The 64,699-nt window shown below is 41.1% G+C and overlaps 2 protein-coding genes across 2 annotated transcripts; both read left to right on the forward strand.

The window, feature by feature from the left end:
* Positions 1-26,747: 26,747 nt before the first annotated feature.
* On the forward strand, positions 26,748-38,090 carry LOC124134502. Its single transcript, XM_046499346.1, has 2 exons — positions 26,748-26,892; positions 37,722-38,090. The coding sequence occupies exons 1-2, from the start codon at positions 26,795-26,797 to the stop codon at positions 38,008-38,010; spliced, it is 387 nt and encodes a 128-aa protein (XP_046355302.1). The 5' UTR covers positions 26,748-26,794; the 3' UTR covers positions 38,011-38,090.
* Positions 38,091-38,657: 567 nt separating this feature from the next.
* On the forward strand, positions 38,658-39,639 carry LOC125372084 (swi5-dependent recombination DNA repair protein 1 homolog). The gene is made up of 2 exons (XM_048381037.1): positions 38,658-38,666; positions 39,277-39,639. Exons 1-2 carry the CDS (start codon positions 38,658-38,660, stop codon positions 39,637-39,639), a joined length of 372 nt encoding a protein of 123 aa, XP_048236994.1.
* The last annotated feature ends 25,060 nt before the right edge of the window (positions 39,640-64,699 follow it).

The raw sequence follows: 64,699 nt of genomic DNA on the forward strand, positions 1-64,699 counted from the left end.
GTTCAAATAAGGAGTACCACAACGTTTTAGAGCCTAGAGATAGGGAGGCATGCCACTCCGACTGGTACATAAACCCCCAAATAAAAGAATCTATACTTCAAAAAGACTGATCTTCCCAGACAAATCCAAATCCCATTTTATATATTAACAATTTCAACTTTCAAACCCAGTTATTTTTTCCATGGCTAGCATTCAAAAGTAGTAGATTATAACATTTGTTTGGAAAACATGAGGTTGGCATACACAATAACTTATACCAGTATTTAACACAACGTTTATAAGCATGTATATATATATGGGATACCTTCCACATTCAGCACGGACAATGTGGTTGGGTGTGGATAATTATTCACCAAAGAAATATTTACCCACTAACATCTGCACTTTTTCTATCGCAGAGTTACTATTGCAATCAAATCCCCAAATTTCAGCTCCGTATAGGAGAACCGACATTACTTTCGAGTCAAATATCTCAAAATACATTATGTGGGAGCTTTGATGGGGATTTTAGTATACCAAACAAAGTCTTTTTGGATTGTAGAGTAGAACTGACAACGTGCTTTTTCCAGTACATTTTTTGGTGAAAATATGATTCCGAGATATTTATATAAAGATACAAGCATCATAAGCATCGCTCCAAAAACTTAATCTGGTTTTATTAATTGAAATATATAATTTAATGACAACAATAAGCACGTTGATGCCTCCATAATTAGAAGCCATATGCAGATCCCCCTTTTTATTAGGGGGACAATTAGTCCCACTGACCACAAAGTTGGAAACGAACTTTTATTAAACAAATTATTAAACCTATTAGCCAGATATGGCACCAGCATATCCCTGGAATGTACAAGAAACTCTGCAATTATCACATCACTTCCCACCGACTTTGCACATTTTAGATTACATAATGCCTAATTTACGTCTTCGATAGTAAGCGATGAGTAGATGATAGCTACTCGTCCAAGATACAGGACCCCTCCCTACTGTATTGCTGATCAACGTTATCATTCTTTTTGTCGTTATCCATATAAATATTTCGAAAATAGACATACCAATCCTGCAATGATGTACATATAATATTTTATGAACATCTCTGTTTTGTTTGTTCAGATGAACAACGGCGATTATTTCAGTCGAGACAAGAGACTCAAGTTATTTGCATGGTGAGCTATTGAAATATGATGACATGCATCAACCAAGTCAGCAGCCCGACCACCGGATCCTATTCTTACCCAGAACTTCACCGGGTAACATTGTTTTACTCTTTTACATGACAGATAGCATGCTACCCTCGATTATCTCTAAAAGCAGTATATCCAAACGTTTAAATTCCTTTCTTAAACTCGGTTTTAAACAGTTATTCCATGGCAAATAATCGGCATGCATAACGCAGGAATGTCTTGTAATGCGATTGGTCGAAATTTGGGGTATCATCACACTGTCGTAAGCTGTTTAGTAAAGAAACATGCTCAGGACCGTCCCAGATCAGAAAGACCTCCTGTGACAACACATCGCAAAGATAGGGACCTTCTTCGTCTCATACGCCGAGAACCCTTTTTAACAAGTACTCGTCTGAAACAGCTGTTGTTGCCAAATCGTCGTTTCAGCACCAAAACAGCCAGGAACCTTCTGAAAGCAGCAGGACTGAGGGCTAGACGAGTCATAAAGCGTCCCTTGTTAAGAGATCACTACAAAGATGCTCGTTTAGCATGGTGTATTGCGTGACAGAACTGGAATCTGAGAACTTCGAGACGGATTCATTGGTCAGACGAAAGTCGTTTTCTGCTCCACATCACTAATGGAAGAACGAGAGTTTTGAGGCACCGGAACACGGCCTACACCCCCAGGAACATTAAACTGACAGTTGCATACGGCGGGGGCTCGGTAATGGTTTGGGGGTTTATCTCTCATGATTGCAGGTTGGATTTTGTCACCATAAGGGGCAACTTAACAGGGGCTCAGTACATCCACCCTCTTGCTACTCGACCTCAGTACATGGATGACAATGCCAGGCCTCATCGTTCGCATGCAGTCGTGGATTACATGAGGACCAATGCAATAACGACTCTACCCTGGCCAGCACTGAGCCCAGATTTGAACCTCCTTGGACAAGTTTGGGATATTCTGGGGCGGCGCATACAGGCACTAGATCCTCCTGTACAAGATTTACGCCATTTGGAAGCAGCATTGCATCAGGAGTGGTAGTTGTTGGCCCATCAACAGATCCAACGTCTGACTGGGAGCATGAGACGTAGGGTGTAAAGCGCCATCCGGGCACGAGTCGGTTATACCCGCTACTGATCTGTTTCACGTGTCATGTCAAGTGGAGACTTTAAGGAACATTTTCACATGAGACATCAAACGTAACCTGTTTACTTAATCCTGCAGCTGTATACTTTTTTAGGTATTGTCTAAGGTAAAAAACAGTACCTGTGTTACCATGATGTTTTTGTCAGTAAATATCAATGACAACTCACCAATATCTTCTGAATTTGTTGTCATATGTTTGTTCTATCCGATGACATTGGTATCGCCCATCTCCTGTGGTCAGTCATCCAATGCCATGATTATTGCCATTCGTCATGGTTCAGTAATAGGGGTGTGCTAAACTGTTTTCTTTGTGTTTATAATTCAGTTTAAAAAGTTCATTTCTAAGCGAATTGCACGTTTGACATACATGTACAGTCTGTTTTACTATCATATGACATCATCATCTTTTTACGAGAGATGATTTTGAAATAATCGTTCAGTAAACAATGCGAACCCCTGACCCCACTTAATATATCCAGAACACTAAAACACGTTTCTTATCGAGCACAGCAATGCATTGTACGTAAGATGTTCCCATCCCATAATTCAAGTGATGTGTAGTGTGTTTTCTTGCCACTCACATCCTGCTTAACAGAAATATAATATGAACAGTTCTCCAATAATACTCCATACAAACGGTTTCTGTTGATACTGTACTGTTTTCCATGTTTGAATTATAAGGTATTGTGAATGTGGACAAGTGTAATATAAAGACACAAATGCATCAGTAATATTCGTAGAAAGTGTATTCCTTCAGTGATGAAACAAGTTCACCACTGATATATTCTTGTGAACTGTTGTTATCTATTGCAGTGAAGATCTATCGGTCTGTGAATTACAAATATAAGATAGCTACGCCATAAATCGCAAAGAACAATGAAGATCGAAGCGTGGTTTATTTCACGATAAAACATTGTTCTATTATCACGTCATTTCTGGAGATTCGAACAAGCGCTTGCAACTCGATGACGCTGTAAATTGGATGACGTTATATTTGAGAGGGAAGTGTCTAGTGAGATGTTCCCCATAGATGTAGCTGGGAACCGCAGTTGAACGATCGCATTCAAATGAAGGGGAGATATGCCAATTTGTTTTGGGAGAAAGGGTACATAGCATGGACGTGAAAATTGTGAGAATATCCGGGAGATACCAAACGTAGCCCCCCTGTTCATAAGTGGACTTCTCCGACACTGCCGAGGTCGGATTGAATTCTGGGAGTCTTCATTATTTTAATAGGGTAAATATTTTTTAAGCTTGTACATTCCATCTAAGATATAACACACAGTGTACCGAGATGACACTATGATGTATGTAGAGTGAACACCCCTTATTCCGGCCAGTACATTGCCACATCAAATCATTCAGAAGATTCCAGACTAACGGGGTTTCAGGACTAACGGGGTTGCCGTACTAACTGGGATTCCTTACTAAAGGGGTTTCAGTACAAACGGAGTATCCAGATAAAGGATTCGCGATTAATTATAGGGTGGGAAGGGGAAGGGGGAGGGGGGTCTGAAATGGCCTTAGGGTTGTATCATACCCATTTTATGGAGCATTTTGTCGCGCTGCCCACATACATACAGTACTTTGTGTTACGTTCGTACTGTATGACTCCTTGCAGGTGTGAAATACACGTGGTGACAGGGCGTTTCCTCAAAATACATAAACACTAGGATTCATCGGTAAATTGCTGCAATGATAACCATTATTGTCTTTGCATTTTGCTATGTTTGAATTCATAGTATTTATTGTATTATTACATAATATTAATATATATATTAACATAATATATTGGAACCAAGGTGGACATTAAATTGATACACCTGTGAGGTGGGAGCCTCAATATCAATGGATCTAGGTGTGGATGTAACACGGATACATACATACATACATACATACATACATACATACATACATACATACATACTGGTATATACTGAACGGCAAAAGAAACGTCACCATGGATAGATATATGAGAAACCTTATTTGTCCAAACACTGTAAACATACTTTTAGACATATTAAAAAGATGAAACTTGTCAAAACTGATCATCAAGGTTGAAACTAAAGTGTCAATTGTTCTTAAAATGAAACACAACACTAGTCACTAGAAAATGGCATCACAAGTCAATATCTCGTTTGTCCGCCATGTGCATTAATGACTGCCGTGCAACGTCGATACATGGAATGGATGAGGCGGCTGATGAAGGCCATAGGCACTTGAGCCCACACTCTGAGGAACGCCTGACGCAGTTCAGCTGCAGTTGTCGGCCTTGGTCGGACGTCATTCAGCCGTCTTCGAATCTCGTCCCACAGGTGCTCAATTGGATTTAAATCGGGACTGAGGGCAGGCCACTGCATGGTTCTGATGCTTCTCTGCTGGATGAAGTCTCTTGTTGCTCTCGCAGTGTGGCCACGGGCGTTATCATGCTGAAACTCGTGGTTGTGGCGACGTGCCAAATGAGGTATGGAGTGTGGTCTCAAGACTTGATCAATTTACCGAGCTGATGTGACACCATTGCCTCTCCCAGGACCGATGTTCTGGAAGACCACAGGGCCGACCCTCTGTGCAAGACCAATTCCACCCCACACCATGATGCTCGGACCACCCCACGAGTCTCTCTCAACAACGCAAGCAGATTCTCTCTCTGCCATCTGCTGTTGAGATGCAGTAATGGCTCTCCGCTTCGAGCAATCCTTCGCGCATGCCCGAGATGACGTCCGTCGTTTGGTTAACGTAGCATTGCTAAACAGTTCCACCCCTTCACGCCACTTTTTGAAGGAAATTAACTTCTGTTCTGGTGTCGTATCTGAAAGAAAAAAATTGTATTTACGACACAGACGATACTGTCGATTTACAGAAGAAATATCTGTTTTAGAACCAAGGCACTTTTAAGTTTTACTTTTTTTTAAATCATTTTGTATTCAATGTGAATTATTACTCGCTTGCCCAGACCATCCCTGTGATGCGGAGCTTGGCCACTGCTACATGTGTGTTTAACGCCACAATGGAATGATGAGGCTGCCAACCCCGCTTTCATACGTGGAATTTGGGGGATATTAAGAGGGTATTCGCGACTCAGCAATAATTTTTCCTTATATTATTGTTTTCCAGCGGATTTGTTTCAGTAAATTGTCTTCAAATCGAACCTTTTTGTCAAGGCCTGGAGATGTGCATTTTGTATTCGGGATTCAGGGATGAGCAATGAGACTCAGGGTGAAACAGAGATTCAGGGAAGGAGTGGTTGGCAGCCTCAATGATGGCGTTTGAAGTGAGCCGCGCAGTAAATGTTAGAGTTAGCCTGGTGGCGTGTCTCACCTGGGAAGGGTACGGGCTTGTCTAACCTGGGGAAGGGTACGGGCTTGTCTAACCTGGGGAAGGGTATGGGCTTGTTTAACCTGGGGAAGGGTACGCACGTGTCTCACGTGGGGAAGGCTACGGAGGGAGGGTACGGGCGTGTCTCACATATGGAAGCGTACGGACGTGTCTCACATGAGGAAAGGTACCTGGTTGAGTCTCCGGGCTGTACAGTAAGTGTTAGGGTTATGTTAGGGCCGTGTATCACCTAAGTAGCATACGGGCCGCACGGTAAAGGTTGCTCCTGGGTACCAAAGGAGGGTCTTTTATTGCACCAGCGCACATCTCTCGGTTTCCAAAACAACTGGTTTATTCAATTTGGTTTGACGTTGTTCCAGCGCGAATTTTGTACCAGGAACTCGCTACCATTGTAGAGAAGACCCACCAAGCCACTTTCAACCTTCATGTATATGATTCAAATATACAGAACGTTATTATTACGGACACAACTTACAGTTATTATCTTCGTTTTTGCCTTTTACGCTCCATGGAATCTTTCTCGCCAGATAATCTCTTGCCTTGAACCGGGTCGATGTTTCATCATAAGCTCGGCAGCACATGTGTGGCGTTGAGCAACAGACAAAGACTTACTTTTTAATGCAAACTGTGTGAGTGGTGGGTTCTTCCGGTAGGACTCCACGCAGAAACCCTATGCCATCACTAATTTCAGTGATCCATTCACATATTTTTCACGAATATTTATAATTTTCCCCGCTGTTGTTCCTTTTACACCCAATGGAATCTGTTTTGGCAAATATTCGAGATTGATTATTCTCTGACGTTGACGTTATACATTTTATTGTCATTCATTTGTATAAACTTAAAATTAGTAAAAGTTCTATTGTGTCACTGGCTGTCTGCTCTGTCACTAGATTGTCTGGTCAAGACTCGATTGTTTGAATACAGTGCGATCATATTGTTGACTTTTGTACGTATTTACAGCAGCATTATTCACAACCAATGTAGCCAGACTTTATAATGCAAACTGTCCATAGTCGGACAAATGATGTCTCTTACTAAGATTTATTTGCTTCCCCTGGGATCCTGGCGTAGATCTTGTGCAGATCATCAATGTCGGTGTCTAACGTTACTTTTGCAATGTCAAGGTCAAACTTCTGACAGGGTAATCTCCCCTCGTCATAATTCCTGGCCTCGCTCACGAAGAGGTAGGGCACACCTGATATTCACAGAACAGTGGACTATGTTAAGTTAAGACGCCATGTTATTCACAGGACAAGGAGGGCCAGCTAAACTAAGTTATGTCTTGTGCCAGTCTTGTGGACCATGTGCAAGGGGTGGTTGAAACGCCCAAAAAGAGTTTGTTGCTAATTATTTTAACATACTCTTCTCCGGAGTGCCTGTATCCCACTGGAGTAGAGGACGTCCCCTTGGTGATGTAAACATATATTTTTTCAAGTTTGGGCAGAGGTGGAAATCAGTTTAATACGGAGGACGTTCAATGACTTCAAAGCCGCAATGATGCATTGTAGCAATGGAAAGAACAGACTTGTGCCCATGTACATTGCCCTGGTGGAACAACACGCCTTGATATTCACATGTATTTGCCTGAGCAGATTAGTATAATGTTGGCCATTATGGTCTGGCGTTTCGGGAGGGAGTCCACCAGCAGGATTCCTTTGGAATCCCAGAACCCGAAAAGCCACCACCTTGCCACCTGATGGAACAAACTTTGCCTTCTTCTTTGGTGGAGATTTAGGTTGTTCCACTGCTGTGACTTTATTTAGTCTATGGCTGATAGTGGTGAACGCGAGACTCAGCCATGGTTAATCGCTCCACACAGTCTGCTTGATCTGCTTCAAAACACCGTGCTGAAACCTTTGTCATGCCCATGTTATTCACCAGAATATTCTCAACTCTCTTATAAAAGATGGCCACTGTTTTAATTATGCGTTGCTGTTTCCACTGGCAGAAATAGTAAAGTTTACCAACTTAATGAATTGCTGGACTAAAAATATAAAACGATTATTAGCAAACTTGATAAAAAGAAACTTAACTTTAATTGGAAAAATAACAGCAGTTAAATCATAAGCAATGTCAGCATTAGTCCATATCTTCAAAACCCTTCATAATCCACCTGAAGATTTTATGAATGCTTTAACCGACATATTTTATGATTTCACTTTGAATTCTAAAAAGGACAAGATAAAAAGATCAATATTGACAAATAAATACGAAAATGTTGGTTTAAGAATGATTGATATTTGTAAATTCAATAACGCTTTAACATTTTTATTGCTTAAGAAATATATAAACAAATAAAAGTAGAGCAACCCAAGCAATTTCCCTCTGATATATACTGAGTCAAATTAAAAACTTCGCATTTTTAAAAGTAATCCCATATATGATATACAACGGACAAATGTATCAGGGGGGTAAATTTTAATCATTACTGTCCATAGAAGGATTTTAATTGACGGTGGTAACCATAATTTGTTCCAAGCACCTACGGTATTCGGTAATTACATCAACAGTTTAAATCATAAGTCCCAAGCACGAGAATCTGGTGGCACACAAGTTCAGTAGCGTGTATGGCCACCATGTGCGTTGACAACTGGACCTTGTGATACATGTGAACACATGATTGGAAAGACGACGCGATTGTTGCTGCAAAATGGAGCCAAGATCTTGCGAATTCTGTGGTTGGTTCTGGAGAGTGCGCAGACTTGTGCCAAGAGCATCCCAGACGTGTTCGATGGGATTGAGGTCGGGAGACCTTGATGGCCAGTCAATGATGTTGACTCACGCATTCTGAAGCAAATTCCTTGTCACAATTGCTGTGTGGGGTCTGGCATTGTCGTGTTGGAAGATCAAACCAGGTCCATGTGCTGCCATAAAAGGCAGAAGTTCTGGTGCCAATACTTGTTCGCGGTGAGCAGCAGCGTTGAGGTTGCCAAGAAGCCTGGAACGTGCATTGCCACAGAAAGCACCCCACACCATGACACTTCCGCCTCGAAATCTGTCAACTTCCTGTACACAACACTGGGTGTTCATGGCGGCGCCTCCACACCCTCGCCCTACCATCAGCAAATCGAAGATTAAATCGGGATTCATCACTGAAGACGACTTGATTCAAATTCCTCTGAGTCCATCGTAAGTGTCGCTGTGCCAACAATTGACGTTGACGTCTGCGTAATTGAGTCAGAATCGGCCTGCATTATGGCCGTCGTGCTTGAAGGTGAGCAGTTCTCAGACAGTTTCGAACAGTTTGCACACTCAGTCTACCCCTAAATAGTTCATTTCTGGTTGATTTAACCATCAAAAATCGGTTACGGAGGTGACATAAGACAATCTGACGATCCTCTGCATGTGACGTCACACGTGGTCGACCTGGCCGAGGGCGATCAGCAGTGGTACAGCGGTTTGCTGTAGACGCGTCTGTAAATTATTAACAGTCCGTCGACTGCAACCCATCGTCCTTGCGACTTCAGCTACGGACGTTCCCGTCTGCAACATGCCGATGGCACGATCACATTGCACATTTGAAAGGCGTGGCATGACAAATGGCCGTAAAGACATAATTTGAGAAGGCTAATTTCTGATGTACCAACTAAATATCTTTATAATCTAGACCTAAGTAACACTTTAAAAAGCTTTGTACAAGGCATTTCCTCTTATCATCTCCCAATGTAGATCCTCGTACTTGTCCCCCTTCTCCTTCTTCTTCTGTTTGACGGTGATGCGGTAGTAGCCGTTGTCGTTATACGGTGGTAGTAGCCGGAACATGATGGTGTTTTTGCCTGGACCGTTCAGTAAAAAAGTGATAGCCAGAGAACGTTGGTCGTATTTAAAGGCACTGACACTCTGCTTCCTGATTGGTGGAAAATCCGACCTTCTCATTGGTGAAGAACCCAACCTTCTCATTGGTTGGTGTCTGTCCCACATGCCACAGTCCAAAGGTCTTTGGAAATGCTTTCAATGGGTAGGGTATGAAATTCAAACTGTCCTCGAAACACAATCGTCCCAGGGTCACCTGTAAAATCTGTTTCACCATATGTGGGTACAGGCCCTTCATGATCAAGTGCAGATCATAGGATCGCACGTTATGTGCCATCACATAAATGAGCTCCTCCTACTGGACGGAGGTGTTCTTCTTCTTCATCTTTGTCTTCTTCATCTCCTTTTCCTCCTCCTCAAATGGGATGGGTGCGTCCAACTCCATGACATCCTCAACCTTCTCCTCCATCTCCTTCTCCTGGGGTGATGGACGTCGCTGACGTTTTGTCGGGGGATTGGTAGAGAGGGTCCCATCCTGTTTTCTTTTGCCTAGACGTTCCGTTGTCCCCTTGCTTGCGCCGCCCTCCTCCTCTTGGTTCTTCTTCTTGGGTTTTTCAGCCAGGGCCGTCAACCAGACACACATCGCGTAGCGTGGTGGGGCCTCGAAACATGATCTCGTGGCTGGGGCCATAACCTTCTTGTCTCCATGGACAATGTTCACACAACTCCTTTGTCACTTCACCGATGCATCGTCCACATCCTAACTGCACCTTGCACAAATTTGGGATGTGCTCCCCCGTGTCTTGCTTACATTCAAAATCTTAGAAGACGTATTTGACGTTGTCTCGTTGGATTTGGTTGTAGCATTCCACCTCTTCCCCCTCCTCCCCCTCCTCTTCATCATGGGCTTCATGGAGGGGAGTCATGTAACATCGATGGTCTGGGGTCATGGGTTCTCGACACACTAAGCAGGGATGTCCTTCATCTGAGCGGACAAGCTGAAAACAGGTCGGGCACCTATGAATCGATTAACAGGGGCCGGATTTTCCCTATGACGGTCACTAGAGATGTTGGGTGTAACGCTGTTGATTTGGTGAATGAGTGAGTAGGTTTTTACGCCACTTTTAGCAATATTCCAGCAATATCACGGCAGGGGACACCAGAAATGGGCTTCACACATTGTGCCCAGGTCGGGAATCGAACCCGGGTCTTCGGCGTTAAGAGCGAACGCTTTAACCACTAGGCTACCCGTCCGCCCCCTGTGGATTTGGGAACCAGCATTGACATGTCAAGTAAGGGATCCCGTGCTCTTCCTTGGGTCCGCAATAGCTGGAGTGGAGGCAGCGGTGGCAACGGTATTGCTTGGTGCATGGATGGAATTCGGGATGATCGTAAATGGTGGTCGCAGAGTTTGCAGTAATGGTACGACGCATAAAAGGCTGGCATGGAAGTGATCACATCGTAGTGGTGATCATGATTGAATAAATGCAGCACAGTGGCGTTGGGTGGAGCCTCATCACACTTGTGCATCAGTCTCTGGTCCACCTCTTGACTGTAGACTTTCAGTTGATAGTTGATTTTGGCCAAGACGCGTCCCACGCGTGCTAGGTCGTCCAGGCCCCGATAGGGACCTTCAGGAATGCCAAGGCGCCGAAACAAGTCCCGTCCTCGTAGTCCTTGAATGTTGACTCGATCCGTTCTCTTCAGTCTCTTTCTCTGGGTGTCCCATTCTTAGGTCGGAGGGTTGGGCTTCTGGGCATAATGCTGTGCCACCACATTGGCCCTTGCCAAACACGATTGATCTTCGTTCTTGATCAGGACAATACCCTTTTTGCGTTCTAAAATGCTTCAAGTCCAACCATGTTTTTCAGACGGTCGCAACTGCCTGATCCTAGCCTGTCGGGATCTGCTACGTGCACTAAGGTCACAACCATGGTGGCATTGATGTTCAGGGCTTTGTTGGACTGTTGGACTTTTTCCACGACATGTAGGATATCTAGCCCATGGAGATCTTCAAAGCGACGAAAGGGAACCGTATGGGAGTGTTCAAAGCGGGGTGGTCGATACCTAGACATCTGTTGATAGAAGTCATGGATCACCCTTTCAAATTAAGACGGTAGTTCTATGGGAATGCGGTCCGGTGGTACGGTTTCCAAGAAGTCTGGGTTGAATGTCAAACGATACGTATGGTTAGCAGTTCTTAACCGTCTGGATCGTGTCGTGTCTTTCCAAACGGTACGCATCATTCTGCTTGCTCGTCATGATGGCAATGAGTGCCTGATGAACGTAAGCCCTTCCTTTACATAGACCAACAAGAAGATCTATTTATAAAAGCTCAGGTTTACGACCAATCAGAAGACAGCACCCGAGCGAGTTGTGCTTTCTCTTCAAAGGGTCGGGTCGGTTTAAAAAAACCGAGGCTCAATCCAGGCACCAAAACGGATCAATCAGCGCGCCGCGTTGTCGACCCATCAAAACAGGGGCCCTTTCGATCCACTCTGAAAATAAATTGTATTGTCTTTAGGATGTGGATTGACATGCACCCCCAAGAAAACCAAGATCAAAAAAGCTACCATCAGAAGCTTGGAGTTGTCCAATCAGGAAGCAGGGTTTCAGTGTCTTAAAACCAATAGACACTCTCTTGTCATCACTTTTCCAATGGAAAAAACACAAGGGTCGGGCCGGTTTGGAAAACCAGGGCTCAGGCCGGGCGGCGGAACGGACCAATCAGCGTGCAGGGTTTTGGACCTATCAAAACAGGGAACATTTCGATCAGCTCCCTACACCACGTTCATGTCTGTCCATGGCGGTTCACCTTTAGAAATTCAGGCGTTCGTTCCACAACATGATCGTAGCGCTAAGGTTATCGCCACTCACATACTTTTACTTGGAAGAACGATTGTCATTGTGCTACAATACCTTGCACCTCAAAGTTTACAATCACGTCATAATACCCGATAATGCTGTTTGTGAAATTTTGTTGCAAGATCCTTCGCCAATGTGACGTCAACTTAGCAACAAAGTTGCTGGGTCATCGACTGTGTATAAACTCGTCTCAGTGATCTATCATCTCCACACGCAATCGCCACACCAGTAAGGGTCCTGTCAGGAGACAGGTGGCAGGCCATCCGTGCCTCCTTCCCTCCCTCCTCCCTCCTCCTCCTCTCATCCTCCTCCTCCTCCTCCCTCCACCTCCTCCTCCCTCCCTCCCTTCCCTCCGCCGCCGCCGCCGCCACCTTGGAGGCGCCGTGCCGCCCTCTTGGATGGGGAGATGGCCCGTCGGAAACGGACGTGCCGCCATCTTGGGGGCGCGCAACCGGAACCGAAAATGCCGCAACCGTGGATGCGCACGTGCCACCGGAACCGGAAGTGACGTCATCTTGACGTCACCCATGACCACCCTCACACCACGTGCATGCAGTGCCACCATGAGGCGACGAACAGGATCGGGTGGTCAGGCTTGCTGGCTTGATTGATGCATGTGGGGTTAAACAACAAACAAACATGTAAGGAGTGCCAAATACACTGTCCAGGAACTTTAGGAAACGGACGTAAAATATTTTGCCTGCATACGTTAAGTTGTGGCAGGATCACTTCGGGTACATGGAGTTTATGCGTCCCGCGTTCGGTCTGAAACCACGAGCCGAAAACGTAAAGTCACGTTGCAGCAGGATAATGCCCGCCCACATGTTGCGCGTTTTTGAGACAGCATATCTGAATTGAGGATTACATTAGCCATGACTGTGCAGGCGTCATTAGATGAGTGTCTCCACTAGCCATAGTAGTGAGTCCTTATACAGACATAGGTGCTGGAGTAGAAGCCTTTGCTGTGTCCAGAAACGAAGGATTTGGGTCTGATCCTTTCCCCAACACACGTGTGCTTGTGCCTGCGTGCGTGCGTGCCTGTGTGCGTGCGTGCGTGCGTGTGTGTGTGTGTGTGTGTGTGTGTGTGTGTGTTTGAAGCTGTGAGTGAGTGAGTTTGGTTTAACGAAGCTTTTAACAGTATTCCGCAGTTATATCACGGCGAGTCAGCTTAATGTGGGAGGAAAGTAATGTAGGTCTCAGACCTTGACCACATTGGTGAAACCCACAAGCACGGATATGGTGCTGATAAACCTAGAAACATAATCGGGGCGAACCGGGATTTGAACCCACAATCATAGATTTCTGGTGAGCCCAAGGGACGAAACTCTGCACAGCGAATTGCGGCACCATACACCCCGTTCACATGCACCTCTATACGTATGTGCGTATATTTGCGAACTTGTGTTAATATACATACGTGAGTATACCTGTCATGTTAACGCGTTTACTCAGGTAAGTATATTTATACCAGGAGCAAATTTGCTCTATGTCTGGAGCAGGCGCAAATGTAAATTTACACAAGTGCAGATGTTGTCATGGGAATGTTAATACCAATGCCAGAGGATGATCTAATTAATAGGTTGATCTGTCGATTTGCCAAGACCACACAAATCGGTCACACTTGTGTATTCTGGAGTTGACGCTGTTCAGTACACATCTTCCCAAGGCAAGAGGGTTAACTGACTATTAATGTCCAGTTTCCACCCTCGCCGAAATAGGCTGGTATTGTGGAGTTACATTTTGACTGGACTAACGAGTCTATGCATAGCCCTTTCAAAATCGCGCACCGAAATCGAAATCCGGTTCGTACAGATTTCGGTCGATTGCAGGATTTGCAAAGCATGTGTACCACCAACTCGTTGTCAGCAGATATTTTCCTAATCTTTTGATGTTTTTAATCAAGGTGCTCACGTGATTTGATGCATTTCGCGATGTAAGACCCGTTTTATCGATCTTCATTATCGATCAGATTGTCCTGACTGGGCGCCACCATTTTGTGTGAAGCAACCGCAAGTGATACGAGAAGTGGAATCTGATTGGTCCATAGGAGAGGCTTAGAGGTGACATAACTGGTAATAGCCACTGGTGGCGCTACGATCGAGCCCAGATATTCCAGCCTATTTCGGCAAGGGTGGAAACTGGACTTTTAAAGTCAGTTAACTCACTTGCCTCGGGAAGATGTTCAGTACACAACAATACCGACTTTTATGCGGACACTCAAAACTGGATGGACAGTGTTTCCTTTTGGTTTCAAGGGGTGACAAAATTTTGTATAGATTAAATCAAGCACATGTTTCTTCATGTGGAGATTTCTGTGACGTAACTCCCTTCTCATTTGATTTTTTGGGAAAACAACCTTTTCATGTTGAACGTCGTGAAAGACTGATAAATATGGGTGCCTTACACCATTTACATTCACATTAATTAACTTTCATGTGAACTCATAGCAAATGTACATATACACATGTGTGTATAGTTACACATGTGCAAAATGACTTATGTAAGTTAATGTTGTGCATGTGAACGGGGTATTAGCCGCCTTGTGTATGCGTTTGCGTGTGTATGTGCCACCTGTGCCCCATGTTTGAAGCTGTTTGTTTGAAAATGTGTGTATATCTATGTGTCCGTGTGTGAAAGTGTGTTTATGTGTGTGTTTGAGTGTGTTTGAGTGTGTGTGTGTGTGTGTGTGTGTGTGTGTGTGTGTGTGTGTGTGTGTGTGTGTGTGTGTGTGTGTGAGTGTGTGAGAGTGTGTCTGAGTGTATTTGTGGTGTGCCTGTGAGGTATAGTGTGCTTGTGTGAGTGTGTCTGTGTGTTGTTGAGCAAGTGTGAGTTTGTGTTGCTGTGCTTGTTTGTGCGTGTGAGTGAGTGTGTATGTGAGTGTGTCTGTGTGTGTTTGGCTGTGTGTGTTGTTGTTGTTGTTGTGCAAGTATGAGTTTGTGTGAGTGTGAGTGTGTGTGTGTTTTTGTGCAAGTGTGAGTTTGTGTGAGTGTGTGTGTGTGTGCGCGTGTTTTTGTGCAAGTGTGAGTTTGTGTGAGTGTGTGTGTGTGTGTTGTTGTGCAAGTGTGTGTGTGAGTGTGAAGGTGTGTATGTGTTCGTGTTGTACAAGTGTGAGTTTGTGTGAGTGTGAATGTGTATCTATGTGTCTGTGTGTGTGTCTTGTTGTTGAGTGCATTTGTGGTGTGTGTGCAAGGTTAAGTGTGCTTGTGTAAGTGTGACTATGTGTGTGTGTCTGTGTATTGTTGTGCAAGTTGGGTTTGTGTGCGTGTGAGTGTGTTTGTGTTGTTGTGCAAGTGTGAGTTTGTATGAGTGTGTGTGTGAGTGTGTGTGTGAGTGTGAGTGTGTGTTGTTGTTGTACAAGTGTGTGTGTGAGTGTGAAGGTGTGTATGTGTGTGTGTGTTGTTGTTGAGTGCATTTGTGGTGTGCGTGCAAGGTTGAGTGTGCTTGTGTGAGTGTGTCTATGTGTGTGTGTCTGTGTGTGTGTTGGTGTGCAAGTATGAGTTTGTGTGAGTGTGAGTGTGTGTTTGTGTGTTGTTGTTGTTGTGCAAGTGTGAGTTTCTGTGAATGTGTGTGTGTGAGTGTATTTGTGGTGTGCGTGTAAGGTTGAGTGTGCTTGTGTGAGTGTGTATGTGTGTGTTGTTGTGCAAGTGTGAGTTTGTGTGTGTGTTTGTGAGTGTGTGTGAGTAAGTGTGTGTTTGTGAGTGTGAGTGTGTGTTTGTGGGTGTGTGATTGTGAGTGTGAGTGTGTGTTTGTGAGTTTGTCTGAGTGTCTTGTTGTGCATGTGTCGGTTTGTGTGAGTGTGTGTGTGTTGTTGTGCAAGTGTGTGTGAGTGTGTGTGTGTTTGTGAGTGTGAGTTTGTGTTTTTGGGTGAGTGATTGTGAGTGTGAGTGTGTGTCTGAGTGTATTTGTGGTGTGCCTGTAAGGTTGAATGCTTGTGTGAGTGTTTCTGTGTGTGTTGTTGTGCAAGTGTGAGTGTGTGTCTGTGTGTGTGAGTATGTGTGATTGTGAGTGTGTGTGAGTATATGTTTGTGAGTGTGAGTTTGTGTTTATGAGTGTGTGATTATGAGTGTGAGTGTTTTTTTGTGAGTGTGTGTTTGTGTGAGTGTGTGTTGTGCAAGTATGCGTTTGTGTGAGTGTGTGTTTGTGTGTAAGTTTGTGAGTGTGAGTGTGTTTGTGAGTGTGTGTTTGTGTGTGTGAGTGTGTGTTTGTGTGTGCATGTGTGCGTGTGTCTGAGTGCATTTGTGGTGTGCGTGTAAGGTTGAGTGTGCTTGAGTGAGTGTGTATATGTGTGTGTGTGTGTGAGAGAGAGAGAGAGAGAGAGAGACAGACAGAGAGAGAGAGAGAGACAGGGGATCGAACCTTCCGCTCTCCGGACGGACGCTCTACCATTAGACCCACGGACCCATATTATTCTTTATTAAGTACAGTGAATATGAAACTCTCCAATGAAAAATCAGTGTGTGTATGTGTGTGTGTGTGTGTGAGAGAGAGAGAGAGAGAGAGAGAGAGAGAGAGAGAGAGAGAGAGAGAGACCGGGGATCGAACCTTCCGCTCTCCGGACGGACGCTCTACCATTAGACCCACGGAGACCGATTTGAGATCCATGATGAATCGTACCAAGGGTTTGGAAGTTGGAAAGTTGGAATTACTGTCAACAAAAAATCTAAAAGCACTTTCGTGTAAATGATATTTAGATGTACTAGTAGATAAGAAATGACACTTTCACTGCTCCGTGTATGGTTATTCTTTTATTGAAATACGTGAAAAGTTGTCAATTTGTGGCGGCATCACACGATAGAATAGTAGTGGAAAATTCAAACAGGATACTACGCCAGACCATAGTTTTTTATTTTTCTAAACCACAAGGAAGTACTGTACTTCACACCAGTTTAATGGCTACATTAGAAAATCACGCTACACTCTGCTATCAGTGTTTGGCAAAGCGGAGCTCGTGTCACTTGGTAATGCACAAGCTAGAACGTTGCACAACATCTGATTGTATCTGACAGTGAGGCCGCACACGTGAATACTCGAACCCAAACTAAGCCACGCCCATTCGCCTCAGATCAATTCTGATCAATTGAAAGAGATTATATAGATTATCTACCAACGCCCTTACGCATTATGCCAAACGGCACGCCATGTTAAGTCAAGTCTACGCCAAAACACTACAAAGTGAATACCATGGAAATGTTTCTGGACTGAGTAGAAAGATAGCATCCGCTGACTATGTAAATATGATTTCAAAACATAATATAATACCCTTCATTAAGACATGATATATTACCCCTTTGTTAAGACATGATGTATTACCCCTTTGTTGAGACATGATATATTACCCCTTCGTAAAGACATGATATATTACCATTGCTTAAGACATCATAAACTACCCTTTATTAAGACATGACATATTACCCTTCATTAAGACATGATATTGTACGCCTTCATTAAGACATGATATATTACCCTTCATTAAGACATGATAAATTACCCTTCGTTATGACATGAAATATTACCCTCATTAACATATAATATATATCCCATCGTTCAGACATCATATATTACCCTTCATTAAGATATGATATATTATCCTTCATTAAGACATGATATTTTACGCCTTCGTTAAGAAAATGATATATTAACCTTCGTTATGACATGATATATTACCAATCATTAAGACATGATATATTACCAATCATTAAGACATGATATATTACCCTTCGTTAAGTCATGATATATTACCCTTCATTAAGACATGATATATCACCCTTCGTTAAGATATGATACATTACCCATCATTAAGACACGATATATTACCCTTCCTTAAGACATGATATATTACCCTTCATTTAAGAATTGACCTTCACTTTGTGTGAGTTCATAGGAGTATGAACCTTCATAGAGTGGGGGCCAAACTGTATGAACGTCGGAGCTTGCGACGTCAAAATGGCCGACACGATAAACGTGACAGGAGATATTTCCGAAGTTGTTAATGAACCTGTGGCGGTTACATGTGTTAGTGATCACTGATCAACTGGCCGATCATTGAAAGGTGAATAAAGATGCGTCAAACAGACACTAAGGTAAATTCATAGATTGCGTGAGACGGTCAATGTCAGCCCAGGCACGGATCGAGTCGATACTATGATAGTTTAGATGTGCATTTCTTCGTTTATTCATTAGGATGGGCCGTAGCGAGGATATTCATGAACAATCAAGCAGTCACGCTTCCTGGCATTCTCAATGTATACTGAAACGCTGAGACCAAGAATAAAGGTTATAAATAATCAGTAAGAACGCTTATGCATGTTTTCGAGCTAGGGAATTTCCAGTGGTTTCCCCAGGAATGTGGAAGTAGTCCGTCAGTGTTTACGTCATTTCAAGAACACGGCCTCGTGAAAAACGTATGAACGTCAAATTGTGTCGTTCATACACTTATGAACGTCAATTTCGCGGTCATGTGACCGACCTCTCGTCCAATGGAAAAGCCGTATATCGTGTAAACTTCAAATTATAAAATTATAAAGAGATGATATTTTACGCCTTCCTTAAGACATGATATATTGCTCTTCGTTAAGGCATGATATATTACCCTTCGTTAAGACACAACATATTACTCTTCATTAAGACACAATATATTACCCTCCGTTAGGACGTCATATATTACTCTTCATTAAGACATGATACATTATCCTTCATATGACATGATATATTACCCTTCATTAAGACATGAAATATTACCCTTCATTAAGACATGATATATTACCCATCATTAAGACATGATACATTACCCTACGTTAGCACATCATATATGACCTTTCATTAAGACATGATATATTAACCTTCGTAAAGACATGACATATTACCCTTCATTAAGAAATGATCTATTACCCATCGTTATGACATGATATATTACCCTTCATTAAGATATGATATATTACCCCTTCATTAAGACATGATATTTTACGCCTTGGTTAAGACATGATATATTACCCTTCATTAAGACATAATATTTTACCCTTCTTAAGATATGATATATTACCCTTCGTTAAGACAAGATATACAACCCTTCATTAAGACATGATATATCACCCTTCGTTAAGATTTGATATATTACCCTTCGTAAAGGCATGATACAGATGTATATTACCCATCATTAAGAAAAAATATATAACCCTTCGTTAAGACATCATATATTTACCTCCCTTAAGACATGACATATTACCCTTCATTAGGACATGATATATTACCCTTCGTTATGACATGATATATTACCCTTCAATAAGACATGATATATTATTTTTCGTTAAGGCATGATATATTACCCTTCATTAAGACATGACATATTACCCTTCGTTATGACATGATACATTATCCTTTATTAAGATATGTTATATTACCCTTCATTAAGACATGATATATATTACCCTTCATTAAGACAGATATATTACCCTTCGTTAAGGCACAATATATAACCCTTCATTAAGACATGATATATTACCCTTCATTAAGACATGACATATTACCCTTCGTTATGACTTGATACATTACCCTTCATTAAGATATGATATATTACCCTTCATTAAGACATGATATATTACCCTTCGTTAAGACATGATATATTACCCCTCATTAAGACATGACATATTACCCTTCGTTATGACATGATACATTACCCTTCATTAAGATATGATATATTACCCTTCATTAAGACATGATATATTACCCTTCGTTAAGACATGATATATTACCCTTCGTTAAGACATGATATATTATCCTTCATTAAGACATGACATATTATGCTTCGTTATGACATGATATATTACCTTTCATTAAGACATGATTTATTACCCTTCAATAAGACATGATATATTACGATTCGGTAAGACATGATATATTACCCATCATTAAGACATGATATATTACCCTTCATTAAGACATGATATATCACCCTTCGTTAAGACATGATATATAACCCTTCGTTATGACATCGTTAGAAATACAACTTTGTCTTTCATATTGTTTCATAAATACGACTTTAGAAGTATATTTACACCAAGGTATGAACATGTACATCTAAGGACATACGCGATAGTTTATTTCCAGTAGTTTTCCATTCCATCCCATTCTACTAAAGGAAAAGTTTGAAATAGATAATGATCGTAGGTCAATGAAAGTAATGGAAATATTTGTCAGAAAAGGAAAAATGTATTCTTGGTATTGAACTTCGAAAATTTAACCAGCAAAATCTTTCATATAAATGTTTTTCAGTTATTATGTCTTTCCTTTTGTCTTTTGGCCTAGCTAAAGTACAACTTGGAGGGAAGATATACAAAATAAAATGCTGAAAAAAGAACTACAAGATTTTGCTCTGAGACAAATATTCATTTTAAAAAAAATCTATTTCATACATAGCATACAAAACAGAGTACTTAGTACTGTGTCACTGATCGGAGTATTTGATTAGTTGGATAATGCAGAGTGAAAAAACAGAAACAAAACTATATAAAACATCAAAACGATGAAAACACTGAAAACATTTTGTCTTTCAGAAATCTACTATCTATATCTTCTGAGTAAATCTATAATTACTTTACTGTTGATGTCATCAATTGAACCATTCTGAATTCTAATAGATGAAGCTAAAATATTAAAAATCTATGTTGTTTAATTTTGGATCCATTTTGATAGCTTAAATTCTCACTATGAAATATTCCATTCCCTTACTCAACTAAATGCACATTTATTTCTTGGAATATCAAGCCCTCAAACAGATATTAAAAGCCCATGTCAATTTAACATACCAAAATTAGAAAACAGTGTTAGTCAAGTGATAATTTTAAGCGGTTTCATTCACTCGTGGAAATTTTCCGATCGTGATGTACTAGATATACTTTCTAGTTCAGTCAAAAAGAATATTGTTATTTGGAAAATGAAACCACGAGTATCGATTATACGACCACAACATTAGATCAGCTGTTTCATGTGACGTCATCCACGTCACAACACGCGAGGTCAAATCACGCGCACCTGTCCAGACGAAAAATTCACAGCAGCGGGAAATCACCGACTGTCTATTAGCCTTTTCGAATAAAATTGCAAATTGTAACGAAAGAAAATAAAGTTTACTCATTGCTGACATTTCAGATAGCATATAAAATAAGAGTTGAAGACTTGCAATAGATTATCATGCGTTAATCGAGAGTACAGTGTAAATCAATAGTTTGTAAATCTAATATTGATTAGATCCAATATCCATGGCAGAATGTTGGAAATACGAGCTCTCTTGTTACGATAATATATTCCATTTTCTGATGAGATTAGTAATGTGTATTTGATGATGTATATGCATACACATTGGTTATGAATTATCTTGTACAATCACAGGATGTACCATGCACAGACTCACGGCAAATACTACTTTAGCAAACCAATCATAAAGCCACAGTTTCAATGAAAAGAAAAACAAATCGAAATAGAACTTTACAGCACATCGTATCCAGAAGCGGTTAACCCAATTGCAAAAGGGTATTTCTGTCATCATGGTAGAAATTATGTTGCTGTTTTCAATCGTTTTATTATGTTTGTATCTCGTGTAACATCGACAGAAACGGGGGTCGAGTTACCATATGATATATTACCCTTTGGTAAGACATGATATATCTACCCCTTTGTTAAGACATGATATATTACCCTTCATTAAGACATAATATTTTACCCTTCTTAAGATATGATATATTACCCTTCGTTAAGACATGATATATTACCCTTTGTTAAGACATGATATATTACCCTTTGTTAAGACATGATATGATTACCCCTTTGTTAAGACATGTTATATTACCCTTCATTAAGACATAATATTTTACCCTTCTTAAGATATGATATATTACCCTTCGTTAAGACAAGATATACAACCCTTCATTAAGACATGATATATCACCCTTCGTTAAGATTTGATATATTACCCTTCGTAAAGGCATGATACAGATGTATATTACCCATCATTAAGAAACAATATATAACCCTTCGTTAAGACATCATATATTTACCTCCCTTAAGACATGACATATTACCCTTCATTAGGGCATGATATATTACCCTTCGTTATGACATGATATATTACCCTTCGTTATGACATGATATATTACCCATCATTAAGACATGATATATTACCCTTCGCTATGACATGATATATTACCCTTCGTTATGACAGGATATATTACCCTTCGTTATGACAGGATATATTACCCATCATTAAGACATGATATATTGCGATTCGGTAAGACATGATATATTACCCTTTGTAAATCTTCATGTTACCTGGACGTCAGTCAGCCTGCATACCGCTCAGTGCCGCACTGTGATGACGTCCCGGTTTCAAAAACATATACATTGTATGAAAAGTGTCACAACGTTCTTATTTCTTAACACAGTGTAACCGAATGCTATAACATGCAACACGAGTTGTTTTCTCGACCGTATAACAGGTTTTGGACTTGGGTTAATTTTTCGTGAAAACATTATGGTTTCGGTTTTATATGGATTAAACGTTACTTGCCATTTATTCGCCCATACGGATATCCTTTCTAGATCAACATTTAAATTAATCGCTGCTGTGTTAGGATCATCTACAATAATATAAAGTGACGTATCGTCTGCAAAGAGATGTATATTACTGTCTTTATCATCACTGGCTATTTTTACAGCAAGATGGCTACTGGTCAAATCATATAGATAATGTAGTAGATAAAGTAAGCCCAATGATTAACTGCTTTAGAACTTTCAAATACCGCCTGTCCAGAAAAAAACGTTACAGAATATATATTTATCATTTATTTTACCAATATTCGACTATTAGACGCACTGAGAACAATATGTGGAGCTACTCGTTGTACCAGCCACGAGTCTCTATACTCTGAAACTAACCTTACACCCTTATCCAAAAGACGGCAATCTCATAAATTAAAAACATTTTACAAAATGGTTAACATGTTAGCCCCTGAATATCTATGTAATCTTGTTCCTCCTAATGTCTCAGCGGGCTCACGTTACAATTTATGAACTTCTTCACAGCTACAGACTGTAAATGCTAGAACAGTTAACTACCACAAATCATTTTTACCCGAAACAGTGCGAATGTGGAATGAATTATCGGTTAATGTTCAGTCAAAATATACTGTAAATGACTTCACTAAATGTATCACCACGACAGAAAATCCTAAAATCTTTAGCTTCAACTTAGACTATGGTACCCGTTGCTGTCAAATTATCCATTGCCGCCTCTGTTTAGGATGCAGTGATTTAAATGCACACAAATATCATAGACATATTCATGATTCTACTACCTGCTCATGTGGAAATCATTATAAGGATCTTATACATTTCTTCTTTTCATGTAGCAACTATTGTAATCTTCGGAACAATATGTACTACTATATAAAGGGATATGACTTGGATTCAGTATTATATGGAAATGCTACAACATCTACTGATACTAACCTTGCTATTGTACAATCTGTCCATTTGTTCATTGCAAAATCAAAAAGATTTAAAATCCAAATATGTCTTCATAACGATTACATCGATCAAATAGTTGTTTGTAAGTGTGATATGCTTGTTGTTTACGTACCGATATATGTATGCGTGTATTTGTGTATTTGTGTGTGACTTGTAGAGCATCATAATATTTGCAACAGTAGGCACAATCAATCTAAATTTATTATTTTATGTATAGTTTACTCTTATTAATTGTTAACTGTTCCTTGAAGGGAGAGGTGTTTAAATAGGTTGAACCTGTTCACCAATCCGATTCTTTTTTCTTGGAAATAAATATTCTTTAAATCATATATTACCCTTCCTTAAGGCTTGATATACTGCAGATAGTTGAGACAAAACTTTATTATTTTTTTGAGAAATCATGAGAATCTGTTGATTCGGGAAATAGAATCAACGAGTTTATTCCACTATCAGTAACTATGGAGAAAGGTCAGTGTGACCATCAGAAATACACAGTGCTTTGTTTATTCAACAATCAATCCCTGGGGACGAAGGTCAGTTTGACCCTCAGAAATACACAGTGCTTTGTTTATTCAACAATCAATCCCTGGGGAGAAAGGTCAGTTTGACCCTCAGAAATACACAGTGCTTTGTTTATTCAACAATCAATCCCTGGGGACGAAGGTCCGTGTGACCATCAGAAATACACAGTGCTTTGTTTATTCAACAATCAATCCCTGGGGACGAAGGTCAGTTTGACCCTCAGAAATACACAGTGCTTTGTTTATTCAACAATCAATCCCTGGGGAGAAAGGTCAGTTTGACCCTCAGAAATACACAGTGCTTTGTTTATTCAACAATCAATCCCTGGGGACGAAGGTCAGTGTGACCCTCAGAAATACACAGTGCTTTGTTTATTCAACAATCAATCCCTGGGGACGAAGGTCAGTTTGACCCTCAGAAATACACAGTGCTTTGTTTATTCCACAATCAATCCCTGGGGAGAAAGGTCAGTTTGACCCTCAGAAATACACAGTGCTTTGTTTATTCAACAATCAATCCCTGGGGACGAAGGTCAGTGTGACCCTCAGAAATACACAGTGCTTTGTTTATTCAACAATCAATCCCTGGGGACGAAGGTCAGTGTGACCCTCAGAAATACACAGTGCTTTGTTTATTCAACAATCAATCCCTGGGGACGAAGGTCAGTGTGACCCTCAGAAATACACAGTGCTTTGTTTATTCAACTATCAATCCCCGGGGAGAAAGGTCAGTGTGACCCTCAGAAATACACAGTGCTTTGTTTATTCAGCTATCATAGACATAGTTCATTCCATAACTAACCACTCACAGAGGTAGATGGACATTAAAGCCAGAAAGTCATTTGGTTAATAGATGACACTCGCATGAGTATGAGTATAAGAGATACACTTAAAGTTTTTAAGTATACAGGAGACAAATCTGCTCAGATTTCTTAACACTGAGGCTTAAGGAGTACAAAATAGTTCTTGAAGTTTATGGTGATTACGCTTGACATAATAGTACTCTGTAAGAAAGCGCTGACGGTCAGTTTCAAATTGTGTACACTCAAACAATTAGTGAAACTCGTCACTGATAGTAGTATTGCAAAGTGGACAGAGCCTATCAACATAGGTTAAATCTATCCATCGTCCCTTCTCAACAGGTAGAGAGTGATTGCTGGTTCGTAACAAGTTTATGTTATTGTTATAGATATAGGGTTCAAGGCCAAATTCGAGTTGGATACAAGAGTCAAGTTTTCCTCTTGATAACAAAGTCTGATCGTTGTGCCATCTTGTATAGCTGGTCTTTAAGCCTACTTCTACAGTGTTATTATTCGTACATAAAAGTTTTGTGACAAAATGCAACCATTCGCTTCTAATTACTTATTGATAAAGGGGTTCTACCAGTCTCACCATACAACATGTATGATGAAGTACGTGTTCTTAAATGGAGTATATACTTAAGAAACATTTTATGAACACCTTCTACCGGGTGAAGTCACTGAAACCCCTCACTTCGCAACCATACATTGCTATAAGTGCTACCATGTGGTCAAACGCTATCAGTAAACATTCTGTTGGGAGACATACATTTCTGCATTTGGGTAATAAAGCAAACGAGGCTTTTCAAAGATTTTTCTCTTAACCATTTAATGGCTTGTGTAAAAGATCTGTGTTATTAAAGCCATTCCTAAATATGTACAACAATCTGTTATTTCGATTATTTTATTTCCAAATTTGAAGTCAAGTTTACTTTTTGGGTGAGGTGCCAGAACCAAAGATTACTTCAGTCACTGAAGAGGAAGGTCAGGGTGACTCTTTGAAATACACACTGCTTTTTTCAAATGTAAGAAAAACTTTTCAACATCACGTTCCGAGAAGTGCGGAACAAGTCTATTCTGCTTGGAAAGATCCATCACCCAAGCCAAACATCAGAATTGTCTTCAATCAAAGCCAAAGCCTCAACATCAAATTTCTTTTCCTCAACCAGGTAAGTTATTAAATTATTACAACTCGTTAGAAATACACACATTGTATCTGACGGATCTTTGTATAGTAATCTATATACCCCCAAAGGGCGAGAAATAAAAGTCACTATTATTGTTACTTTAACATACGTCTGTAAGAAATGTCCATGTTTCGCTTGCTATCAGCCCATCCCTAATAAGTGAAATCTCCGTGGAAACGCGTAAAATCGCGGTCTCACCTTGTATATGCACCCGGAACAAGTGTGCATATGGTGCAATGTATGCATCACCAACTAACGAGGAAGCACACTTTCAGTAACCATAACGACGAACAGCTGTATAGGAGGGGACAACATGTTAATGTGGGGTTAGGTTTTTTTTGTCACGACCGGGTTAGCAGGATCCTGTTTGCACTGTGTGAAAGTACATTAGGATGATGGTGTCATACATATTGATTTATATCAAACATATTCCAGTCCATCCCTATAAAACATCACACAGAGTGAACCGAGACAGTGCCGAACTCTGGAATAAGTCGCCATGGCTGCCTGTCTGCACGTGCTGAGAACCCTCGTCCTCCTTCTGGCGCTTTCAACCTCAACCAGCGGCTGGCTCTTCAGATTACACGATACCAAGAAGTAAGTTCACTTAGTTACCAATGGTGCTCAATTGTTTGTTTGTCTGTTTCTTGTTTAACGCCGCAAGCAGCAATATTCCAGCTATATGACGGCGGTTTGTAAATAATCGAGTCTGGACCAGACAATCCAGTGATTGACATCATGAACGTCGATCCACGCAATTGGGATACGATGACATGCACCAACCAAATCAGCGAGCCTGACCACCCGAGCCCGTTCGTCCCCTCTCTTGACAAGCATAGTCGACTTTTAAGGAAAGCATGGGTTGCTGTAGACCTATTATACCTCGGGTCTTCACAGGTACAAATATATACGAATTGTTCTCCTACATGTTTCAGTTTTATTTTCAAAGATGATAGGAGCTGTAGGAGAACAATTTATGTCTTATGCAATAATTGCATGAATTCCTTTACATATGCATTTTTGTACACGAGATGATCACACCTCCATAGTTAATATCTATAAACATCTCTATAGGGTGTCCTGTTTTACATCCAGAGGTTCGAAATGTGGTGGAAATGTGCCAGATTTAAGCGTTTCTTCAGGAGGGATTTAAAACATATAAGCCCCCAATATTCAATATGTATGAAACTACATGAAATTATTGTTTCTACACACTTCATTTGGGTCTTTGAATTTCTCTAGGAAATACAAAATTGCCTTTTCGTCATGGATTTTTGGGGGGGTTTTCATAGGGAAAACTTGACAACAGCAATATGATATATGAAAACTGCATATCAGATTGATTGTGAAAGGAACATTTCATGTGAACAAATCTTGGAAAATAAGTTTCAAATTATCTTAAAGGGCCAAGATAATCAAATATATACTCTCTTTTTTAAATGTAGCGGATCATAAAATATAAATGTTAATACCAAGTATTAGAACAAAGATAAGTGTTCACAACAAATATCCAATGAAAGAACGTTTATGTCTGTAAAACACATGGTATTATTTGGGCGTGCCTCACGCAGTAGCTCCATACACGTGTCTAGGTTGTCTTTCCGGACTTTGACACTTTCAAGGAAGGTCGATTATTCTGTGTGGACCCTTATATCTGTCAATCATATTGATACTGCTTATCATATAGTTGTGGTGTACTTGATTTTCATTCATTGTTTGCGTGTGTACTAGCGAGGCGGTGTCTACAACACGCAGAAAATCTACAGCCTATTGGCTTGCAGAAGTCAGTGTGGAGTGGCCAATACGTTCAATGTTTCACAGTCTGTGATATGCAGACTATGGAACAGGTATCCATAAACCCAAAATATTGACGATCGACCCAATTCAGGGCGTCACCGATCAACGACAAGAGTACAGGATCGATTGATCCGAAACCAGGCTCTACAAGATCGAGCTGAAACGGTGAATCAAATTGCTGCAAACTTTCATCAGACTACTGGAGTACGAGTTACAGGTCAGACGATTAGAAATCGTTTACATGCAGCTCATCTCTATGCTCAATGGCGACGTGTTACCAATTACCCCTTACCAATTTCCATATTGCAAACATACGTCGATGATCTTCACAATTTCGAAACTGGGGTAATCGTTGCTTGTCACGTGTCCTGTTTTCTAACGAGTCCCGATTCACTATGCACTTCCTTGATAGTCATGGTCGTGTATGGCGACGTCGAAATGAACGTCAAGCCAATGTCAACCTCCATCCTCATGCCAGATTTGACAGTGGATCGGTGATTGTATGGCGACGTCGAAATACACGTCAAGCAAATGTTAACCTCAATCCTCATACCACATTTGACGGTGGATCGGTTATGGTATTGGGTGCCATTACTATGACTGCATGACCGAACCCCACTCCATATTGTGCAAGGAAGGGTCACTGTACAGTACTATCGAGGACAACATACTGACAGCCTTTGCTGTCCCGTTTGCAAGGCGCGTGGGTCAACGTTTTTGTCTTTCAGGACAACGCCTGTGCTCATAGTCAGTGGTTAATTCCAGCAGCACAACAGCACAACATCCATATCATGGCCACCAATGAGCCCAGATCTTTTCCCAATTGAACACGTCTTGGACATAATAGGGACACTTGTGCATCAATGTCAATAGCCGGCCACCCACGTTGGCTGAACTTGGCCAGGCGCTGCAATAGGAATGGGACATACTCACTCAAATTGCCAATTGGAGACGCAAAATGCTACATCGAGTGAACGAATATTTGACAAATCGTGGTGGTATTGCGCAATACTGATTAAGAAACGTTAACTCTTTTGAACGTCCAATCTTATCCCTATCTTTTTCGAAATCGGTGGAGGTCATAACATCGACTGCCATACTTCACCACAGGGTGTAATGTGTCCCTAACTTCTTCATTATTGTCATACAACTATTTCTAGAAACAAATATCTCTTCCAATTTAGGAAATTTTAAGTTATTTCCGAGAGTCCTTACTTCTTTTTAAGAGTTAAAATACCAGCTGAATCACAACCGTGTGTCCCTGGATTTATCTTAAGTAGTAGTCACGTGATTGAGATAAGTGTAGACAATAATTTTAACCCAACACTAATTCTGCACTTTTCACATAAACTAGTATGCAAAATAAAGTATACACCCCCCATGTTTGATGGTCAATAAAATGAAAACAAACAAGAGAATGTTATTCAATGATGGTGTATTCGCTAATAGGGTCACATGCGATAGTCCATGCACAATTTCAGTGCGAAACTCAAAACATGTGACGTGTACATGACGTTAACATGAACATGAGGGTAAGCAGATCACAGTTCACAGGAATGATCAGCTTCAACCAGGTACTGTTTTGATAAGTTTGTGTTCTTTAACAGATACCAGGGTCCTTGTACGCTCAGTAACGAGTATGACCACCGTGAGCACCAATGCACGCCTAGACTCGCCGCCTCATTGATGTTGTTAGACGCCTGATGACGTAATCGTGAATCCGATTCGATTCAAGTCAGCGTCGGCAAGCTGTTGTTAGTTTCCTGGTGGGTGTGGACGTCTTCGGGTCTGACGCTTCAGATGATCCCACAAGTGTTCAATTGGGTCCAAGTCAGGTAAAAGGTCTGGCCACGGAAGAACGTTGACGTTGTTCGTATTCAAGACTTCATGGACGAGCCTTGCAGTGTGTGGTCTAGCGTTGTCATGCAGCAGGGGTGTTCCCCGATTCCCCGTTGCTATTAGAGAAGGCATGGAAGCACCACGGGTTGAAGAACATCATCTCTGTATCGCTGGCTATTGAGATTGCCACGTATAATGACAAGTCTCGTCCGTTGGTTGCCACAAATTCCACCCAAACCATTACACCACCTCCACCATAGGGATGGACTTCATGAATGCAGCCTGCCACCAAACGTTCCGCCCTACGACGGTAAACTCGAGCTTTACCATCATAGTGAAACAGCTGAAACCTGCTTTCCTCAGAAACAGCACTCTCTGCCAATTACGGACATGTAAACGTCCTACTGTCCTGGCCCATTGCAGTCTCCGACGTCGAAGTTCCTGGGTCAATGCCATTCAACTTAAGGAACGGCGAGCTCTAATACCTGCGTCACGTAGACGTCGTAGCACCGTGCGTCGACGAATACGGTGTCCTAAAGCCGTTGCTGCCGTTTCCGTCGCGTTGACGAACGTGTTGCGCAGATGGTACTTGCGCAAGTGCCGATCTTCCTGTTGCGTTGTCACTCGTGGTCTGCCCGATCTTGGCCTGCCTTGTGTCCTGCCAGTCTGTCTGAAGCGTATCTTGTACAAAATTTAGGTTTCCTACAATGTGGGTGTGTGGTTGGCTTCCATCTGCTCAATACCTATGACTCTCTCTTTTTGATTGGCAGTTAACCGTGGCGTACATTTGGTATTTTTTATTACATGTGATGTCTTAGCAACGGTTCATCGTCCTTTTATATATATTCAGCATGTGCAATTTTACGTTTATCTGGAACAGCTGTTGGGTGACTTTTGGCCACATACTATTTTGCTCACTTTGAAAGTTTTTGGGGGAAAATCGATTTAAAAGTCTATACGTTCTTTTGCCCATGAGTTTAGAATACAGATTAACAGTAATCTGGCTGAAGGAAATGATGACCAGGACGGTTTCCAAGAATGGATCAATTTTTAAAAATCAGTGCATAAATATTATACACTTTTCAATCAAGTGAATTCTAATATAACATAAATTATATGTACGCATTTCTTCTATGCAACAATTCTTTGACCAAACCACAATTCCAACATGGCGATACTTGTCTGTGTCTATATCTCGCACACATCGTCCGATTGGTAACCTTGGTGTATTGTGTGTTAATGTTGCGAATGAATAAATGCCCTTCACCTTGTAGAAATCTCAATTAAGCGCACACTAACGTGCATGTATACCCTCCCAAAAATGAAACGCAATACGGATAAAAGCAAAATTATCGGACCAAAAGTTGCAAAATGAAGTCATTTAATTTGTTGTAGTGTCAGTGACAAATTTTCCGGATCAAATTAATCACAACAAGGACATGCAAACCCTTTGTTGGGCAACACGTACGCTTCGGAAAAAAATGCACCCAGTGCAGTAACAAAAGGGCCATGGAGCACGTGCAGCAGCACCATGAACGGTAATAAAGTGCAGGGATTTTAATAACCTGGCATCTGCGGCAATCGAACAGTGACAGAAGTGCAAAGAAACAACGTCATAGGCCATCACCATCACAAGGCCATGGGATCAGTTTCAACAGCATGGGTCAGCGCATGATCGGCCAAGGTCGGGACTACCAAGAGTAACCACCTCTGCCCAAGATCGCTACATCCGACTGCGCCCCCTACGTGAAAGGACGACCACAGCCACCTAAACCGCATCCCAAATAGCCGGACTGCGCAGAATCTCCGACCAGATCGTACGAAACCGTTTAAGAGCAGCAGGTCTACGAGCAAGACTCCCTGACAACATCGTCTACAACGACTGCATTGGTGTCGTCAACTCAGGGTATGGCCTCAACTGCGATGGAGAGATGTCTTGTTCAGCGACGAATCAAGATTTCTTCTCTGTCGAGGGGATGGAAGAGCACTGTTCTACAGACGTCAGGGAGAACGTTTGTTGGGGGTAGCATTATGATGTGGGCGGCTATTTCTCATCATGGCAGGGCAGGTTTGGTCCATATCCAGGGCAATCCTCACTGATACATCAACGAAATTCTCCTACTAAACGTTCTCCCAATTGCAGCCAACGGTAACGGTGTATTCTAGCAGGACAACGCTCGAACGCATTCAACACGGATCACAAGAGCCTGTCTACAGAATAACAACCTTGATGTTCTCTCCTGCACCTCCAGATCCCCGGATTTGAACCCGATAGAGCACCTGTGGGATCAGTTAGATAGACGGCTACGCCAACATCAACCACAACCCCAGACCTTGCAGCAGGTGCAGGCCGAGTGGACTACCATTCCCCAGGATGTGATTCGCATACTCGTCTCTTCCATGGTCACGAGATGTCAGGCTGCTATCCATTTCAACGGGGGACATACGCGTTATTGATGGTTGCTGACCTTCACCTTGGGCTTTTCCTATGTTCCGATAACTGAGATGACTACAATCACCAAGTGTTCTCTCCACAACATTTTGGCACCATACATTGTACGGTTCCTCATATGAATGTAGTTTCCTATCTCACACAAATCTGGCTTTGCGTTCTTTTTTTTGAAGAGTATATTTCATTGTTACAAGTCTGCTTCCCCGTGTCACTCCAGACAGTTACCCGGTCTCTCGTCAGACTCAGTTGACGGCCTGTAAACATCCAGTGACCCAATCCCACTGTCCTTTCATCCAATAAAATCACAACTTGTGTAAAGTTAACTGTGGAGGACATTTAATATTTGACGCATCGGTGACAAAAATGGCCGATGCAATTTCCTATTTTGACTTGTACCATGTGTTCCCGTGTTGTTTTTTCAGGTGAACAGGTGACTTGTCTTTGCATGTGTTTGTGACGGGTGTAACTGGTGGGGCAGCATACGCTCCCCTTTTCGTGGAGACCTGTGCCCGGGATCATGAAACTAACTTAAGACCATATTTTTGTCTTAACTCTTAAGATTTAGACTTAAGACCAAATTTTGTCTTAAATCGGGGATCACGAAGCTCAATCTATGAGAATATCTTAAGTCTAAGACAAAATTTGATCTTAAGTCGAGGAGCTCTTTGAAAGATATAGATTTCGTCGTTCTACCATTTATTTCATCGTTAGTTTAATCGGGGTTGAACTGGCACACCCCACTCAACGCTCCCAAAGTCTCCCACCTATTATTCAAGTTTTGATATTCCTTCATGATCAGTTTGTTTCCACTGGGGCTTTTCACCTTTTAGTGTCTCAGTCGTTTTATGTCAGCCATATTGGATAGTGTTTACAAAATCATGTTACACGTACACCGGTAATGAGACGCAAATACCACCATGTATATTTCAAAATCAGTTGCGATACCTACGTCCCTGAATTCTTCATACATTTTAGAATCAAATGCCAAATGGTTTTTGTCAGCAATACAAAGTCTAGATATAATGAAGCAAAATAAATGAGGTGTGAAAACGAACACTGAAAAAAGTGCACTTGTTGAAAATGTAAACAAAGCCATTCACTGTTGACAGTGAACACGCCATTTTGTAAAATTCGGTCACCGGTAGTGATGTCATACATCAACATTGTTGCACATATTTGGTAATTTCTTTTAGGTGAAGGTCCTTGAATGAAAGTACACATGACCAGTGTAACCTGCTATTTACTGTTTCATGATATAGATCTTGCATATCTTTTGTACATTTTTTCACACATTTAATTTCACTTTGGATATTAATCAATGTTCAATATGATATACGTAGATATAGACCACAACATATACGAACCTTTGATAATATCCTGTTTGTTTGAACAATGTTTACATATTAAATTGATAAGTTTATAGTGTCGTATACGATATTTCTTTAATTTGGATAAGTATTACAAAATGAAATGTATTTGTAACTGTCACATGTACGTATGTCTTGGGAGTGTAATAGTCAATATTATAAATTCATATAAACAGTGTCCATGAATAGCCGTTTCATTTTATTTCATAACTAAAACTGAAGATATAACTTATACGATTATCCTGATAATTCTATACCAATAGAGCTTTCTTCGCATCTTTTATTGTATAATACTAAGACAAGATGATGAATTACATAATAAGTCCAATATTCAATATAATTTTGTTTGTTTTGAAATATTTTTTGAGTACTTGATTACGTAAAATTGATGCCAAACAGGTGCGTGTCTTGTCCAATTAAGATACACTGTAAACTATCGAATTGTTTATCTATTCAAGACATTATTTATATGGTACACGCAGCCTTTTTATGTTGTGTTGAACAAGAGCCCAATTCCGTTTTACACATAGACTTTTTCCATACCATGAACGACCGCCTCCGCGGTCTAGTGGTAGAGCGTCCGCCCGGAGAGCGGAAGGTCCAGGGTTCGATCCCGGGCCGCGTCATACAAAAAGACGTTAAAAGATTGTATTTGTTGTTACCCTGTCTGGCGCTCGGCATTAAGGGGCTAAAACAAGGACTGGTCGGCTCGGAGTCAGTATACTGTGTCTGAGTGGGGTATTCATGTTAAACTGCGGCATGGTATCTCAGTGAGCTAGCACTATAAATCGGCATCAGTCCGGACTAGTACAAGCAGCCACACACACACATACACGTGCATGCACGTCGCTATATAAGTGCAATAATCTTGGACGCGACGTTAAACCCAATTTCACCTCACCTCACCATACCATGAACGAAAATAAGGGGAGATATATATTAATCTAAATACCACTGTCGTCTTTATCTGACGTTGTCAAAAACATAAAAGCAGCCATGACGTCAAACAGAATGGTGTCATTTTTTTAGTAATTCATAACAATTGATGATACGGTTAGTGCTCCATTAATAATGGTGCAACTTTGGTCAAATAACACTTGCACAATCAGGAGAATGTCAGAATCTAAGGACTAATTAATGGGTTAGATTCAGCCATCCATTATCACTTATTTTTTATGAAGCACAATTTCATCATTTCTTGTGGAGTTTTTTTTATGCCTAAACGTATACAGTTTCAATATCGATATTTGCGTTGGAATAGTTAGGTTCCCCGTGAACAAAACACCACGAAAATATTTTGTCCTTACCGACAGCTCATTCTCACCAAGAGACCTTAGTTACAATAAACTAGTGCTAAGCTAGCTGAGTTATGCCCCTTTTCTTTGAAGGTGTGTAACCTCTCTGTCGCCTTTTGACGTCAGAGGTAAATCAGATTTCGTCATTGACGGCAGGCTATTTTTTACATTGAATTTATGTCGTTAAACATACGGATATAACTCCATTTGATATATATTTAAGTCGTTCAAATATTAGGCAGTATTTTGTTCGCTCACAGTTTCGGTAAAGCTGCCAAATAAAAAAAATGTCGCACAGTACTTTTATCGGTGTACGCTAAAAAGCGGAAAATTTTCCTGTTTTTCAACGCAGAATAAGTTCTCGGACAAAACTTAGCAGTGTCTTTATTTCAAACCTGTTTAATATTTACAGTTAAATATACACCCTCAGATAGGAAATTTAATATTCTACATCTCTACATCCAGTGCCGGGTGAGCGCAATTCTCGCAAAAACCTTGACTTTTCCGATCTTAGGAAACTGTGCGTCAGAAAAATTACCTCGGCATCCAATGATTACCGTAGTACGGTATAACGTGCGTGCGTCCCTATGACGACGGTCTTAGACTAAGACTTAGCCAAGATTTTGCTAAGACCTTTTCAAGATCCAGTCTTAGACCGAATCTTAGCTAAGCAAAATCTTAAAAACTTCGTGCTTAGCAAAATTTGAGCTAAGATCACTTTCATGATCCCGGGGCCTGGTACCATCGCTATTTGAAGTTAAACCGACTTTCATCATTAAACAGCACTCGACGCCAATTTCTCACTTGCCAGCGTCGAACCCGCCTCGCCCATCGCAGTCTCAGGCGTCGATGTTGAGAAGTCAGTACGATTCCTCGGAAAGGACGATACGCTCGGTTACCAGCAGCACGAAGTCGTCGTAGTACGAACGTTGGCTAATGGGATGTCCCAACGCTGTTGCTGCCGTCGCCGTCGCCGTCGCCGTCGCCGTCGCCGTTACGAATCTGTTTCGCAGGTGAATGAGCCGTTTCTGACCGTCTTCCAGTGGTGTTGTCACTCGGGGTCGTCCGGTTCTAGGCCTGTCCAGTGTCCTCCCTGTCTGCCTGTACCGTTGAATCAGCCTGGCTACTGTCGATGGTGTACAACCAAACCTTCTGGCAATTTGGACCTGTGTTGCCCCCATTTCGGCCATACCGATGGCTCTCTCTCTCTCTCTCTCTCTCTGCTCCTGTGACAGTCGTGGCATTTCTTTTGTGTGCTTTCATCACGTGTGGTTATACCCCGCTGACGGTTGTCACCGCACGAGCGCCGTCAAAGGTGGCGCGTTCGAGTGAGGTGTTTTGTGGTAACTGTTCCTGGGCAGTCATATTCCCAATACCCACTTTCCACTAGTTATCGCTGTTTTTAGGAAAATTACAAATTGCCAACCTATACTTTCTTTTGCCGCTTTTATTCGGGCTTAACAATACTAGCTTCAAACTGCCGACTGCCAATGGAAAGTCTCTTCCGTTTCAAATGTTTATCCCATTGATGCGAGAGATGGACTATGATTTCGACGGAGTCGGTCGTACAGCCTGTAACTATCGTTCGGTATACCCCGAGTTAACCTTTTTGGGGTTGGATGAATATGAAACACATTCCGACTGTCACGTTTGCGATTTCTACGCTACTCTCTGATTGGTCGTTTGAAACGTTCGTTCTCATGTGACCTGTAACAGGATTTCCTAAGATCTTTGTGTAGTGGTAGCGAGCACCAAGATCTGATTGTAATGTGATGGAAGAAAATGACACTCCCACGAGACACTCTTACTAAGAGTTGCATCTGACTTTGCAGTGCCCGTAATTTACAGGTTTTATTTGTTTCGTTGCTTAGGCTGTGTCGTCGTTTCTGTTGTTACATTGGTTCTGTTGTTACATTGCTTATTGTTTCTGTTGTTACGTTCTTTCTGCTGTTACATTGTTTCTGTTGTTACATTGTCTCTGTTGTTACGTTCGTTCTGTTGTTACATTTTCTCTGTTGTTACGTTCGCTCTGTTGTAACATTGATTCTGTTGTGACGTTGTTTCTGTTGTTACATTTCTTACTGTTACATTGTTTCTGTTGTTACGTTTTATTTGTTGTTACATTGTTACTGTTGTAACATTGTTACTGTTGTTACATTGTTACTGTTGTTACATTGTTACTGTTGTTACATTGTTTCTGTTGTTACGTTGTTTCTGTTGATTCGTTGTTTCTGTTGTTACATTGTTTCTATTGATTCGTTGTTTCTGTTGCTTCAATAATTCTGTTGATTCGTTGTTTTTGTTGTTACGTTGCTTCTGCTGATGCGTTGTTTCTGTTGTTTCTGTTGTTCGATTCAGTTATTTCTGCAAGGCTGTCAACAACCACAACTACAGACAAGTCTTTAAAGACTTTGGCCCCATCCAAACCTGCCGGCGTTTCTTGGTTCGTTGTTTCTATTGTTGCATTGTTTCGTTGTTTCTGTTATGACATTGTTTCTGTTGGTTCGTTGTTTCAGTTGTTTCTGTTGTTCGATTCAGTTGTTTCTGCAAGGCTGTCAACAACCACAACTACAGACAAGTCTTCAAAGACTTTGGCCCCATCCAAACCTGCCGGCGTTTCTTGATCCGTTGTTTCTGTTATTGCATCGTTTCATTGTTTCTGTTTCGTTGTTTCAGTTGTTTCTGCAAGGCTGTCAACAACCACAACTACGGACAAGTCTTTCAAAACTTTGGCTCCATCCAACACAGCCGCTGTCTTGTCCACTGTCCGTGCAGCTCCAGGGAACTCATCACATGTGGCACCGAGTGTGACCGGAAGGTCAAGGAGTGGGCGTGTGACAACAGGTGTGGTGGACTTCCGGCCGGTACAAAGGTCCGGGCATCCTACCAAGCCAGCGTGTGTAACACCGGAATGGCGGCAGACGTCTACGTATGTGGCAAAAAAAACAACTGTCATCGTGGCTAGGTGTACCCAGCTCCAATGTCTGTAATCGATGCTGATGTGGTATCTGAAGACCTGAAAAATAAAAGCAGTTAAATTGCAAATATCTTGTACTCATTATTCAACAGTAGATCTGCTTACAATATATGATCCGTGAAGGTCCGGGGTAGAATAGGTCTTCAGCAACCCATGCTTGCCGTAAAAGGCGGCTATGCTTGTCGTAAGAGGCAACTGACGGGGTCGGGTTGTCAGGCTCGCTGACTTGCTTGATGGATGTCTTCGTATCCGAATTGCGTGGATCGATGCTCATGATGTCAATCACTGGATTGTCTGATCCAGACTTGATTATTTACAGATCGCAGTCATACAGCTAGAGGAGTGCTGAGTGCGGCGTAAAACAAAAAACAAACAAACAAAAACCAACCCGGACTCCCCACAACCATGTTCAGTTCCCCACGTTGCCACATCTGTCGCCATTTATTGGTCGTAAAACTGACTAACACGAGATTCACACGAGATTCACACGAGACACGTGACACATAGAGGGCAAACCTAACTTCAATGTCAACTAGTGACCTTCACCTTGGATCACGAATGGTACTACTTGTGTGGCCGAACATATTCTCTGGTTCCTTCTTCGTGACGGCTACTTATAAGAAACCCTTGTGGACATGGCGATTGTAGTGTAACATACATACATCTCATCTGACTGTGTTAGATGTCTGCCATTCAGAGACACTTCCCCTCACAGTATTTTCAGCGACAGAACTTGTATAATTCTCAGGAAACCTCTACCTCTATTACATCATTATGGCAATCCTGTATTTTGGCTGCAATCACATAACACACAAAACTAAACTTTTAAATTTTCAACAGAAGTCCTCTTCATTGTCAACTGTACATTATTAGTCGCATCCCTAATAGCACTTTAGACTACTACTTCCATGTGCAAAGGCGGAAAAACCGTCACTTCCTACTTGTATGCTCTCCCTTGTAGCTGCTTCAACTCTAGCAGTTATGTTGTCACACTAGTTCTTGTCCGTTTCAGTTTAAGTAGTCAATTTTACTACTATATATTCTACGAGAAGTAGCTATTGGTTATATCTTGGGGATACATTTCACATGAGTATTAGTAGGTGTTTGGTGTGTTGTGATTTCTATAATGGGGTCTTCTGCTCCACCTTCCGCGTGTCAGAAGTGCGGCCGCTCTATGATCTCGGGGGACCCACACACTTCATGCTGGAAGTGCAGAGAAAGTGGACGCAATTATGTTGATTGACACGTCGCCAGCTACTCAAGACATCCCGACACTCCCTACGTCCCCCAAGACGTCCTGACCCTCCCTACGTCCCCCAAGACGTCCCGACACTCCCTACGTCCCCCAAGACATCCCGACACTCCCTACGTCCCCCAAGACGTCCTGACACTCCCTACGTCCCCCAAGACGTCCCGACCCTCCCTACGCCCCCCAAGACATCCCGACACTCCCTACGTCCCCCAAGACGTCCTGACACTCCCTACGTCCCCCAAGACGTCCCGACACTCCCTACGTCCCCCAAGACGTCCCGACACTCCCTACGTCCCCCAAAACATCCCGACTCTCCCTACGTCCCCCAAGACATCCCGACACTCCCTACGTCCCCCAAGACATAGCGACTGATTTGCAGAACATTTGATTCCAAAGGCTAATTACCCTGTAGCCATGACATGTATGTCTCCATAACTTAATTGTCATTATTTATAAGACACTAATCCCCGTTGTTAATCCTCACCAACATTTCATTGTATATTGACTGTCAGCCAGCCTGGGCTATCATATCACTTCCCGTTAATTACTTATATTTATAGTATGACATTTATTGCCTTAACTGATCATCCCCTGAACTGTGTCGGTTCATCACGCCCATAGGTCTCATGACCAGAGCAACGTCATTGTCTCTTTGTCTGTCCATTGTTGTCCATTACTATTGTTTTACAATTGCACTGTTAGTCAGCTTGATATTCCGAGTGCTGGTGTGGGGACGGCCTCGAGCAGGATGTGCCTCTCGTAGGAAACGTCCTGAGGTTGAGCTGGAGCTCCACTCACCAGCTCCACTCATGTATGCCTGAGCGGGAAGGTCCGCTCATCGCAGTGTTTGTGTTATCAGAGCAGGTATTCCGCTCATTGTGTATTTGTTGTTGTTGTTTACATGTTGTGCATAAAACGTTTCGGGACAGTGATGTCGATTTTGACTTTGATTCACAAAAGAGCCAATTCCCCGTCAACATGCGCGTTGACACAATCTATGGAGACAACTCAAGACATCAACATCTGGTACCGAATACTGAAAACCCGTGAAGGTCTGGAGTAGAATACAAATGTAGGTCTTCAGCAACCCATCCTTGCCGTAAAAGGCGGCTATGCTTGTCGTAAGAGGCAAATAACGGGGTCGGGTGGTTAGGCTCGCTGACATGGTTGAAGCATGTCATCGATCCCAATTTCGTGGATCGATGCTCATGATATTAATCACTGGATTGTCTGGTCCAGACTCGATTATTTACAGACCGCCGTCATATAGCTGGATTATTGCTGAGTGCGTAAAACAACAAACCAAACAACCAAGCTAAAGACACCATGGCTATGCTGGAGCGACCTTTTGCTCAGCAGTAATCCTCCATGGAAAATCTTTTTTGAATCCCGTTTGTCAACGTTGTCTACAGAAATAGAAACGGGCATCTACAGACGCAGTAGAGAGTGAGTGAGTAAGTGAGTGTTTGAAGCTGTGAGTGAGTGAGTTGGGTTTAACGCCGCTTTTAACAGTATTCCAGTTATATCACGGCGTGTCAGCTTAATGTGGGAGGAAATGATGAGCACGGGTATGGTGCTGTAAACCTAGAAACATAATCGGGCCGAACCGGGATTCGAACCCACAATCATAGGTTTCTGGCGTGCCCATGGGACGCAACTCTGCACAGCGAATCGCGGCGCCTCAGATGACTGGGCCATCCGTGCCCCCTAACAGACGCAGTAATTTGCCCTGGCCAAGAGGCCGCAAGGGGAACAGGCCTCATTTGAGCCTCGCCTGTCTGCTGCTGCTTCCAGGTCTATGGCTGCGTGGCCACCGGGCAGAGGTCAAGACTATTCCACCAGCCAGTCAGGCTTTAGTCATTCCCCCACTGGGAGAGTCAGACACCCCGGTCGCCGCACGGGATTCTACACCGTCCAGATAATTACCCATAAGCCTGCGCTTAGGCCCCGCTCGGACAGCACGGACTATACGTCGACAGTCTCGGATTCAGTTAGACAGCCGTATGACTCTCGCTTGATGAGGTCAGACAAGACATTAGTTCCAGGTCTCTACAATCAACTTCGCAGCGATCATCTTATTCAGGGATCACAGTAGAGACACATCCTTCTGGGACAGTCTCCATCGAAAACTGGACGAATTTCTAGCTGCCAATCAGGACAGATCTCAGTTCCATCAAGACAGGGAGTTCCTGACTCGGCTTATGATTTGGATTCTTCATTCATCAATCGGGGGCACGGGTGGCCCAGTCGTCTAAGGCGCCGCGATTCGCAGTGCAGAGTTGCGTCCCTTGGGCATGCTAGAAACCTATGATTGTGGGTTCGAATCCCGGGTCGCCCCGATTATGTTTCAAGGTTTGTCAGCACCAAACCCGTGCTTGTGGGTTTCACCGAAGTGGTAAACGTCTGAGACACTTTTCCCCCTTCGGGCTTTCCTCCCGCATTAAGCTGAAACGCCGTGATATAGCTGGAATACTGTTAAAAGCGGCGTTAAACCCACCACTTCACTCACTCATTCACCAATCCCAGTCGGAAATGACACCTACGCAAGACATCGTCTACATTGGAGCTTGTTTCATACTGAACACGGGATATCTCTCGCCAAGGCGCCAAGGCGCTGTCTCAGCCACGTCTTTTGATCTAATGGTGGATGTCCCTGTTCGGGAAATTAACCTCACATCAGAATATGACTTATAGGGGCAGACGGCAGTTACGTCCTCTTCAATCGTTGATCAATGACGTATGGTACCTACATCTGGACACTCTAGTGTCCCTCCCGACATATCAAGATGCCTTGGATGGGGAGCCCAAATGGATGACCCGAGATACAAGGCTCTTGCACTTCGACTGAGAAGAAGCTATCTTCAAGCACAAGATACTCCTTCTATCCTGGGTTCTTGTTCAGAGACTGAGATAAGAGCTCTGGTTACCAGTTTAGGATCTTGGACATCTGTTTCCGTTGAACAGGTTGTTGCGGGATGCCCAATGAGTTGCCCAATGCCTTCACTCACTTTTACCTAGGAGATGTGGAGACGGATCTTTAGGGGATAGTTTCATTAGGCCCTGTAATCGCTCCACAGGCTATAATTAAAGCATAGTTTTTCCCTCCTTACATGAGGTGAGGATTTTACCAGCAGCTACTCAAGGTCAGTACATCTTTACTTAATAGCTCTAGAAGAACACCTTAGATGTCCACATGTATCACCGAGTGACCGGAAATGACGTCACAATCGGAAGAATTGATACCAGAAGTGACGTTATAAATGACACAAACTAAACCGGAAGTTGGACCGGAAGTTGAACCGGAAGTGACAAAGTGACATCCTGGAGACCGGAAGCGACGTCATTATGGCTTTTAGGAGACAGTAAATGAGATCTGGAATGGAAATGACGTCATTTAGACCGGAAGTGGTTACACCCGTAAGATTGGGACGTCAGAACCTAAATTAACCAGATAATGATGTCGAAGAAGGTTCTAGAGGCAATCATTAACAAAAATATCAGCATTATTACTTTAGTCTGACATAAAAATAGGAATATCAAAACCCATTTTTTTACAAAAAAATTGAGAAATACCGCCGCCATCGGCAGCAACGTGGGTGAACCTATCGCTATAAATGTACAGGGAATGTTTCTAAATGGCAGATACACTACTGCCTGGAAGTTCATTCCCCTTACACGCATGGGCAACGCGTTACGCAACCAGTGTGCATCGGGTTGGTCACGCGTGTGAGACCCGTGTGCAACGCGTTGCACACGGGTGTGCACCCCGTCCGCCACTCGTGTGCAACGCGTGACACACTCATTAGAGGGGGAACAAACTTTTGACCAAAGGAGGACCCGTGTTAAGCTGAACCTGGAGGTGGTAACAAGGAGAGAAATTTTTGTTATCCTGACGAAAAATGATAATACACATGTATTTCCTAATGTCTCCTTTCTTTATGTGATTTTGTGGGAATAACATGAATACTGTTGCGATTAAATAGATCTGTTTTGTTTTATACGACCATTGCTTCTAAATCCGATGGTGTTAAGAGAATACATGGTCCTGGAACATGTTATTGCAATTGAAATGCTTTTATTGTGATTTGACATTAACCGTCTGTAGTACGACTTTCAGTGATAATATGTATGAGGTTTGGCGGCGCATTGTTTTTATTGGACCCTAATTACTTTATGATGACTTGGACTCTTTATCACAGCTCCATAGCCGTGAGGCTGGAAAAGAGCAGCATGTAATTAATGAGGGCGGGTTATATCATTGAGGATACACTTGAGGGAGAGAATATTAATTACCGTACTACAGGAAGAGACCTGTAGACGTAAGCGCGGGGTTTTAGCTGGCCGTTTGATAATGGCCGCCAGGAGAAGTGAGCTTTGCCTGCGTCATCTAAAATAAATAATAAGATACAGCAGTGTTATTTTCACGGTCTGTTGAATAAACTCCCAGCGCTACGGTCAATGTATCTTCTACTTGATCCTTGATACATCATTTTGGCATTCACAATATATAGTATTTCAACGTACAAAGGAGCACTGATCTAAAGCAATTCCGCGGGAGTAGTTGTTACCTGTGCATTACTGTATTTTCCCAGTGAGTACCCGGATGATATAGCAGAAATCTAGACTTGTTCGCGACCTGTGCTCGCCATTCGTAAGCGCATTTTAATTGAAAGTAGAAGGACGTATAACTGATCAACAAAAATGAAATACAGTTTTTGAAATGTAGGTATATTTGTGGGGAGCATCGGTAATGGTGATGCAGTTTTGATAAGTCACTTGCTTGGTAATTGTGCGATCTTCGTGTACACTATTTTGACTTGCAACACAGAGTAAATATTTCACTGAACATTGCTTATTTTACCGTGTGTATATGTTTACATTCAAAATGTAAACAGATTTCACTAAGGAAATGTATTAAACGTCTAAATATTCAGTTTATTTTACAAATTAACTGAAAAATATGTCCATCTTTATTAATATGATAACGAATTCCAAATATTTGTTTATGTTTAATATCATCACCAAGTACAGTTCTGTATTGTTTGGCTTCTTTTCTTAGCATAATTAATATATTGTGATGTGTTTAAGCTCTCTTGGTCGTCTTTATCATTTTTAGTCAGTCGGTTAAATAAATGAATGGATTATTCAGTCAATTTGTAAAATGACTGAAATATTTAGATATTTAATAAATTGCCTGAGTGAATCATATTTTACACATTTACTGTAACATATACACGCTTACAAAAGAAAATACTTGTGAAAACACCGTCTATCGCGCATCGAAAAACTTCCCAACCAAACGGAAAGGAACAAGAATGATTCTGTTCAAAGCTGCAGCGAATGAATGAAAACAAAATGCAAATATCATTATAACAACCTACCAAAGTTATAATGTATCCGGGAATATCAACATACAGGAACAATATCCATTGCGTCTGCAGCTGTACAAAAATACTTATTCGATGTAAAATGTCTATGTGAGAAACAAATACTTTAATAATAATTATTTGGAAACAATATTTGGAATATATATGAAATATATTAAAATATTTAAATATATCGTTTTTAAACGTTATTTAAATGTATCGAATAGTATAACCCGTGTTTGTTTCTTAACTGATCACTTATTTTGTTTCAATTGTTTCACATAGGTGCCAAGTTAGCTGAGAAAGCCCACGTGACAACTGTTTTTATAATGTCCACGGTTCTTAAAAACATACATTGAGTTAGATAACAATGAACAACCAGTCAGTGTATTATCGGTTACCCTTTGAACAAAGTATGTTGTTTTTACATCTGTACTTCACGCCATGATATGAGTATTCCCTAGGTTTAGTAACCCTACCTTCACATGTAAACACTTACTTTTGACATATCCACTGTGCAAGATAACAGTAATTAATCAATCAACGTATTTCCTGTTGATCCTTTGATGTCTGGGAATGATCAGTTGATTTACAAAAAAAGTAAAGCAACTGATCATACATCACTTGCTGGGCTGCGACGTGCCTAACTCACATTCCACCTCACCTCAAACCTGGATTTAGATTAAATAATTACCCCAGGTACAAGAAAGACCAAATTTGAACCTTTATCGGGTAACCTGAGTGGTGCTACAACTAAGTATACATGTTATATATTCATTAACTGAGCAGCAAGTGAATTACGACAAATACAGAAGTGTAGGGTTATACCAGAAAATGTGGATGACAACAAGGGAGTAGTAATTGTATCATCCACGCAATCCGAAATCCGCAAATGCTTTCACTCAGGGATACTTTTTTATTATCAAACTGTAACAATCAGGGGTATTTCCAAATGACGACATCCGATGAGCTTTCGCCGTTATTTGTCTGTTTGTTTAGGCTGAAGAAATTAATTACCATGCGCCCTTTGTTGAAATCTTCATAGATCACGGGTAACCAATCAGTTTTCAAAAATGCGTAAGTTTATTTGGCTGTCCTTGCAGACTGGTAGCCCAGTCTCTTGTCACGCTCGGTTGCGTTAACGAGCAAATTGACTCACGGCAGCTAGTAAGCCCAAGCGGAAATCCAAAGGTCGTGTTACCTGAAGAATCAACCTTCATTTGCGAAACATCTACTGCTCTCAAAATCAATATTTCTCCCAATACTAAAAGTCAGAACTTTCTCACCAAGGAGTACCAGTTGAAACTGGTCGATGGCTGAACATTCCCAGGGAAGACAACAAGTGTCCACTCTGTGATTCTATCGCTGTGGGAGATGAATTGCATTATATATTCCGATGTGAAGCTTTTCACCAACGGCGATATGAACTCTTAAATAAGCAATATCTTAAGTTTCCAAACATTTAAGAAAATTATGACCACTAACAGTGTAAGAAATCTAAAAGGCCTATCTAAATTCCTTAACAATGTGTACAATACAATTGGTAAATTGTATTAGTATCCACGTATCCTATTTTTATGAAATTGTACATAATAAAAATTGTAGATAATTGTATGTCATGTTATTCTAAGAATAAATGAGTTTGAGTCCGACACCCGAGAAGAAGCCAGAGATTAGTGCCCCTTTTTGAATAGTTTACAATCATGTGTTTTACGGTTAGCTGTGTTGGCTTAAACGTATTTTTATTTCAAAAGAAATCTGGATCGGTAAACAAGCAAAACTTGCTTATGTAATACCTCTCCAGGTAACAACTTAACAACAGCTGGATATATATAAGAGAGTGATGAACATAAACATACAAAATGCACAAATGAAATACACGAAGCCAATACACTGAAGCAAGTGGTGTCTGTAAAATAAGGTAATGCAGTTTTCCTTTACGACATGCATAAAATTAAGCTACTCAAACCTTTTGCTTTTGACAATGATGTCATGAACTGATTTAAGAAGAGTCATGTTTGTAGAACTGCTTAACTACTGCCATATAATATCATTTTTAGACCATACCCATGTGTGTAGAAATACACAGTGTTTCTGATATTATCGTATTTTTTAACAGTTATAGAAAAAGTGAATTGCATCTTCAAGGTGATATCCACAAATGCAGTCTGGTATGTCTGATACATGTCGTCTAAACTTATCAGCGTTTAAGTCACTGCAGCCGAGCCTAAGGCGACAGTGGACAATTTGGCATGATCTATGAAAATATTTGAAGTCAAAATTATTAATAATTGCATCAGAACGATTAATTAAGGATTTGATTTCTTTTAATGAGCGAGCATTAGTTACTTCATCGGATAGAGGGTTCCACAGGTTGATCATATCCAGAAGAAATGATAATAAGCATAGGACTGTGTTCTACATTTGATTGTTTGTATGTTGAATCTATTTCTAAGGTTATATTTGCTGTTATCAGAGAATTGAATATACACTTTTCAAATATTTTGGCTAAGCAACTTGTGAGTGCTACAAGTCTATAATTTGAGCATTCATGTTCATCGCTGACACTGACACCGCATCAGCCCGGCAGTGGACTTGACACAATTATTTGCGCACCGATTATATAACTCCTACAGACAGGTGGGGTGGTTGTTCAAAGCGAAACGGACGACCCCGTCTGTTATCTAATAAATGCTGTGCGGCGCCTTTGATCTTGGGGGGTTGCACTTCTTTATTTAATCATTACGCTTTTTTACCCTAATAGTACAAGTGCTTCACCGTGTGCGAGATAGGCTTAAGTCGGAAAGCGCACGTTAAATCTCCGAGGTACCTATCTACCAGAACTCTATTTGCTGTTCTGGCCATACATAAATATATGTAAGTTACGTACATGGGGAGGCTAGATTATTTACAGCTTACAGCAATATAGTGCAAATATTATGTTCAAAAAAAGAAAACGTTGATAGATCTATAACACACTTTTTGTACTATTAAACCAACTGTGGATTTTTAAGACATTTTCGCTTATTGTAATAACATCTAGCTAACCAATCATGTCTATCTCTGAAATCCACAAGCATAGTTGCTGTCAAACCTAAAAAAACATATTCAGGGAGGTCAGTTTTGACTTGCCAAGCACCTTAAGGTGAGTTTATTTTTAAACTGTCAAAAGCGATTGTCCCTTCAATACTAGTATATGTCTGGAAGCTGTCTCTCGGACTGTTATGAGTTATGATGTATTTTATGATATAACTGGGGAATGTTCAAATTAGTTACTGTCATTTAATCCAACGTTCTAACTGTCAACTGTCTCAACAGGATCATAGGTTTGGTTATATATCTCCTCCCTGTCTCTATGTCTTAAGTTGTTAATCGGTAACTGCGGTCCAAATGTATCAACTTATTCATCTATTGTTGCAAACTTGACTGATTTAAACATATCTTATTGATCATGAACTACTCAGTCAGTCAAGCACCTGTATCAGAAATGTAAAACCAGCCATGTTTCATGTAGTGCCAATATCACTGAAAAATGCCGATGTAACGTGACAAATAAATTTACTCACAGACAATATATTTTTCGTGAGAGTGAAGCACAATTTTATTAAAGTTTTATTAACAATTTCATAAACTATAATAATATTAATATTAAAATTCATCATCACTTGCCAAGTTTATGAAAATGTCAAAGAAGGATTAAAATCCTAAAGATATCCTATCTACGTGGTATAGGTACTCACAACCTCTAATAATAAACTGTTACGTTTGGTATCCCCAGCAATACTCACTATGGTCATTGGGCAAATGTAAAAATCACAAACCCTAACGAGATTCTGTCTACATGGTCACACCCGGTGATTGTGAAGATCTCAAATTTTATCAACTGTCAGACAGCATGGCTGTTCATATTCATTTACAACATCCTCTTATAATTAGTATAAAAGTGTCCCACACAAAACCTTCTTTTATTTATTTTTCAAAATACAACACAGAAAGTGGGGTGTGGGGAAATGGGACATATTCCTACGTGAAATAATGAGACATTAGTAGTGGTGACGGCTATGTCATAATTGAACTGTCTAAAGCATAAATTTGGCGAACGAAAAACGTTATATTTGCAATCAAATGAAATGACTCGTGTGGGCAAATGAATATGTTCGCAATCCACAAACAATTATTTTATTAATGGCGAACATTTACCAACCCGCGACAATCGTGTCAACACGGGGGTTCCCTTAGCAATAAACTCGCATCTAAATTCACTACTGTTCTACTGTCGGCTAGCCACAATGGCTAGACTGGACCCTAGTGGAATGGTTCATGCCATAAAAGTCTAGCAACCGAACATTAATTAAGACGGGCCAACCTTGTATTTACGGTCTGGTGAACTCAAATTTCACATCTCACTGTTTTGTTTTATCTCACTATTCATTTGATAAATTTGTCAACTTCAACTGGAACCCGGTCCCGTGTTACACGCGTGGCACACGCGTGTGCAACGGGTTGCACACGCGATTCACACCCGTTGCACACCCGTGTCCAACGGGTGCTCACCCCGTGTGCAACCCGTTGAGCACCCGTGGCACATGCGTGTTACACGCGTTCTCAACGCGTGTTGGGGGAATGAACTTTTAGGCAGTAGTGTAGAGTTCTCCAAGTGCAGACGTGAGAAAGGTTCTGTGTGAGTCCAGGTAATATATATACCTCCTATTATTTCCCAGAGTGACACCTCCATCCAAGAGGACGGCACAGACCGCCACCAGCGCCACCTAGTGGTATAATCAGTCATCTGGGGGAAGGGCATCTGGGTGGACGAACTTAAAAGGTCAAGGTCATCTTGAGATCATCATGGCAGACAGAAAAATTGTATTGATGTCAACATAAAAATGTTAGATATTGACATATCTCAAGACATAACTGATGTAATTGTGACCATGATAACACAATCAATTTTGAAATCGATAGATCTCAGGAAGACTGTATGGGAGAATTACCATATCAAGAAAGTAAAAATAGGAATATTTTAAGGGGACAAAATGGGCCTATATACATTTTAATGTAAACCTTTTTTTGAAACTGTAAATTACATGTATCAACAGATGAAGTCCTATACTAATCCAGACCATCGGCTCTCTCGCATGTGACTAGCCAGTCCTACATATTACTCACATGTGACTAGCCAATCCGACAGATGACTCACATGTGACTAGCAAGTCAGATAGATGACTCACATGTGAGTAGCTAGCCTGACAGATGACTAACATGTGACTAGCCAGTCAGACAGATGACTCACATGTAACTAGCAAGACAGACGGGTGACTCACATGTGACTAACCAGTCAGTCAGATGACTCACAAGTGACTAGCCAGTCAGACAGATGAACGTATCTGCTGCTTGAGCTGCTTTATATTTTTTGTTCTTTGACCTTGTCATTGGTCACGTGGTTTGGCAGCCATATTGGATTCAAGGTTTTCATAGTGTCTTTCGGGTACCTGTCTTCAAATGCAAACAACTTTGAGTCCACTGCATGAAATGCTTTCAAACGTTCTGAGAATTGTCTCCATACAAAACACAACACATTGTAATAGCCGTTTTGGGATATCTTTTCTAGTTGCGGCCATATTGGATTTCGATTTTGATAATTTTTTTCACCGAAATTTTACTTTAAAGATCATATCTTGTAAGGTTCTCCACAGAAACTATTGATAGTTTACATGAAGTTAGTGTGCCATATGTACCTCATTTTTCGTTTTTTGACTTTGGTCGTTGGTCACGTGGTTTGGCAGCCATATTGGTTTCAAGGTTTTCACAGTGTCTTTGGGGCACCTGTCTTCACACGCAAACAACTCCGAGTCCACTACATGAAATGCTTCCAAACTTTCTGAGAATTGTCTCCATGCAGAACACAACACATTGTAATAGCCGTTTTGGGATATCTTTTCTAGTTGCGACAATATTGGATTTTGATTTTGATGATTTCTTTAACCGAATTTTTACTTTATAGAAAGATCATATCTAATGAATGGGCGGTCGGATAGCCTAGTGGTTAAAGCGTTCGCTCGTCACGCCGAAGACCCGGGCTCGATTCCCGACATGGGTACAATGTGTGAAGCCCATTGCTGGTGTCCCCCGCCGAGCTGGAATATTGCTAAAAGCGGCGTAAAACCATACTCACTCACTCATATCTTGTAAGGTTCTCCACAGAAACTATTGAAAGTTCACATGAAGTTAGTCGGACATTATACCTCATATTTTGTTCTTGGTTGCATGCTAAAAGTAAAACCGCTTGGTGGTAATATTTGATTAATATTTGGGACACCTGTCCCTGTCCGGATTTAGATTGTAATCTGTGGGCTCTCTCTATGCTCACTGGTTCCTCGGATTCGAAGTGACGTGAAGTACGTATACAATCTCTCACACAACCTTCACTGTCAGCCCATGTTTCGCCACGCCAGTCGGGAAGACCATGGAAAATAAGATTACAACGTCGAGAGTGGGCCTCCATATTATCAGTCTTAATTTCCAAATCACGCAATTTAGATTTCAGTGTTTCATTTTCCTCCTCTAAATCTATTAGCCTGCGACTGTAGTCAGACGTAAATGTCTCGAACTTGTCATTAAGCGATGTGATCTGAGCCTGAATCGATCTAAGCGTTACAGCGAGATCAGAGACGGTGATGGCTTGGTTGTCCGAGTTATCTGTGAGCGCATTAATATCAGTTGATTTAGGTGTGGCAAACTTCGGAGTTTTAAACCTTAACGACGAGTGTTGATAGATTTGATATCATAACACAGAAGGGTGAGATTCTCAATTGTAACACGTATCTTCACGGGGAAACATCTCTTTCCCTTTTCAGATTATATAACATATCGTGCTAATCTTACTTGTCAAGGAAAGAGATATCTATTGAATTTAAGGCGTCCGGTCGATATTCATAAGCGTTACATATAAGTACAGACATTTACATATTCACGGGGTTTTTTCTAGGTTTGTCAGCACCATACCAGTGCTCATGGGTTTCACCAAATCGGTAAACGTCTGAGACCTGAATCACTTCGGGCCTTGCTCCCACATAAAACAGTTTAACAAATTCGTAAAAGTCTTCAGTTCAAAACGTTCGTTTCTAAGCGAAATAACACGTTTGACATCGAAAGCCTGTTTGACATAATCATCTGTTGAAAACAGCCGATTATAAATAAAATCGTTCAGTAAACAATGTTATCCCCAATGTGCCCGGAAAACTAACATTTCTCATGCTGATTGTTTTTGCCTTGCAATGTTATGTGGATGTTAAACATAGCAATGAATTGTACGTAACATGTTTGGATCACCTATCCCTAGTGATGTGAAGTGTGTTATATGGCAACGCATATCTTGCTTAACAGAAATATAGAACGAATACTTTTCCTATAATACTCCATACAAACGGTTTCTGTTGATATTGTATTGTTGTCCAAGTTTCCGTTCCTTTCAGTTGTGTAAAATGTTCACTATTGATTTAAATTTGTGAACTTCCGTATCTATTGCAGTGAAGTTACATTGGTCGATGAATCACAACTAACACATAATGTACCGTGATGACACTGACGTGTAATATCAGACACTGGGGTGAGATTCTCTATACCAACACTGCATATGTAAAACACCCATGTTGTCTGTTCCCAGGTTCCCGGATTTACTCCACTGCGACTGCTGTTCTCCTCCACACCACGGTACCAGTGCTGGGCTGTGTCAGAAAGGACGTGATGTCACTGTACATCCGACACCAGGCGCCCCCTAGCGAGTAAAACATGCAGTTATTCAGCTTCGACCAATCCTTCGCGCATGCCCGAGATGACGTCCGTTGTTTGATGAACGTAGCCTTGCTAAACAGTTCCACCCCTTCCCCCCACTTTTTGAAGGAAATTAACTTTTTTTCTGGTGTCGAATCTGAAAACAAAATCAAATTGTATTTACCACACAGACGATGCTGTCGATTTACAGAAGAAATATCTGTTATAGAAACAAGGAGCTTTTAAGTTTTACTTTTTTTTAAATCATTTTATATTCAATGTGAATTATTAATCACTTGCCCTGACCATCCCTGTGATGCGGAGCCTGGCCACTGCTACATGTGTGTTTAACGCCACAATGGAATGGCAAGGACCCCGTGGAATTTGGGGGTATATTTAGAGTGTATTCGCGACTCAGCAGTGGTTTATTTTTTCGGCAGATTATTTCAGTAAATTGACTTCAAATCGAACCTTTTTGTCAATGCTTTGGAGATGTGCACTTAGTATTCGGGATTCGGGGATGAAACATAAATGCTAGTCAGGATTCAGGGAAGGAGAGATTGGCAGCCTCAATAGTGGCGTTTGAAGAGAAACGAACAGTAAATGTTAGAGTTAGCCTAGTGGCGTGTCTCACCTGGGGAAGGATACGCACGTGTCTCACATGGGGAAGGGTGCGCACGTGTCTCACATGGGGAAGGGTGCGCACGTGTCTCACATGAGGAAGGCTACGGACGTGTCTCACTTGGGGAAGGCTACGGACGTGTCTCACATGGGGAAGGGTGCGCACGTGTCTCACATGAGGAAGGCTACGGACGTGTCTCACATGGGGAAGGGTGCGCACGTGTCTCACATGAGGAAGGCTACGGACGTGTCTCACATGGGGAAGGCTACGGACGTGTCTCACATGGGGAAGGCTACGGACGTGTCTCACATTGGGAAGGGTGCGCACGTGTCTCACATGAGGAAGGCTACGGACGTGTCTCACATGGTGAAGGCTACGGACGTGTCTCACATGGGGAAGGCTACGGACGTGTCTCACATGGTGAAGGCTACGGACGTGTCTCACATGGGGAAGGCTACGGACGTGTCTCACATGGGGAAGGCTACGGACGTGTCTCACATTGGGAAGGGTGCGCACGTGTCTCACATGAGGAAGGCTACGGACGTGTCTCACATGGTGAAGGCTACGGACGTGTCTCACATGGGGAAGGCTACGGACGTGTCTCACATGAGGAAGGCTACGGACGTGTCTCACATGTCGAAGGCTACGGACGTGTCTCACATGAGGAAGGCTACGGACGTGTCTCACATGGGGAAGGCTACGGACGTGTCTCACGTGGGGAAGGCTACGGACGTGTCTCACATGAGGAAGGCTACGGACGTGTCTCACATGGGGAAGGCTACGGACGTGTCTCACATGGGGAAGGCTACGGACGTGTCTCACATGGGGAAGGCTACGGAGGTGTCTCACATGGGGAAGGCTACGGACGTGTCTCACATGAGGAAGGCTACGGACGTGTCTCACATGGGGAAGGATACGGACGTGTCTCACATGGGGAAGGATACGCACGTGTCTCACATGGGGAAGGCTACGGACGTGTCTCACATGGGGAAGGCTACGGACGTGTCTCACATGGGGAAGGCTACGGACGTGTCTCACATGGGGAAGGCTACGGACGTGTCTCACATGGGGAAGGCTACGGACGTGTCTCACATGAGGAAGGCTACGGACGTGTCTCACATGAGGAAGGCTACGGACGTGTCTCACATGAGGAAGGCTACGGACGTGTCTCACATGGGGAAGGCTACGGACGTGTCTCACATGAGGAAGGCTACGGACGTGTCTCACATTGGGAAGGTACTGGCGTGTTTCAACCTTTATGAATATGATTATTATTATGGACATAACTTACAGCTGTGATCTTCGTTTCTTTGCATTTTACGCTCCAGGGAATCTTTCTCAGCAGATAATCGAGATTGATTACTCTCTAGCCTTGAACCGGGTCGATGTTTCATCATAAGCTCAGTTACATTTATCAATTATGAATCAACTACAAAAGAAATGTTTTAGGCAAGACATTAAAACTACCCACTATTGTGTGGCAAAACGAATCTATTACTTAAACGTTTCTGATTAATTATAAGCAGTAGAATCTCTGCACACAGCAGTCGTGATTCAAAATTTACTGATTGTGTTGCTTCAACAAAAACGGTAAATGTGCTGTCGTGTCAATTGGTTGTCTGGCATGCCTCTTGATTTTCTGGTAAAGACTCGATTGTCTGATCAAGACTCGGTTGTTTACAGCCCGCCGTTGTATAGGAAGAGTACTGCTGTGCAGCGTTGACAAACACTTACTATTTTATGCCAACTGTGTGAGTGGTGGGTTCTTCCGGTAGGACTCTACCCGAAACCCCTATGTCATCACTAATTTCAGTGATCCATTAATATACTTTTCACGAATATTTATAATTTTACCCGCTGCTGTACCTTTTACACCCAATGGAATCTGTTTCGGTAAGTAATCGAGATTGACTATTCTCTGGCGTTTAGGTTACATATTTTATTTTCATTCATCGTATCAACTTAAATTTAGTAAATTCGCTATTGTGTCACTGGGTTGTCTGCTCTGTTACTAGATTGTCTAGTCAAGACTCGATTGTTTGAACACAGCGCAATCATATTGTTGACTTTAACAAGATCCCACTAGATTAGAAACCTGGTCTTTCGGCCGATCTGTACATATATACAGCATTATTATTCACAACCAATGTAGTCAGATTTCATAATGCACAGTCGGACACATGATGCCTCTTACTGATTTTAACTGTTTGCTTCCCCTGAGATGCTGGCGTAGATCCTGTGCAGATCATCCATGTCGGCTTCTGACGTTACTTTTGCAAGGTTAAGGTCAAACTTCTGACATAGTAATCGCCCCTCTTCATACTTCCTGGCCTCGCTCAGATAGAGATAGGACACTCCTGTTTATTCACAGAAAAGAGGGCTATAATAAGTTAAGATGCCAAGTTACACACACGCCCAGGTGGGGTAGCTGAACTAAATCATTTTTGTATCAGTCTTACACAACATAGAAACGCCCATTATTTATTATGAACCATGTGCAAAGGATGGTTGAAACGTTCAGAGCCTAATTGTGAGGGGGCACACCAATGGAAGTTTTTGGTATCATTATTTCTTACATAATCTCAAAGCCACAATAATACATTGCAGCAATGGAAACAACAGACTTGTGCCCATGTACATTGCCCTGGTGGAACAACCCGCTTTGATATTCACATGTATTTGCCTGAGCAGATCAGCATACCATTGGCCATTATGGTCTGACCTCTCAGGAGGTCGTCCACGAGCAGGATTCCTTTGGAATCCCAGAACCCGAAGCCATCACCTTGCGAACTGATTGAACAAACTTCACCTTCTTCCTCGGTGGAAACGTTAGAGTGTTCCACTGCTTGTAAGTCTATGGCTCAACTCTCCTGTGATAGATGGCCACAATTTTAACTATATGTCGCGTGTTTCCACTGGCAGAAATAGTAACGTTTACCAACTTAGTGAATTGATAGACTATTAAATATAAAACGATTAGCAAACTGGAGAAAAAAACTCAACTTTAATTGGTAAAATAACAGTAGTTAAATCATTAGTCAACATGAGTCCATACGTTTAAAGCCCTTCCCAATCCTCCTGAAGCTTTTATGAATGCTTTAAACAACATATTTTATTATTTCTATGGAATTATAAAAAGCGCAAGATAAAAAGATCAATATTGACAAATAAATATGAAATTGTGGTTTAAGAATGATTGATATTTGTAAATTCAATAACGCTTTGACACTTTTATCGCTTAAGAAATATATAAACAAACAAAAGAAGAGCAACCAAAGCACTTGATGGATATTCTACAACTTGGCGCTAATGTTAAATACTATTTCAACATTGAAAATCCTTTTTAGAAAGATGTGTTGACAGCTTGGGTCAAATACTATCAATATTTTGTCATTAGTGATTAATATTATGATATATTGTAACAACCGCTGTGGCTTAACCATAAATTTAACCATGAAAAACTGATTGTTATGAGTTGGTATAAAAAAGGTATCCATAGATTTAAATTTATATGTAATGAATATTGGGATTATGTCTTTAGAGTGTTTAAAGAATGTATATTATATTAAGGGTACCTTTTTAGATTACAAAAAAATGATAATTTCTGATATACAAACAAAATGTCGTTATAATCAAGACCTACTAACCCTTTACAAAACATTACTGAAACCATCCAAAGGTGTAAGAAGTTTGTATGATGTTTTTATTTCATGTAACACATCTCCTTTAAGAATCTACAGGAAATGGAAAGATATATTAGAACAGACTATTAATTGGAACAAAGTTTTTTTATATGTTCAGACATTGTACCAAAGATGTAAAAGAGTTAGATTTTCAATATAAAATTTTTGCATTGAGCAATCTATACTTAGAAAGAATTACTAAAAATGAAATTAGTTGACCATGATATTTGTTGCTTTTGTCAATCTGGTAAAAAAAGATTTACAACATGTATTTTTCAATTGTGTACAAGTTAGAAACGTTTGGCCCGACTAAAGAGTGTATATGGAACAAATTTATGATCATCCAATAATCTTATTTGAAATATCAGTTTTGATTGGTTCAATATCAGGTGACAAACTTTTAAACCGTGTCATAATTTTTGCCAAAAGCCATTTTTGCCATATTTAGCCATTTATTTATCCAGTACAAAAACAAACAACTTAAATTACAGTGTTTAATAACCACACTGAAAGAGGTATTTGCTGTTGAAAAATTAATTGCAAGAAGAAGCAACAAATTGAATATGTTTGAAAAGAAATTGAGATACTTCTTAAGAATTTATTGACTATTAAAGCTTCAGATCTTTGCTATATTGATCAATACTATTCTTACAAAGTTCTTGTATATCCTTTGCAATATACATATATTTAAGGTCAATGATACCTATGTACATTTAGAATAATACCAACACATGACGCCTGTACCACCAATGTTTATTGTCTACCAAAGATGTTTATATTGCCATGTAACCAGCCTTGAAGTGAATAAAAAACTTTGAAAATAACCCAAAAAATTTCGTGAATTGCATTGTCAATTCAGACACTAACTAAGTAGAAAGTTAGTAATTGTTTGCTAATTAGACTAGTAGGACTAGTCTATGTTAGATGTACTAATCAGTTAGTAGAGATTACTTTCCATCTTTCAAAGAACTACTGGTTTTATGTAGGTAAGTAAACAAATTTAATGAGTGATATTTACTAATCTTTTCATCGCTGTAACAGCATATTTACTTAACTTGGAATAAGTTTTACTACACTTTAATGAATGCTCGTTTCTTGGTTATCTGCGCTCCCTGTTGACAGCTGCTGAATACAATTGGTCGCTGCTGCTAATTAAGTTAGTTGAATTCACCAGTGTAGTCGTTGATCAACCATAACAACTTCATGTATTTGATCAACATTTTCCTCACTGATGGCATTTGAAGGTCTTCCTGATCTTGGGCAATCTTCAAGGCTCTCTCTCCCCCTCTAACCACCTCCTAACAGCGGCAAAGGAAGGAGTATCATCCCCTAACGTTAACACATGGATGGCTGTTGGAGTTGGCCCTTTCAGTTGGAGATACACCATGACAGCACAGAAGCTATTTTGTTTATTTCCATCAACAAAAATACACTTTGATGCTTGTAAACATATGCTGGATCATCTTCTAGGCTCTCTCTTATTCCTCTAACCATCTCCTTATAGTGGCAAAGGAAGGAGCACCATCCCCTAACGCTAACACTTGGATGGGTGTTGGAGTTTCAGTTGGAGATACACCATGACAGCACAGAAGCTAATTTGTTTATTTTCATGTACAAAAATTCACTTTGATGCCTGCACAAATATGCTGTCTGGTTGTTTATTTGGTTCAAATGCAGTCTGTAAGCATGGTAGGTCGGCTCAGAACTTTTCAGTCACAGAGTACTCCATACGAATCTCGGACAAGTTAATATTGGCGTAACTGGTTTCAGAGAACCTAATATGAGTGTACTGCAATGTAGTCACTGAGTCATTTCATATTAGTTTCTCTACTGAACCCTCGGACCTCGGGTTAGAACAGGTCTCTATGCAGGGGACACAACAACGGATGGAGTGGTCAGACTCGGGAACTTGGTGGGTGTCATAAATACGCTTTTATATTAATTGCAGGTTTGTTAGGCTGTCATAGGACATTGCTGACAACAAACAAACACAAGTTTCTCTTCTTCATATAACCAACAATAAATTTCATCCCAACCTTAAATTGTAAAACGGGTTTAATACATGGGAGGTATTCAATTGTTTACCTTTAATAGCCGTAAGTAGTCCAGTCAGGTAGTATAACTGACTTAATAGACGTCGACAGATCGATACCGTCTTGAGACAGCTCTATCTTTTGCAGGTTCCTGCGTATGTCTGATTCCGCTCTACAAAACGAGTGGTTTAATCTTTCAGCTGTTTCATTTCTGTAAATAGTCTCATTTGTGCTAGACATGCATATTACCGAGTTACTTGGTATATGTTTTTAACCTATCAACTATAGTAATTGTCTCGAGCATTAATGAGATTTCCCTTCGAGATTAGCGATGTACAAATTGGCAACTTGTGTGAGCAACAGACATTATAGAACACCGACTAGTGTATAACTGTACCTGATGTGTTGAAATTTTTTACCATTCAACACATGCCTTTTAAACAATAAAACATAAAGAGATTGTTAAGAAAAAGGGTTACCTAATAATATATGTGCATCATTCTTTATGTGATATGTCTTTATTAATTATCGTGATTTTAACCCACCAGAATAGAAATGAACTGATGTTATTTAAAGTCGAATGAGGCTGGTGTAGTCTGTGGTGTGGTAGCCCAGTAATAAAAGCGTTCGCTCCTCACGCCGAAGTCAATTCTCCAAATGAGTGTGTGAACATTTCTATATGATCCAGCAGTGTTGTCGCTACACTCTCGTGAACAGTACAAGTCGATATTAGTCGATAAATTCGGAGAAAGGGGTGTTCGCTAGCATTTGTCCAAGTACATACATGACAATGACCTGTTGACAAGTATTAATCTGATTTTCAAACCGGTTACTAAGCTGCATATTGATTGTCCATCAACAGATTGAAGTACATCTATTTTATTAGAGACGCAACCTCTATTGGATACTGTTGTATGGTATCTGTGATTTTACCATGAATTTGAAAATTATTCGATCCAAATTGGCCAACCAGAGGTTGTTACATCACAATAACTTGTGTTGTTGACTATATTATCATTAGCACTGCCGTATTTACTAATCTCCAAGATATGACTGTATTGCCGCGAACAGAGTCTGATCATTTGCCACTGGAATGTAAACATGTTTTTCTTTTCAAAATTCGTATTGTAATTTAGTGAATATTCCTGTTGCGAAAATCTCAAGATTGTCGCTTGAAGTTTGGTATTTTAATTTCAACCAACTCTTTGAGTTTGATGATGGAAGAATATGTAATGTTATTAACTGAGGATGTCAATGCTGCAGTAGTTAAATCAAGTGAATTATTTTTACTCTGTTGCTCACAAGTTGTATTTGACAGCTACAATTTTGCTCAGAGCACAGATAATCAACCACCATGGTTTGATGAAGAATGTAATAATCGTAAGTTTAAAATTACAAATGTCTTTTCCAACTTAAATCATTGTTGTAAAAAGAGTTTCTATGACAGTAAAACAGCTGATGATATAAAAGATGCCGACTCCCAAAGTATGTGCAAACAGTTGTTGAAATCATTGAAATGCCTTCTCTATAGTGATAAAGGCAAATCATCTATTACCCCAGAAGTGTGGTGTTCCTATTTTAAGAATTTGTTAAACCCGGAACAAAGAACTGAATATTTGCTGTTTGATCAACCCGTTTCAGATTTTATTTAAAGCGAATTGTTATCTAGTCGTGTTACGGATAAAGAAATCAAAGGCACTTTTGCGGAATTAAAGATGGGGAAAGCACCAGGAGAGGACGGCATACCGCCTGAAGTTTTTAAAGTATCTTATGATTATTTTCTACCTCTTCTAGTCTTGTTATTTAACAAAGTTCTTGATAGCGGAGTGTTTCCTGAGAGTTTTAATCTAGACATGATATTACCATTATACAAAAGTGGAGTTAAAACGGATCCCAACAACTAGAGGGGCATTTCTCTTTTGAACATCGTGGGGAAGGTTTTTATGTCTATTCTAGAAAAAACGCCTTAGAATCTGGATAGAGTTAAATAACCTTATTTCAGAATCTCAAGCTGGTTTTCGTTCTCATTATTCTACTATTGATCATATCTTTACGTTACATGCATCATGTTCCAAATATCTATGTAAGCCAAAAGGCAGATTTCATTGTGTATTCATTGATTTTAGAAAGACGTTTGATTATTTTGACAGGAAAAAAATGCTATATTAACTCTAACAAAAAGGATGCAATGGTAAAACGTACAACCTGTTAAAACGTTTGTATATATGCATCTATGAAAACAGGTGCAAAGATCGGTTGCTTTAACACATCTACTGGGGCAAGACAAGGCTGTGTTTTGAGCCCTGTCTTATTCATATTCTTTGTTAATGAGCTTGTGCTAGAAATGTATGCTTCTTGTGATCATGGTACATTTGTAACCCAAAATATTGAAAATACTCTTATTTACCGATGACAGTACTTTTCCTGTATAGTGTTCGGGGCTTGCAGGTACAGCTTGACATTTTAAAAACATATTGTTTGAAATGGGGATTGTGAGTAGATCTTGATAAATCAAATGTTATTGTATTTAGAATTGGAGGGATAATAACTCAGTATAAAGCTTGTGCACCGGATAATGTGAAGAGATAGATGGTAATGAACTATAAATATCTTGGAATTATGTTCTTCTCACGAGTAATATGGTCTAAAGCATGTGAAACTCTTGCCATGCAAGCACGGGAGGCAATAGGGCCAGCTTTTCATTTGTTCCGTAATAACAGATGTATAGATTTCTAGACTGCTTGTAATATGTTTGACAGTGCAATCTCTCCAATGTTGATGTATGGTTCGGAAATATGGGGTATTAAATATCATGAGATAATTGAAAAGATATAAACATGCTTGTTTAGACATTGTCTTGGTGTGGGTAGTTTGCAGCAAACAAAGCCATTCTGGGCGCAACTGTTTAATGTTTATCAATACACAAATAAGGGTAATTAAGTGCAGGATAAAGCATTTGCGAATGAATGCAAGTCGATACCAAAGGTATGTTGTGCTTAAAGTATGAAGTATGTGCTTAAAGCATGAAAGAGATCATACTGCATTGTGCCTGGTCACACTCGACAGGTCATGCACATTGTGTGGCGTTACTGCAGCGTGTCCATGTAAACGACATCGATATCACATCATCATCATCATCTTCTATGCATCGACGGAAGGTGATTTCAACACCTTGTTAAGGAACGTTTTCATTCGTTAGCAATGTAAGTCACACGGTATACACGCTGCGTTGTAGACAAGACTAGTTCCCGATGTCGGTTGTGAAGGTATTAATGACTTTGTTGCTACAGTTTCCTTGATGAGATCCTCGTGATAAGATATAGGTCACTAATAATGGTGTTACAATCTGGTTGTCATTCGCTGTGGCTTCTTTGTTTATTGAAAACGTTAATTTTGTAAATGTTCTGGACCGTTTGGTGTCATCACTGTTTTTCAGGAATCCATTCATATTTTGTCATCGTTCTATTTCCTTTGACGCCCAATGGAATCAGATCCTGGTCACTCTCTGGCGTCGACAGTTTATATATTTACTGATCACACATGATAAATATAGGGTTTTGAAGTCAATAATCCACGATAATGCATCAAGCCTGAAACATCCCTTTTGACAGTTAATATTGAGTTAATCGTCGTGCTTATTGCCTACTTCCTGATGCGTTCCTGCAGATATTGACAGAATGCTGCTCTTTGGATCAATCGTTGTACCTGCTGACGCTTTGTCGTCTTTGTTCCACAACGCCTGTTGACGAAATCTTGTAACGTCAGTGTTATAAACACGTGGATCTGATTGTCTGATCGTCTTGACACCTGAAGGGGGCACGGATGGCCCGCGATTCGCTGTGCAGAGTTGCGTCCCTTGGGCACGCCAGAAACCTATGATTGTGGGTTCGAATCCCAGTTCCCCTCTATGTTTCTAGGTTTGTCAGCACCACAGCACCATACCCATGCTCCTGGGTTTAACCAAAGTGGTAAACGTCTGAGACCTGCATCACTTCGGGTTTTCCTCCCATATTAAGCTGACACGCCGTGATATAACTGGAATACTGTTAAAAGCGGTGTTAAACCCAACTCACTCACTCATTCACTAGACACCTGAAACCCCTTGTCTCTATGCAACAACAAAGCGGCATTAGACTAATAACATTGCAGTTGAGATAACATGTCGCCGGAATTAGGAATACTAAAACTGTTTGTGATTGTTTATCCTCCGACAAAAGGGTAATGAAATATGTTTGACGTCAACCTTGATATTAGACTGAAAGGAGTGTAATAGCTCAGTCTTCAGGGCGCCACACATTATCCAACATGGTAATAACTTCCCAGCTTCTAGTTATAGTCGCCGTCTGTCGGTGCTTCTCTTTGATGGGACCCACCACACAACAACAATACTGAGTGTTTCACTTCCAGATGAAAGCCGTTTATCGGAAGTAAAATCTCTCAGACATGATTATTTTTAGATCAAGACGTAGTATTGAGTGAGTGAGTGTGTGATTTGGGTTTAACGCCGCTTTTAACAGTATTCTAGTTATATCACGGCGTGTCAGCTTAATGTGGGAGGAAAGCCCGAAGGGATGCAAGTCTCAGACGTTTACCACCTCGCTGAAACCCACGAGCACGGGTATGGTGCTGACAAATCTAGAAACATAATCGTAGTATTGACAATGCAGACTCTGTATTGTATAGCCAAGCAGGTTTGTCATAGGTTGATGCCCCGATACAGTCATCTTGAGAACAGTATAGATACTGGGCCTGTGCCTGTTGTTTTGTTTGTTGTTCATCAGCATAAATCTACGCAATTGGGATACGATGACATGCATCAACCAAGTCAGCGAGCCTGGCTACCTGTTCCCGTTAGTCGCCTCTTACGACAAGCATAGTCGCCTTTCACGGCAAGCACCGGTTTCTGAAGACCTATTCTACCCCGGATCTTCACGGGCCAGTAGTAGTAGTAGTAAGTAGTGGAAAGAAAGAGACTTTCGGGGTATGAACGACATCTGTCCATGAGTAAACGTCGTGCTATCCTACCCAGCAAAGACACCCACGTGATCCCAGCACTGATAAGGTGGTTGTGCTGTGTCAGTCGTCACAGTGATTGTCAAGCTATTGACATAGACATATATATTCTGTATTTCGTCATCCGGACTCTCAGATAATATCCTTTGATGCCATGGAGCCCAGGTTTTGACGAAGCACTCGCACGGAGCACCTCTCTGTTGTCATCATGATACCCGGCCCAAGCTGCGGGTCGGCCATTTGTCGCAACAGGTACATGGTTGTGCTCTCTGACACGATGGGTGTAGAAACTGATGTCTCGTTTGAGAAATAGGACCAGCCATAGTTGATTGTCAGCGTGATTCTTGGCAACATTAAACTGTGGCATATACACATACCCGTGTACCTTCGCCAATTTATGTAAGTGCAGGAAGCATGTAAAATATATATTACGACGCTTCAGCGCTACAGCGCTTTGACATTGACAGGTTTAGGTTGGATCATTGGGTTATGGCCACGTGTCGCCTCTTAGTGAGTGAGTATAGTTTTACGCCGCTTTTAGCAATATTCCAGCAATATCACGGCGGGGGACACCTGAAATGGGCTTCACACATTGTACCCATGTCGGGAATCGAACCCGGGTCTTCGGCGTAACGAGCGAACGCTTTAACCAGGCTACCTGACCTGGTCTAGGCTACCCGACCGCCCCGAGCCTCTTAGTGAGTGTGTGAGTGAGTATGGTTTTAGGCCGCGTTTAGCAGTATTCCAGCAATATGAGGTCGGGGGACACAAGACATGGGCTTTCACACATTGTCCGTCGCCTCTTAGTGGTAGTAGTTTTTTTGTTTGTTACTTAACGCCGCACTCAGCAATATTCCAGCTATATGGCGGCGGACTGTAAATAATCGAGTCTGGACCAGACAATTTAGTGATTGACATCATGAGTATCAATCTAC

This window comes from Haliotis rufescens, unplaced genomic scaffold (assembly GCF_023055435.1).
Source record: "Haliotis rufescens isolate VD_foot unplaced genomic scaffold, xgHalRufe1.0.p SCAF_35, whole genome shotgun sequence".
Classification (NCBI taxonomy): domain Eukaryota; kingdom Metazoa; phylum Mollusca; class Gastropoda; order Lepetellida; family Haliotidae; genus Haliotis; species Haliotis rufescens.

What these genes read in the sequence shown, in the direction of transcription:
- LOC124134502 (XM_046499346.1), top strand. Translation starts at nt 26,795, where the DNA reads ATGGCTGCCTGTCTGCACGTGCTGAGAACCCTCGTCCTCCTTCTGGCG. An exon ending in AGATTACACGATACCAAGAA is followed by an intron (nt 26,893 to 37,721) that starts GTAAGTTCACTT and finishes TCGTTGTTTCAG; the next exon opens with TTGTTTCTGCAAGGCTGTCA.